The following is a 68,326-nucleotide window of genomic DNA, read 5'->3' as shown; positions in this document are numbered from 1 at the left end:
CTCCCCCCTCCCTCCTGTCCCTCTTCCCCCTCCCTGTCTCACTTCCATCCTCCCTTTCTCTCTACCCCTGCTTGTCCTAATGGCTGAACTGGGAAGGTCTGCTGGGAAAGCCTACATGGCAATGAATAGAAGATGACCTGAGGAACCACCACCGACTTCAGTAGTAAAGGGTGACCTTCAGTAGTAAAGGGTGGCCTCCAGGAGGTAATTAACTATATAACCAAAAGGAAATAGGTGGTACCTACACCATGAGCAAGGTTGGGAGTGGACTATACACGGTTCAGCATTCAGACGAGTTGCAGACTGCTCCACACCATAGCAGCAGCCCTGGGAGAGCCTGGCCTGGGCCGGGTCCTAGCTAGCCAAGGCATGCTGCAAGGATCGGGTCATGAATTTGGGTTTCTGGAAGCCAGGAAGATGGTGGGAACGGCTGCTGGCAGCAGGCATCTCACCCAGGTAAGAACAGGCCTGGCATCAGCTTCCACACCTGTTCCTCCCTGTGTCGACATCTCTCTGGGCATAGCCAGTGTGTAAAGTCTGGTCCATCTACAGCTACCTGCCTAGAACTTGGATGGGGGGTGCTGGCCTTGTGAGGATACCAGTTCTGATTGGTCACAGGGTGCACTCATTTTGTTTGGGATTTAAAATCCTGCTTTCCCACCTGAAGACACATCACAGGGCTAGCTGATGAGCCCATGGCTTGTCACAAGTCCACATGCTCCTCACCCTTGGGGCAGTCAGGGGCTTCATCATAGTGCCTCTTCTTAACCCCTTGTCCAGATTTCAGAGCTTCTGTTCTCAAACAACAGCTGTTTTTGTTGTTGGAACTGACGTATGACTTTCTAAAAAGAGTTAAGTGGCTCTAATGGCTAAACGTGGTGGTGTCCCAGTCAAAACAGTGAAGGAGATGCAGACAGCAAGGGAGCATCCTTGCAGCATGATTTCCCAGTCTCCCATCTAGGCTGAGTCCTCTGCCGCTCTCTGGTTGTGTACCTCGTCATTAAGTCAGAGGGAGGAGAGGCATTCGATCATCAAGATGGCTTCCTTGCAGGGCGGAATTGCTCCCTGGGGGATATTATGTCTTTGCCTCATCTGGCCTTCCACAGCTCCTCCGGGGACACCTTCCCTCTGAGCAATACCGTTCACCACCTGCTCTTCCCGCTTTCCCAACTTTTCCTCTCCCAACTCGTCCTATTACTTGTGTCTTACCCCACATATCACATATAATGATTCCTCTCACAGCTTCCCGCTAACTAGGGCTGCCGGTTCGTATGACCTCTTCCCTTGTCACCAAATCGTCATTTAATATGACTTATTGTCATTGCTTCTCTTGAACCCCCTGGTGCTATGCCAGTTTTGGATGCTCTGCACTTGAATGCCCATACTACCTTATGAAACATCCCTTCTGTGGGCAGGGTTTGCTATCCAGCTGTGTTCTCTCTGTAGCGATGGTCTGGAATAAACCCAAGCCCTCTGTGTACAGGGACATTATCCAAATTTCTATGAATAGTGAGCAGAGATTTTACCAGGAATCTATGCCCTATCACAGCAGGGACACAATGTTTCATGACAACCCTGCAAGTCTGACCAGGACAAGGCAATGCCATCAAGTTTCTGACCCAGGTACAGGACTGTGGGGGGAAGAAGTGATGGGGACCTTAGCATGGCATGTTCAGACTTGTCTGTACCAACCATTCCAAGTTGCCAGGTTTGGGGAGGAGCCTCTGTGCCATGTCTGTGACCAGGACACAGTTCACATAAGGGGCAAGGGCTTCTTGGCAGTCAGCTAGTCTCTGAGGACCAGCAGAGAGCAATAAGGACCTAAGCCTGCCTAGAAGCTGGCACCTGACATGGCTCCAGGAACATTTCCTAAGCCTGCACTTAGCTTTTCAGGTAGGGTCTCAAGCTAGACTTCCCACGCTTGACTTCAGTCCTACAGACAAATGCTTAGGAATGACACAACCTGACATATAAGGTTCTGGGCTCCTTTAATGACCTCATCTGGAAAACAGTGCCTGAACCATCACATCTGTTCCTGGAAGGGAGAAGCTCAGATCTGTTTCTCCAGCCTGGGTTCTTGTTATTCCTCTAACCCTTGATTCTCCACAGGGTCTGGCGCCATACATGTCAGACACATACACACAGAGATATGCACATACAATCACATGCTACTGAACTGAGTCAGGTCCACCAGGGACCAGACTAATGCATATAGTATGTTGACCATTCTCAGTGCACGCAGAATCACACAGTCCATCCAAGACACACAGTTTCCGGAGAACACTGGCTGGTACAGTTAAAAGTCTAAAAGGGGAGACTGAGGATCAGGCCGGGTCCTCAGGTGTTGTGGTTATCGAACCCCTAAATCCTGCAGCACACATGTCCACACTTCCGGTTTTCTCAGCCCCAGATAGGAAAGACCACGTAGACAGAGAAGGCAAAAAAAAATGCCACTGTTTCTAAGTGCAGCACAAGACTTCATGAGGACGTGGAGCAAGAGAGGGGCAATGCCCACCAGAACCGAAGGGCTGAGACAGGCCTCTCGAAAATCACAGCCTTTGAGTAGCTGGGTGGAATGGGACAGTGACACACTGAGCCCCCATGAGGACACTTGTGAAAGCCAATGGGTAGGGATCTGGGGTTGGAACTAGTGATGGACAGGTGCAGGGGACAATTAGTGACGATGAGCCAGTGCAGGGCCTATGTACACCAGGTACCAAGAACCCATGTATACCATAGGATTCATGTCCCTCCGTAGGGCAATGGATACCCTAAACACCCCCTGCAGGGAGTGACAGTCACATTTGCCCTCTGTGAGCCAACAGTAGCAGAAGCATCTTCTGAGGAAGCTGCCCTTGCAGCTCCTCAGCTAAAGACCACATCCTAAGTTAATGAAAGACTATGGATGTAAAGGGGAATGGGGTAGAGCAGTACCACCTTGCCCCAAATCACCATCCACGGGCTTCTAGAGAAAAGTCAAGTGAGAGTCAGGGTTCTGACTTGAGACATAAGACAGGAAGTCTTGGGTAGCACCGGAGGAAAAGCAGGTTAGATGGGTGTGGCTGTGCATTAGGATGAACATATCTCTTTCATTCTCTAAGAGACTGGAATTTTTGCTAGACTTCACGGCCAGAGTTAATTGTATCCCTGGAGGTCATTTAAGATTGTTGTCCTACTGTGTGTTCAGCCTGTTAGTTTAGGCTGCCTTTAAGAGGACCATGTGACAACGACCTCAATTCCCTTGAGTTTCTCATGGAATCAAGGTTGATGACATTGGTTAATGTATAGCCAAAATATAAACATGTGCACCCTTCCATATCCCAGATCCATAAGTCATTCATGTGTGAGTAGCAGAAAATAAGTCAAAAGCAGTCTTATGAAGTGAGCATTTCCCATGAATGCTCAAGACAACATACGGATATTGTTTGGTAGCAATTGTTTATCTGGGTCAGTTGGAGTCGGTGACTTAATCCCCTGAAAAACCTTGTGAAGGATGTCTATAAGGCATCCCTCCCTCCTTCCGGATGTGGTGCTTTCTGTACTGCTCAATAGAGAGAGAGAGCAAAGCCCTTTGGGAGATGGAGACAGAAAGAGGGACACGGACAGATTCACAAGACAGCATTCAGATGGGCAGAGATTCAGACGGGCAGAGATTCAGACTCACCGAGCAGAAGGAACGTCACAAAAGGCACAGGAGGAGACAAGTGGAGAATTCAAATCTGGGCTCTTTCTTGGTTAAACTGCACCAAGGAGAATTGCTTCTTAACTTCTTTTCCTTAATGAGATGCCTACGCATTATTGGTGACTCCAAGTTCATCATTAATGGATGCAAACTGATTCACTGACAGGGAAGGTGGCTACTCTGGAGGAAGTGAGCATAGACTTTAACAGAGTATGGTCATTAAGGTGACCAGACCCCATCTCCCTAGACAGAGCTGTCCTCAAGCCCTCTGCACTGAAAATACTTGCAGTCACTTTGATGCTAATGCCCACCCTACCCCTTTGAATGCAAAGCTGAGGAAACCAGATCATCTTCACCATCTTTTGTTACTATATTATACCGCTCAAGATCAGTGGAGCCTCTCAGGGAAAAGTAGAAGGAGAGTGCCTTAGAGAAGAGACGTTGAGTCAGTCAGTATGGGGGTGACTCGGCAACAGCCTTCATTGCTTCTGCAGGCCTGGCAGTCGTGAGCAGCTGCCAAGTGCCAGGGGCCAGCCTGGAGGGAAGGGAAGAAGCTAAGCATCCTGAGATGGCCTCTCAGTTGCTGCGGCACAAGGCCCTGTGAATGTGAACTCTCGGGATGGCATCAGAAGTGGCAATCTAGCAAGAACAGTGGCCATGCTGTAAAGCCGCAGATGCTGCTGCAATTATCAGGGAGAGCACGTTCCCACCCCACTGTTGACAGGGAACTCATGTGTCTGGGCCACGTGGGGCCTTACCTTCTATGGACTACACAGCACAGGCAGTCTCTGTAGCTGCTTTGAGACAATAGAGGACCTTTTAAGTCTAGATCCCTGGTTTTCCTTGCTAGAGAGGCACACCTCCTGTTCACACAGGAAGGGGGGCTGAAGTCTTCTGTCCTGCGCACAAACACATGCAATCACAGAAAGATATACTGTTGAAATCTGGGGACATAAACAGAATTCAACCCTGAGATCCCGGAGCACAAAGGAGAACAGCTCTGTCTCTGAATCCCAGTCTCCCTCTCCTCTGTCTTAAAGCCCATCCCCTTTCTGTCCTTAGAAATGCAGAAAGGATGGTTAATAATTAATAGGCAAAGGCCTCTGCATTATTAAATGCCAGGATGCTAGGCCAGCCCAGCCCAGAGCAGGAGACAATATGGATGGTACAGCAGTTCTGGCAGCCATCTGGAGTCCTCTGATCACCTGTCCCAGGGAACAAGGGCAAACCCAAGTGCCATGTAGTAAACTCTGGTCAGGAGAGGGCAGGGGCTTGTGTGCAGGGTTGCACAGACCCTTGTGACTGAGAAGCCCTGTGTATATGCTGAGTGGAGTGATGAGGGTGGGGCCAGCAAGATGGGAGAATCTTTAAGGGAAAACAACTGGGAAGGTTTATAAAACAAACCCACCCTGACCCAAAATGTGCATCACATAACAGACTGGGTACAGACACATCGGGAGCTCACGACCAAGTCCATTTAAGAGATGTTTACATGGAGGGGCAGCACACTTTATCCAGACGGCATCGATTCATCCAAGAGGAACATCCTGTCATTCTGAGATGCTTGCCTGTTCTCCATATGAAAATGTGGAGGGCTACAGCATCAGATTCAGGGGGCGCCACGTAAGCAAGTGACTCATAATTAGCAGAACTAGTAGAAGCTCATTCGGTCTCGGACTACTTCCTACATCTCTAACTCCTCTTCTGGGCTGTGTATTACAACATAAGAAACTCAGGAGGTCCAGCCCCAGGCTAAGGCTACCTTTCCTTCTCCAGGATAAGGCTTGCATGTTGGAATCAGGCTCTTTATAAAACACAAACGGGACCTGAGGTGATGACACCAACTCTTGAGCGAGACTCAACAGGGGCTGAGCCCCAACCTCCTGTCCTTCCTCAGAGCATGTTTCTGCCCCGCGGTTGACAGGGAACCCATGCATCTGGACAACATGGGGCCTTATCATCTACAAAGTACACAGCACAGACAGTCTCGCTTGCTGCTTCAAGACAAGAGAGGCCCTTTCAAGTCTAGATCCCTGCTTTTCTTGCTAGAGATGCACAGCTCCTGTTCACATGGAGAGGACAACGGCAGTCCTTGGGTCCTGTGCGCAAACACAGAATCACAGAAAGATGTACTGCTGGAATCTGAGGACATAACCGGATTCAACCCCGAGATCCCGGAGCACAGAAGAAGACAGCACCGCTCGTGGATCCCAGTCTGTCTCTCTTCCGTCTTAAAACCCATTGTGACTTGGGGGCTTTCTGAACGATGAGACCCACAGAATCCTGGTTGTCATGTACAGTCATTACAATGCCCTATTCAGTGGTTCACCCTAAGCATTTTCCTGGGCATGTCCAGTGGTGGCAGATGCGGTTAAGAATGTCTTTACTTGGCTGTGAGCTTCTTGAAGGCAACCATGGTCTCATCGGTCCCTCTCTAAACCTGGAAATGTCCTTATAACCGACTGAGAGAGTTTTCATATATGTTATGTGATCTCATGTCTAGTGTTGTCATACCTAAGTGGGCTGGTAGCTGTACTGTTTTGTGTGTGTGTCTGTGTGTGTGATGAACAGAGCCCATATTAGCTTACTATAGAACCCATAGTTAATATTCCAGCAAGACTTTCTTAGGAAAGGCCCAACAATAATCCTGCCAATGGCCTCTGTGCCTCTGGTGACCTCTCTCACTCATACCTCCCCCCCCACACACATAAGATACAAAGAAAGAAGCAGCACTAGAACATCATCCAAAGACCAGAGGGCACCGCAGGCCTCCTCTGCAGCTAACTGAGCAGCCTCGGGTATAACCCTCAGGCCTGCGCTTCTCGTTGAAGGGCAACCTGCAAGTGAGCTCCATGAAGTGTGTCCCAGACTCAGGATCTCTGCAGCAGTGCTCGGTGATCTTTTTATGCTGACATGACCTGTAAAGAATTCTCTCTTGCAATCTGGAGGCTTGGCCAGAGTCCCCAAGCTCTTGACTACTCTCAGGCACCGAGTGAGGCCTGAAAAATCCTTTTTGCACGCAGGATTAAGAAAGGTCACATGCAGCAGAGCCAGGACCTGCGGAGTGGTGCAGGGTCATTGCTTTGAGACTCGGGAGGGCAGACAAACCAAATGTGGTGGTGGCGGTGGCCTGGGGTTGACAGGCTGTCCATTTACCCAGCCTGGGTTTCTGCCCGCTACCTCAGACTCCATCCTGCCTGGCAGCTAAAGTGGCGGCTGGCTCCCTCCAAGGTTCTCAGCCTGAGCTTTTATCGATCCACAGACACTTTGAATGAGGCAAGGGAGACAGGAGGGGAAAACACAGCAGCCAACCAGAAATAATTAGGAGGAAGGAAAGGCTCCCCAAATCCATCTCTTCTCCATAGCACCTGGGCAGTGCTTCCCATCACCCCAGGCCAGCAGTCTTTTGTCTTTCAAACACACACACACACACACACACACACACACACACACCATACACATGCAACATACACACACATGCACACACACACAGATAAACACAACACATGCAAATATATACACATGGAAATATCACATACATGCAAGCATTTCACACATAAAAACACACACATATATGAATACACAAATATCACAAACACATGCAATACACCCATAAACATTTATTACATACACACATACTCATAAACACATACCTACAAACACATATGCATACTCATTAGCACACAAATAACCAACCACACATATAAACACATGCGCAGACACTAACCACACACACATGCTAACATACAAACACACCAGAAAACACACAAAACACACAAAACATCACAAACACACACACACACACTCATATGTCCTGCTCAAAAGGAAGTGTTAAAAATCCAGTGGCTTTTGGCAGCTGTCCAGCAGTACAGCAGGGGCAGCAACTGATGTGGTCAGCAGTGGTCATCTTTCCCCTGCTCTAATCTCCTCCCTCCATGAATGCTGTTCTGTGCACACGGCCCCATGCCGCTGAACCCAGAGAGCGGCAGCAACAAAACAATCAGTAGCTTGTAGAAGGGACTGAATGAAGACACCACCTTAAGCATATTTTCCAGGCTACCCCCCACCTCCGAAGCTGGGTTTGCATGGTTCCATCTTACAGATGAGGACCCTGAAGGAAAGGAGGAACTGCAGAGGTTGAGCCCTGGCTCTACCCCACGATCTCCCTGAGGCCTCTCCATACCTGGGCTTTTTCCGTCTTTCTGTGAGCATCTGAAAGGCAGGGGGAATAGAAAGCCTGAGTCTGGGGAAGCAGAGCAGGCGATGCCCAGCACACAAGGACTTCATGTCCAGTCTTGTACACCACAGCTAAATCTGCCACCTACAAAGCTCACAACCAAGAGCTAAGCCGTGAAGTTTCAAAAGCAAAATTCACAAAGCCTCATGAGTTTCAGGTAGGCTTATCATTTTGCTCCAGGCCTCATTCATAGCTCTCCTTGGCCACACGTAGCCCAGGGACAGTGGGATGGACACTCCTGAACAAATAGGCCTAGAGTCGGGGTCTGACTTGAGATGTAGGGCAGGGTGTTGGCAGGGGCGGGGAAGGGCAAGGATAGGTCTGCCACCTCTGATGTCACTCCCCATCCAGGTCTGTGTGTTGAAGCTCTCCTCCCCTATTGCTTTTTCACTAAGGAGTGTCCTCTTCCTGCCGCTAAAGTCACTAAAACCTTAGCAGGCTCCCCGCTTCTCTGAAGTCAGAGGATAGCTCAGGAGATCAAGGCAAGGCCCTGAGAAGTGAAGGAGGGAGGAGATCACCATGAATTACCCCCTCAATCAACCCACCATCCAGGCTTTCCTCCCTTGTGCTACCTCATTGGCAGGTGGTGGATACCTCAGGCTCTGTCTCATGCAGCCTTTAGTCTACAGAAAGAGAACTGAGTACACAGACACCATGGCAAGAAGTGAACATGCATTCAAAAGATAATTTGAGTAAAATACAGTGAGAGCCCAAAGGAGAAGTGGGGACAGAGACAGCCTTGTTTGAGCACCTGCAATTAGCACCTGCCTCAACACCAGGGCGGCCATGAGTGTGGGAGGCATGACCCAGGAATAATTCACGTTCTGCTTCCCAGGCCTCTTGTTGCTAATGAGACAGGAAATGGACTAGACCTAAATCAGCAATTATCCAAAGCAAGAGAGGCATCCAGGACAGTCTCCCTGGGCCTAGCAAAGAGAGAAGGGCACTCTGTGTAGTGTCTTGGCCTCCTGCTGTGGGGCCTGTGTACGTGTGAACTCAAGACTCTGGACAGATCCCGCTCTCTCTGCCAATGCTTTGTGATGGAAAAAAGAAAATGGGGGCAGTAGTTTTGGGCTCTGCAATGAACTCAGGAACACGTGATTTGGGGAGGCATCTGGAGGACCCAGGGTCTCATCAGAAAGGGATATGCAGATGAGGATACTACAGGAAAGAGACCTAAAGAGAAAAAAAGGGTGGAGGCTTCAAAGCAAACCAAAGCACCCCGTAGTTCTAGTCCCTAGGATGCATGAGTGTGGTACATGATTGTATAAGTGTCCTCAGACATGACTGGGATGGGAGTTGGAGTTAGAGATAGCTCATATTAGCATATTGTATCAGGCAGTGGGGTTTCATAACAGTAGAAATGAGACCAAGTCACATATTAGGAGCAAAGTCAATGCTTCTTGATGGGGACTTCAGCTTGGAGCAGAAGAGAGTCCACAGGCATACACGTCTATAATCCTAGCACTCCAAAGGCTGAGGCAGGAGAATCAGCATGAAGCTATCCCAAGTTAACACTTCTATATTGCAGGGTGGACAAAAGTTTGACAATTGTCCACTGACTATGGAAGGTTTGGAAGACAATTAATTCCCTTCTTGTGCACCAAAATCTTAGCCTTATGCTTGTTGGACTAACAGGTGTTCACGTCATGCAGAACTGTTGAGGTTATGCATCATCTTATATAAACGTCCTGCTCCATGCTTTGACTTCTCTCAAGGCTAAGGGACTATAGATGTTGGAGCTTCCAAGAAGGCACAAGGTCCAGGAGGAGAGACACATTCACACAAACAGGCCATAGGACACGTTCACCCTGAAACGGAATCTTTACAAAATCATTTCAAGTGATGACCTAGTCTAGAGGCAGAGCTGAGTAGAGTTTGACCTCAGGGTTAAAACAGCCAAAGAGATGGATGAAGTATGAAGACAGAAGAGGGCCAGGTCTTTAGTCTTTGGTTTTTATTAGTCTTTCAGTATCTGTAGGCGCTGGTGGGGTCAGTACAGTTAGCGAAAACAGCCAGCAAGCAGCTGTTATAGCCACTTGTCCGAAGCATTGTCTCCAGCCAGCCAGTAGGAAGTTAGCCACATACTGACCAGCTTCATGGATGTCAAGGTATGTGTTATTTACACTAAGGGTGAGTGAAGCTAGCTGATGTACTCAGCATCATCCTCTTGCTCTGGTTCCTGATAATACTTTGCTTTGAATGAGTAGCAGGCCAAGAGACCAGAGTTTGCCCAGAGATGCTTTGCCTCCATCTCAAAACATCCACATCAGGTCTGTGGAGTTTTCCTTTCAGAATAATGAAATTGGCTTCTTTCTGGGATCCCTACATTAACTAAGCCACATAAAGCAATTCCCAAATCAAGGTGAACCCCTTCCAAAATCACGTGCTGCTAGATGAGAGAGCTGAGGGCGTATGAGCAAGGAAGCATCCGCATTTGGGGTAGTCTCCAATGCAGCGTGAGCCCCAGAAAGAAAGAACCAGCCAACAGGTCAACACACACATGACTAAGAAGCCCCCAAAGGGCAAGAGACACATGGGGCCTTTCTCCTGTGAGCAGAAGGCCTGGGTTCTTGGCTCAGCTCTACATCACTCTGCAGAGTTGGTCCTGCCTCTTGAGTGTCAGACCACATGCCTGCTATGTGATCCGGGATCAGCACGCATTCTCTAGGAGAGAATAAACAGAGATCCAGCATGGAGCAACTGAGGCTTTGTGAGGAGCAGATGTGAAACAGGAACAACATACACACACATTCATACACCAACATACACCAGGCATGTGTGATTTGTGCACACACAGCCCTAGACTGCTGCCCTCTGCTGTATTATCACACCCTCCTCCCCTATCTTTTCTATGGCTTGCAGCCCTATCAACTACTTGTGATCACAGACCTGATCTCAACAAAATCACCCTGTATTTGTCCTGTGGAGAGAATGGCTTCGGGACACCCCCACCCCAGGCAGCTCTGCGGGAGGCAGGGATGCTTTTAGACAATCTCATTTGCATGAGCAGAGTGCTGTGTCTCTGCGAAGATGAAAGGCTACCCCTTTCTTCTCTTGCTTCCCTGATCAGGCAGCGGCCAGGCACAGACTCTTATCAAGAGACCGGGCATAGCGGCACACTCCCGCCTTCTCTCTCTCTCGCCCAAAGAGTCTCTGACTGCATAATTGAAACCGAGGAAAGGGAAATGCACAAAAGCCGATGGCACAGATGTTTTCATCCCAGGTACCTCCGGTAACTCCAAAGGCCCTCGCGAGCACAGCCTGTGCATATATTTCATGCCTGGCTCGCTGAGAATTAGCGTTAGAAATCATCGTTGTGAACGCGGGGAGCTGGATGGATTTCAATCCAGCGCAGAAACCAGCCACTTCTGCTGCCGGATGTCACAGCCACATCAAGGCAGATATCTCTGCAAGGCCAGCAGAAGCCGGGGTGTCACTTTTGACACAGCATCTTGTCCCTTTTCCCTGCTCAACTGACAGCACGCCCAGTGCCTGCCTGTTGCTCTGCCCTGAACAGACCCAGGTGCCCAGGCAGAATCTCTGGGGCTCTCCGGGAGATGTCAGCTCAACTCTGTGTCTTAGATGGCAGAGCTGCTGGACCAATTGATTAGCCTGCCAGCCACACTGGCATCCAGGAGGAGCGATGGCAGGAAAGCTGAAGCCTCCTTCAAAGGAAGTCACATTGATTCTGGAGAGAGAGAGAGAGATGAGGGGGAGGGGCTCTGCCTTGCCTGTACTGGTATCATTTTTCTTCACCCTGCCTAGGGTATCAGATACACCAGAACCAACTTGGAACCAGGTCGCCATGCCTGTGACCCCTGCAGAAATGTTTTCTCCGTTTTACAGACTTTCATGGGTTAATTTATTCACCATTTTTTAGCTGCAAGAAGGAAACCTTAGCACAGAGAGGAAGAAACCCCACCAAGAAATGTACAATTATCCCTTCCTGGGCAGCCATTTTGTGAGAGGGAAAATTCCCTTCTTTCCCTAGGTTGAGCTCTAGACAGAACACCACCTTTGTCCTGGTGCACTGCAGCAAATGATGCAAAATGTATGTCGGGGCAGGGGGCTGCACAGAGACATGTACCTGCAGGCTCTGTGTGCATCAGGTTGAGACGTGTGCACCTATGTATGTCACCGAGAATGCATGTTTCAAAAGCGTGTACACAAGGTATTCATGGTTTGGAATCAGAAAGACGACTGTGGGCTGTTCTGTCGAGCACGTGTTCTAAGGCCCGAGGGCATCCACCCAGCTGCTGTGAGCAGTAGATCTTTTCACAATTAAGACAATGATCCTTCTATCCCTGTCCCTAATGCGGATGTTGAAATGGTCCTTCCGACTCTGAGGGCTGGGGTATGTCCCTTCCCCTCCCCCGTCACATTCGCCCTATCTTCCTTCTCAAGAGCACCACAGCTTTGTTCACTCTGTCCTCTGGGAAGGTGAGGCCGAGGCAGCATGTCAGGGACATGGAACGGCAGCCTTGTATAAAGCTCAGTGTGTATCTTTCCCCCAACTCCCACTAGAGCCCACAAAGTCTGAGGTTCAGTCTCTACCTTGCTAATGCAGAGAAAAGAAGTTAAGCAGGTCAGACCCAAGTGGTGGCAGCAGTAGCCAGAGTTAGCGCAGCTTGCTCTGCTGGTGGCCACAGGGCTTCGAAAACAGTGATTGCTGAACTAGGTCTAGACCCCCAGGGCAACTGGCCTGTCCATCTGGCCTTGCCCCGAGGCTGACCATAGGATGACATTCATTGCACTGGGGCTCTTCTGCAGCTTCTGGCTGATCAACTCCAGGGCCTCAGAAGGAGAGTGTAGATGAAGAATGAGAAAGGGGTGCTTGCCCCCTATATCTATCATACTATATCCTTGAGGATGCCAACCATCATCGGATGGCCACCATGAATCTCACCTGCTGTCCTACTGCCTCCCATGTGAGCAGAGGTGACTAACCACCTGCCTCGACGAGCCCTGTGGTTAGTAAACCACTGTGAGGCTCCATCACACTCTCAGCTTTCCAGAATGGTCTTAATTAAGTGTGGCATTAAAGTCTGGACTTTCAGCCTAGGACTAGGTGGCAGAGTGCTTGCCTAGAATGTGTGAGGCTTAATAACAATCCCCCAACCCACATAGTCTGAGCTTCCATGTCCAGGAGATGTCTCTGACCTTCTCTCCATGTTTCCTGAGGCAGGAAGGCAATCACGGATGAACTGTGAATCTGGGGAGGACTAGCATTGCCTCCCAAAGTGGGGGCTGCCCTGATGACATGCAGGTATCTTGAGACAGGTAGAGGTAGAGGAAAGGGGGTTCTCTGAAAGTACCCTTGTACCACTGGAAACAACTGTGTAGTTCCCTAGATGAATTATTAAACATAATTTGGAAGCAGGAAATGGGTTGCTATCAGAGTGGGTTGCTGATTGTCCATTACTGAGCTGAGTTCAGACAGTCTGAAAGAGAAAGGAATCCAGCGGGGCTCATCCCTCCCCTGTGAGCCCAGCCTTCTTCAAGGTTCCCTCCTCTGTAGCCCTCAAGAGGAGGTTGTGCCTGAATTAATCTCCCTTCTGATCTGTTTCTTGCTCCTGGCGAGGTGAAAAGAAGAGCAAAGCCCTTCTGGAAACAATTCTGCAAACACCATGTGTGCACAGGCTTCATCAATGGCATGAGTCTCAAGTGGGGGACAGGAAAAGGCTCCTTATCTATAACAAGACATCTGGGGGCCTTTCCTATGGACCAAGCCACCCTTAGCTCTATGGTGTCCTCGTTCATATTTCATGCTGACTCTGTGCTTGAGATAGCTGTCCTAACGTTTGTCCCACTCTCTATGAAACCCTAAAAATCCAAACCAGCCACCTCTGTAGAGGACATTGTCATTTCTAGCAGTCATTTACCTCCTTTGAGTTCTGGGATGCCAAGTCCACCCCTGTCACTCCCTCAAGGCTGGGAGAAATTCCAAGTCCTAGAGCCACCCAGCCAGATGCAATGGGGAGCGTGGTTCCTAGTGTATGTCAGCTTTGCATTCGGAGTCCTCTGGGTAATGGGACAACAGTGACAAGATCCAGTGTTAGTCACTTTCCTGGTTATTGCAACAAAATGATAGGCAAAAACAACTTCATGAAGTCTTGATACCTTGAATGACGATGGTGTGGCTCGGCAAGGACAACATAGTAGCAGAAATACAAGCCAACTGGTCACATTGTATCCACAGTCAGGAAGCAGAGAGAGGATTCCTGATTCCTGATTCCTTGGCCTTCTGAAGTCTCCACGTAAGTGGAGAGGTCCAGCAGTCGTGGAGAACTGGAGGAGGGAAAGGCAAAATGGGGCAGTGACTGAGGTGCTTGGGGCTGCTTTCCAGATGTGGAGGGACTGGTGACGTTAGGAATGGAACTATGAGGGCATGTTATGTATTTGGCTTTGCTCAAGTGCTGCTTGAATTTCTCTGGAGAAAGCAAATACAGGCTCTGAGTGATGATCCTGACTTGTAGATGCTTTCTTTGAGCAACCATTTCTTCTAGGCTAGGGTAACAGTGAACCCTGATTGGTAGGAGTCCCAGATGGCAATGTCCTTTCCTTTCTGTCTTCCTCCTCCACATAGCCTTTTGAGGTTCCTGAAGCTGTCTGCTCATGCTGAGTCATCATTCCTCACTGGGTAGACCCCTTCCCATCTCTCTCAGCCAGTCATCTGCCACCACATACCACTTCCCCTTCACGCTTTACCACAGCGTAGCCAGCCTCCTGCTGCCTTGCTCACACCAGAAGGTTGCCTTGGGTTTTCGCTCTTTCCTGCTTCCTACCGCCTGCTGCTAACTGATCACTCACTGTGAGTCCACACTCCCGACTTTTCCAGCTAATCTCTCTCTCTTCCTCTCTCCTCTTTCAGAAAGAGAGAGAGATTTTTCATGTCTATTTCTGTTTTATTGGTTGTTTGGTTAGGAGGAGAGAGTCCTCATGTCTTCCTATTCCTTTCATTTTTATTTTTATTTTGTTCTGAGATACATTTTTCTCTATTTTTGTTGTTGGTTTTTTTTTTTTTTTTGCTTGGTTAGGGTACTTCATTTTATTTTGTTGGAAGATGGGATCCACGTGATGCCTCTTGTCTGTTTGAATGTGTTTTTCGTATGGGTTTCGGTTGCCTCCTCTTTTTGTGATTTATTTAGTTTGCTTTTTGATAACACATCTATGTTATCTCCTTCAGTCACTGCCCTCACACGAGCAAACACCTTATTTCCCTTTCTGTTTGGTACCCTGCTTCTAGCCACCTTCCTGTATAGTCTCTCTGGTACTGAAATCTAGTCTACTCAGACTGATCTAGGCCAGAAGCATCCTGAGGCCTGTGATCTGAATGGTATCCTTCCCTCCTTTTTGCTGATACGCAGGCCATGTGGTGTAGGCTCTCAGTTCCTCCAGATCTGCTGTGCTTCCCTAGGTTGCTGGAGAATTCCTGTTCAGGGCACACCGTACCCTCCCTTCTCTGCTCAGCACACACCGTCCTGATTCCTGGCTGAGTCTTTCTTCTCAACTGTGGTTCCAGCTCCCTGTCTGCTCGGAGGCCTCCCCTCCATGTCATGAAGAACCAGTTCCTCGTTTCAGGAGCACAGGGCTTGTTCCCCACCCTTAGAAAACTGTTGCTGGAGCCCTCATCTCCCCTCCCCACACACTCTGGTGTGTGGTCTCCACTCCAAACCAGGGAACAATCATTCCTTAAATGTCTGTTAGCCCGCCCCTCTGCTAGCACTTATTTCATTCAAAGTAAGTATCTTCTACTGAAGAAAGGCATAAACTACACTTTGTTCACTTAAGAAGTCAGAGAAATGAAAGAAGAAAATAAATTACCCATAAACCGTCTTTTAAAACCTGCCAGCCGCTGCTCATCGTAACACATAAGAGATGAATGTCCGTGAAGACTCAGCTGCTCCATCTTGAGATCACACAGAGCTCAGATGGCGTCGTACTACATACACAGAGACACAGACACACAGGACAATGCCAGGGGAGCCTTACACTGCTAGGAGCAGGCAGGCACTACACCTCATCCTTAGGAAGTTCGATCATCTTCCAGTTTGTATCAAGTGAGAGCAAAGTTAAGAACGCAGCAGGGCACAGATTAGTAGTAGCAGCAGCACCCACTCTGTGGTCCAAGACAGACTGAGAGACTGATGCTGGAGCTCAGGGAACACCTTCCCATCAGGAAATAGCATGAAGACAATTGTCATAGTCAGGAAACCAGTCCCAACCGGGAAAAAGCATTGGATACTTGCCCCTTCCTTCTATCCTTGAATCTCTGGCAGTGTGGTCCAAAGGGATAGTCTAACCAGCAGTGATAGGACCATGGGGACTGAGCCTAGGGAGCTTGCTTTGGGAGTGCATTCTGCTGGGTACTACAGCTGTCAGGGACAGAGGAGAGGAGAGGATTGGTACTTAAGTGGTGTGGTCCAATAGGAACACAGCACAGAAAGTGATTTTTCTTATTGAGATAGTGTCTTACGCATCCCAAGTTGGCCTTGAACTTGCTGCATTACTGAGGATAACCTTGAATTCTTTTATTTTCTTGTGTCAACCTCCCAAGCACTGGGAGTGCAGGTATGCACCACAATACCTGTCTTATGCAGTCCTGGGGATCAAAATGAGAGCTTTGTATATGTTAGACAGTCTACTGACTGAGCTGCAGCACCAGCAGAGAGAGTGGTCTTGTGTGGTATCTTCTCACATTCCCACGTTGGCATTTGCATGGCAGCCTCGTTGTGATGCCCTTTAGTTCATCATCTGACTTCTAAATCAAAGCCCACAGTGACTGGAGCCTTCCACCTGTTTGTCTCCATTCCCTGCAAGTCCACCTGCTTACTGACCAGGAAATAGGAACTGCGCTGAGAATTTCTCAGGATGTGGTGGTGAATAGGCAGGTAGGGTGCTCTCAAGGTGTTCCTGATGGGACAGTCGCGACCTTCAAGTGGGACAAACACAGCAGCCACTGAACTCACATTGGAAGGAAAGGCACCATTGTCCTCAGCGCTATAGGACAAAAAGGGGGCTTGCTGGGGAGCTTAGAATGAGACAGCATCCTCATCTATTTTGTTGGACCTAATTTCTATCCCTACATCTACAACAGATACACATAAACACACAGACCTAAGCAGCACACAGCATACTCCACACATACATCACACAGGTACATACCACACACATACACAACACATACCATACACCACACATCATGTACACACACACACAGTGTACATACCATACACACAAGTTTACTCCACGCACATACACGTATACCATGTATATACTACAGGTTACATTTACTACGTATGCACAAACACACATATCACACACATATACCACGCACACCGTACACATGCACACACAGCACCCAACGCCACACATTCACACACCTCTATACACTACGCACGTGCTGTGGTTTCCATAAAGCCAAAGCTAGGGAAGCATGTCATCACTTTCCATCACAGGCCCTGCCAACACTGCAACAATCAATTTCATCTCTGCCTAATCATCGCCTTTGTGGATTCGAGATTTCCTCTTCATCCCTGGTACCCTGTGATTAGTGTGCACGGTAACATTGCCAAGAGCCTCTGCACACAGCTTGTGCCTCAGTTCCTGTGGAGGGCTGGCCTAATACACTCAGATTTTGTGGAAAACGATACCGCCCCACACAGAGGTATCAAGGACAAACTCCCCTTTTTCTGGAAGAGCTTCCAGTTTTGTTGTTCTGTGTCTCAAATGTTGTACACAGTCACTTGACATTTCCTGCTCTGACGCTTCCATTCCTTGGTTTCTGTCCCCAACTCTGGATGGTGGCATGTCCACTGTGCTCATAGAATCCTGTTCCCTCCACTGTGGAGTGAGCTCTTTGTGAGCCCCTCTCTCCAATCCCTGGTCTGGTTCTTCCTCCTCACACATGAACAGCCTCCACATGCTCCTAGCAGGGCCCGCTGCATCGGCTTTCCCCGGCATCTGCTGGTTCCCACTCACAACCCGGTGTGTTCCTCCCGAAATCCCTCCGTTAGTCCATCTCACCTTGACTTGAAGACCACACCCTCAGGATGGACTCTAGGGCCTCCCCCTCTGTTTCTCTCTTCCCATTGCTCCTCCCCTGCTCTCCCTTCTTCTTTCACCCACTCCAGCCGTGCCCCTGGTGGGCCTCCTGTTATACTGACCACACTGACCCATCCAACCTATAGGACCTTCCTAGCCTCTGGGACATTCTTCTCTTTGGTTCAGGGACCCCTACACCAATGCCTTTAAGAGTGCCTCTCTATAAACGACACAGAAGCTCATACATCTGGGCATTCTCCACCCTTGCCTGACTCCATTGCTATTGTTAGAACTCAACCCTTAGTGCCCTGTAACTGAGGCGTCACCCTAGGGTTTCTTATTGGCCTCCCTGAACTACTGCAAGGCTCAAGGACAGGAAGAGTCTTCCATTTTCAACCTTGCATTCCACAGCTATCAAGCCCCTGGCCTGAAATACTCAGAGGGAGTCTCCAGAAGCCAAATAAGTATTTCACACCTGTGTGGCTAGCTCAGATAACTGCCCTGTAGCCAAAGCTTCGCAATTCCGCTGTCCTGTGGGAGCCTAATTTCCACTGCTCCAGTGTTGGGACTAACGCCCACAAAAAGTTAGAACCCCGTGATGTCAGCACTGATAGGAGGTGTTTGCAGACTGGATGTTTCTCTCAGACTTGGGAGAATCACTTGGGACTGTCACTTGAAGGATAAGATACTTGCATTGGTTGAGTCAAATTATGGGGTAGCCGAGGACCACGGACTGCGGTGGAGAAACGAAGAAGCTGTGCAGTAATGTGGTGTGTCCTTATAAGCTTAGAGCAAGTGTGACCATGCTGAGAACTGAAGATAGGGAATTTTAATGGGAAACTGTGTGTCCAAGGGACAGGAAGGTGAGAAGGAAGGGCAGCCAGAGAAGGGCCACCACCTCAAGAAACGAGGGCTAATGATTAGATCTGTCTGGGAAAGAGAAGAGAGAGGTAGGGGACCCCAAAGAGCTTAATGACAGGTGAGCCATCTGTCTAGAAAGGTACATGAAAGCAGTCCCCTATGACTGTGGGAAGGCAGAGACCCTGCCCCACCGTACTAGGGCAGTGTGGAGGAGAGAGAAGGCCATTGCAGAGACCCAGAAGGAGCCACCCAGGCAGGCAGAAGAGACCTAGCACTGTGAATGCTGACTATTTTTACCCTGTAATCTTTCCCTTCTGATTTCCTCTTAGAATTTATACAGGCTCTTTTGAAAGTCACCCTGTCACCTAAGAGATAAGAAGAACCAAGAAAATGGGGTTTTAGAGGGGCAGTGGGACCTCCTGGAGTGTCCTGGTGGGGGAGGCACAGGGCCAAGGCAGGGAGCTCCCTGGGGAGGGAGACACACGTGTCACACTGCTGGGGGAAATGTCATCTCTTCTCACCTGGAGTTTTCTCTTCCCTATTGGGGTCGCTTCTGACCCTCAGCTGAGGGCCTTCCATCTGGCTGCTCTTTAAGATGGCCATACCTTTCTCAAAGGTTGGGCTGCCCTCTACCCTGAACTCCTGCCCTGCTCTAATGAAGAACCTCTGCCACGAAGAATCTTCGGAATGTGGAATACCAGCCCTTCTCAGCACATCGAGTATCAGACCGGGTTTTAGGGCAAGAACATAATAAATGCATTGTACACAAATCTCTAAGTAATAAATTTATTGTTTTGGGTCACCGGACACACTTTCCTTTATTCACGACACAACGTTGCTATATAGCTCAGGTTGGCTTTGTAGCCAAGAGCCTCTTATCTCTGCCTCCCAAGTTGAAAAGGTTACAGACATGTGCCACCATACTTGGCAGCTTTTTGATTACTAATTTTATGAAAGCTATGACTTTGGAAGCCAATATAAAAGAGCTAGAAGGTTTCTCAGCTTACCATGACTGCCCGCAATGGCATCATGATTTAAATCGGTATTTGAGTCCAGTGTTATGGTTGGGTTGTGGTGTGTCCCAGAGCATCACGAGCTGGAAGCAGCCAGAGTACACTGCGCTGTTCTCGCTGGTCTCGGTGGTCCTGATTGGTGAGGCTCTGTATCACCTTTGGGATCCACCAGCAAAAGGAATGCAGCTTCCAACGGGTCCAGGAAGCATGAGTCCAACTGACTTCCTTTTATAACTTTCCCATGTATATCATTGCATGGCTAGCAACCAAAACTGGTCAAAGACCACAGAGAATGCCCATTAACTCACTGTAATGATTTCACTGAAGGTCTGAGTAGTTCCAATGCCTCCTCAAGAAACCTCCCTGACCATGTCCAGTCTCCTGGTTCAGGAAATCTGACAGTGCTGGCTATCATCCCCGAAGAAGGCAGATGAGTCTCCACCAGGTTCCATGGCCATTACTGACACCACTCAGTGACAAAGCCAGGGATGGAATGATAACAGTCAAAGGACGAGACCCACTCTAGATACAACCCATACCACCATGTAAAAACCCACTCTAGATACAACCCATACCACCATGTAAAAACCACCTGAGTACCCCAGATGTTAACACTTTCATATTCTTTAAGACTTAGGGGTTGAAGGAATGTAAGAACTGGAGTATGGTGGCGGGGGTGGGGGGAATGCTATAGACTGCTGACCTCTCCATGTGGCATGACTGCCCTATGATGATCGCACCGCAGCTGTGGTTCCCTGCATAAGACCTGCACAAGACCCAGCCACTTAAGAGTTCCCCGATAAGGGCTGGAGAAGTGGCTCCGCAGTTAAGAGTGTGCACTGCACTCAGAGAGGGCCCAAGTTTGCTTCCTAGCACCCATGTCCAGAGGCCCGCTATAATACCAGCTCTAGGGGTTCCAATACCTGTGGCTTCTTCAGGCACACACACAGACATGCACATACGTTTTTTTTTTTTTTTTAATTCCAGCATTGACAAGGGAGGAGCCCCGAGGCCCTCCCCTGTGCTGAGGGTTGTCAGCATTGCTGACTGCTTATGGAGGGAGAGTCACTTCTCTTTCTCTTTAATTTCCTGTCAATTTACTTTCTTTTATTCTCCTCTCATACAATACAACTCGACCACAGCCTCTTCCCTTGACTTTTCCCAGTGCCCCTACCTCCCTTCTCCCCCAGATCTACTCCTTCTGCCTTCAAAAGAAAAAAGAGCTGGCCTCCCAGAGCTATCAATGGAACATGGCATAACAATCTACAATAAGACTAGGCACAAACACTCATATTAAGAATGGACGAGGCAACCCAGTGGGAGGAAAGGGGTCCCAAGAGCAGGCAAAACAGTCAGAGATACCCCCTCCACTGTTAGGGGTCCCACAAGAACACCCAACTACACAACCATAATATAAATGCAGAAGACCTAGCTCAGTCCCATGATTGACATTCTCTGCAGCCATGTTTCTTTATGAGTGTAGCAACTGATCAATTCCCCATGCCCCAGGGGATGACCCCATGCCACATATGGGAGGCAGTGATTGGACTGGATAGGTTATAAACAAATAAATAATTGTAAATGGACATGAGGTTGGGAGGAAGATGAGATGGGGGTCTTTAGGGGAGATGAAAGGATGAGTGAAGGGTAGGTATGATCAAGATACACCATACTCATGTATTAAGGAGTGAACGGTAGATATGATCAAAATACTCCATACACATGTATGAAGGAGTGAGAGGTACATACAATCAAGATACTCCATAGAGGCGTATGAAGGAGTGAGGGGTACATACAATCCATACACATGTATGAAAACATTGAAAATTAAAAGAAAGGCCCAGCTTCCTTAGTAGGGTTATTTCTAAACCCTACTACCTTTTCCTACAGTTCCTCAGCTCACCCTGGAAATGATCCTTTTCTCTACTTACCAAGCAAACATTCATTAATCTGTTCTTACTTTTTCATGTAAAGATTTTTATATTAAAAAATGAATATCAACTAATATTTTCACTGAGGAGTATCTGAAGTAGAAAGAAAAATATTTCTAGTATTTTTTTATTTATCATTCACCCACTCATTTAGCTTTCTATTTTCTGAGAAGCCAAAAATTTCTCAGGAGAGAAGAGAAAGAAGTCTCGTGAGCAATCACCGGTCACTGGGTGCCTGGTTATTTGGCGGAGGGAGAAAAGCTGGCAGGTTTCCACAGCCATCTAAGTACCCATCAGTAGGATGCAAGCGCTGCTCTCTGTGACACTAGTGAACAGTGTGGAAGGTGTCCTACAAACCTTGCATAAGGAAATCGGGTGGCCCACCTTAGAAACACTTCAACGCTGAGTCAGCTTGGTATCTACGCTTTGCAGTTCAAGTTTGTAACGGTTAGATGTTTGGGAGAGGCTTCTGTGTACAGCGCCCCCATCGGCCCACACGTTTGGCAGATGAAGCATTCCCCAAAGCAGCAGTGGGCACTGGTAGGGATAACAATAAATAAAACTCATTTAGACTCTAATAAGTGTCAGTTACACAGCTTTTTAGAGTTTTTGCGAAGCTGATAAGGACAGCTAAGCTGTGGTACATATATGGTCACGGTGCCGAAAGCAAGCACTAACCAAGCCACCATGAATTCTTCTGAGTGGCTGGGACTCTTGTGGGGCACCAGCTGGACTTGCCACGTTACTAATGATGTGGAGGACAGTGCCTAGACACCAGTAGTTTAAGCTTTCAGCTTTCAAAGTTGTCCAAGAGACTAGCAAAAGAGAGCAATGTGCTCTTGCTTTTGTAGAAGGCCTGGATGCTCTCCAAGCACCTTCAATCCCACATTGCTACCTCGGTATAGTGGGAGAAGAAGGGCTGATCTCATCAGCTGCCCCATCAGGAACCTCTGGTAGGGGCTCAGAGGAGACTGAAAACCTAGCTCAGACCTCTGACATGTAGCTGTAAACTAATGTCATGCCGCAGAGAAAGGAACAATACAGAAAGGTGGGAGAACTCTGACTCCTGGGAAGGAATGAGGACGGCACCTAATACGCTGCATGGTACATAAAAGGCTGCTTCACAAGCTCAGCTTATTATAAAACCCATGGCAGCTCGATGACTTTGTATTGCACGCTTATTCTCAAGACAAGGAAATAAAGAGAGCTTTATTACTCGACTTATTGTTTAATAAACGTATTCTCTTCTTCTAAAGCACTGATAGCTCCATCTTACTAAAATCTGCCAGCAGCTTCTCAGGAGAGAAGATAAAGAAGGCTTCTGAATTTCCACCAATTACTGGATGTCTAGGTTATTTGGTGGAGAGAGAAAAGCTGGCAGCAGCCCACAGCCACCTAGAGTACCCACTGGCAGGACACAACAGCCGATATTTGTGACATTGGTAATATATATTGTGTGTCACAGCTAACTAATGCACGAATTTATCAATTCTATTAAGATCTCTCATTCTCTTATCAGAATCTGTGCACTGTGCTAGGCACTGGCAAAGGATCTCCCCCACCCTGTCATCCGATCGCTGCCTTCATGGGTGGAGTTATAAATAGGCAATTAAAATGCAGAGTCAGGGAGAGCACCATTGCAGGCAGAGTAAACAGCGTGAGCAATGATCTGGAGGTGAGAGGCAAGATGGCTCGTTTAATGAACTGAGAGTAATTGGTTGTGGCTTCAACAGAGGATTAATGGGAGCAGGGAGTTGAGACGTGGCTGGGAAGACATCCCATGGGCCAAGGGGGGCATTTGTTCTCAGTCCCATGAGAGGTTAGACACTTGGTTCTCAGAGAATTGGTTGGTACCAAGCCAGGGAGTGGCGGCAGAGGGTTCCAATTGCCTCAGGATGCACAGCAGTGAAGTGAGAACAGAAGCAGAAAAAGTTGGGCTAGGTTAGAAACTACTGAAACCATTTGGGCAAAGAGCACATTTTTGAAGTAAGAAACTGTGGAGAAGATACATAAAAGACATTCTAGGTGGACTTCACTGTCTTTAAGAACCCAGTACCCAGTACTCTAGGTGGACTTCACTGTCTTTAAGTACCCAGTACCCAGGACGGATCCTGGCAATGGCAGATGTTCAGTGTGTATCCATCAGCAACAACGGGAAGATAGTCATTGCACTGCACTGCCGTGCATAACCCAACACGTGTCTTTTCTTTAGTTGTCACAGTGAGACCTTGAAAGCAATGCTGGACAGCAGCTGGGGAGTCACGAACCCCTGCTCTGTTGTTGCACCAAGGAGCACGTTCAGCTTGCAGGGAAATGACTGCAGATAGGCAGGAGGACAAACAACCAAATCCTGGGATGGTGTGGCATGCTCTGCGAGGACTTTGCACGTGTGAGTGGGTAGGATGGGGAGCAGAGGATCGCCCATAGCAGAAACGGTTTAATGGCAGAGCTCCCTTCCAGCAGCTCACGGCTGCCCAACAGGCACAGGCGGAGAGCCATACTCTGAGAGCAGTTGGTAGGTCTGGTGTCAGAGGGCAAGCTGCCTTCTGCTTGTATGTGTTCCAGATTCACATGAACTCACAGCACATCCCATGGCCGTGCCAGAGGGACAGCTGCCCCCTTCCCTGGTGAGGGTTCTCCAAGTTATCTCAACAGTAGAATCCAACAGATACAGTAAAATGGGCTGAGCCTCAATCTCAACTCAAGACTTTGGGCTGATCGTCTTAGCTCAACTTGTGTATCAGGATGTTTGATGATTGCCGAGGTTATTTTAACACACTGTGGGAACCACCACCATGGTCCTGACAAAAATCTTCTCTAGCAGGGTCTTCACTCAGTTTTTCTGGGTTCTGTGTCACACTGTCTGCTTTCTCAAGTCTAGATGGTCCTATAGCCAGGGCCCTGATTCATTACTCTTCCCCACTGCAGCTTCTGAGAAACTGAGTTCAGGTTGGTAACTGATCACCCAAACCTCTCAGGGGGGGGGGGGGAATGCCTGCCTGAGGTCCTCATCCTCAAGGCCGTCTCATTCTCCTCCCTGTTTTGGCTCAAAACGCATATGGATGTGGTTTTCTATACCCATCACCCTTACAGCATCCAGAAACCTGTCTACGAAAACATGTAGCAGGTGCAGAGAACAAAGTAGATTCTAAAGATACACCTCTGTTTGCCAGAAAGTAGATGGGATGCTATCAAGATCCTTAGCCAGCCCTGCTGTGGCCCTGCACAACTCTATGTTCATGAACCATGAGTTGGAGCCCATCATTCTAGACCATACTATCAAAGAGATGCTAACTCGGGCCTGGAACAAACCTCCTGGTGGCTGTGAAGAGCTCCAAGATTCTTCGTTGTTATTCTTACTCTTTGTGTCATCTGCATCATGTATTCTGATCCCATTCATTCCCTGTCCCTTTGCATCTATCCTCTGCTCCTACACCCTTCCAAACAAAACAAAATTCAAAAGAAAAAAGAAAATGAAAAAAAATAGAAATAGGGAAAATAAAAAAAAAGATCTCATCATGGAAGCTGCAGTGAGACCCAACAACTTAAGCTGTATACCTTTTTGCCCATATACCTCTACTTGCAAGTGTTTATTACAAAGAGTCATTGGTCTGGCTTGAGGCCCTTGGTCTCCACTACACAACTGATGCTGGGCACCCCAGAACTCTTTCTGGACATCCCGCTGCCACCCTGTGTTGTGGAGATCCTGCAGTTTTGGGTCTGTGGCTCAGATCACTTCACATGCTCTGGCAGATCATAAATGGGGTGGATGTTGAGGCGGGCCAAATGATACATAACCCTGGGTCTGAGTCTGGGCAGCTGTAGGGTTGGTCTACCAGATGGAAAATGGGGACAGCTCTCCTATGATCACAGTTTTGGGGCTGACTCACCCACACTTCTGCTAACAGGGTTGGCTCTATTGTACCGTGCTGGTGAGGTGCAGGGCTTGCTCTCCTAGTGTTGCAGCTGGTGAGGGTCATGGATGGCTCTCCCATTCTTATAACCACAGGATCAGTTCTTCCACCTGTCCTTGGCATTGATGGCCAGGGGTGGAGGAGGGCATTTTCCCCCATCCATACCACCACAGGACAGATGTGTAAGGAAAACAGCTCTCCCTCGGTCACAACTTCAGGGCTGCCTCACCTGTGCCTGCGCCAACAGGGTTGGCTGTTTTTACTGCCCTCACGAGGTACAGGGCCTGCTCTCCTGAATGTTGCAGTTGGTGGGGGTTGGGGATGGCTCTCCCAGTCTTGCAACCACAAGACCATCTCTCTCACCTGCCCTAGGCACTGATGGACAGAGGGGGCATCTCTCCCTAGCCCATTTAGCTATGTGGCAGATGAGGGGTGGGACTGGGTTTCCCAGGCTCACATCTTCAGGCTTGGCTCATCTGTGTTCTCATCAACAGGGTCATCTCTGCCGTGCTGCCCAGACAAAGTCCAGGGCTCACAAAAGGTGCCAGTTCCCTCACCGTCTCAGCCCACTCCCTTCCTCCCTCATCTTTTCAGATATGCCTTTGTCCCTAAGACCTAAACCATTCTGCCTGTCTGTCATATTTCTCTCCCTCTCCCCCCCTCTCCTTCCCTCTCTCCCCAATACACCACCATACCGTAGCTCTGTTCACTCTAATAGTGCCCATCTGGATGGTGTTGTAAGGTACTGAGTGAGCCTGTGTTTTCTCCTTGAAGCCCAGGGTGGGCAGCCCCAGGCCTGTGTGTGGGTGTCCCTGTCTCATTCAGGTTACCATGATGCTGGGCTGGGCCATACTTCCTTGTTACAAGGGGATCACTGTAGTGCCTAAATGCCCAATTCCTGGTTGGTGCAATTGACTGTGTTTGGCATGGGGTGGGCACTTGGCTGGAGTTCTGCTGTGGGTAGGCTTAGATTCCCTGCCACTGTTTCATTAGCAATCCAGGCCTAGCTTGAGCCAGTGGCTCCTGCTTGATTGTTGCGCTCCAAGACTCTTAAAACTGGTTGATTCTGGAATTCAAATCCCAGAATCACTTAACCTCCAAGATACGCATCTTCTCCACTAAAGAAGGAAAGTGAATTCACATAACTTCACTTTGCCTTTCTCATTGCCCTCCATACGTGTTCTGCATCGGTCCCCACACGGGATGAAGAAGCCAAGTTCTATGGAGGTTGTCAGTGTTAAATCAGCACTCCCTATAGCTTGTCATTTTCTGGTCTTGATTTCCAGAACCTATCCTCTGACCTCTACATGCATCCGGGTCATTTACTCTAGAACAGTGGTCCTTAGCCTTCTAAAGGCTGCAATCCTTGAACACACACTTCCTTGTTGTGGTGACCCCTAACCAGGCGTGTTGTGCTCCCTTGAGCTAAGTCTGAACCAAAAAAAAAAAAAAATCCTTAGGTGGTAGTCACAGCTGGTGCCCTCGGAACAGAGACTGCCGTGTAGGTTTTTGGAAGATGGTCAGTGAATTCCTGATGAGCAAACTGGTGAACACAGTCACTTTCAAGAGGTCGGGGGTCAGGTAGCTGTGGGTCTTAGAGATGGCATGAAAGGTGGCCTTGGCAAAGTTGCCCAGGGTGGCAGTGCAGCCCCTGGCTGATGCGCAGCCATCATCAATACCGGCCTCCATCAGTAGCTTCTTGGGCACAGGATCAGAGACTGTGCCAGTGCCTCTGTGGACAGGAATGAGGTGCACCAACACAGAGCCACTGCGGCCTGTCACTTTGCCAATCTTGTTCCCCCAGTAGTTTCTCTACACAGGGAAATGGAAATCTTGGCTAAGATGATGGTTCCTCAGATGGCAATGGCTACCCCTTGGGAGCATTTACCACCAACACAAATATGACCATGCAATCCCCAATAACAACAAAAGTCTTGAAGCTGGTCGGTCGTCTGCCTCTGCACTGGCACATTTTGGCACTGTCACGTGACAGCGCCCCCTTAGAGCTGCTCTCTCCCCAGCTCTTCCTCACCTCTAGCCTCGGACTTGGCCCCCATGCTCTTCTCTGTGTTATTCTCAAGGCGGCTCCTTCTGAACCATAACCTTGAGTCTCACCTGCGCACAGCTGATCTACGTCTGCCTTTTACTCTGTCAATATCCCTGGCACAGCCTGCTATTACCTGCTCCCCGACAGGACTTCTGCTCATTGGCTAACAGACATTTCCAACTAAGCTTCAAAAGCAGACTTTTCATCCCTAAATCAGTCTTCACTGTCATCCCCAGCTCGACAGACGACACCACCATTCAGCGCATCTTCGGCAAAACTTAATCATGTTTTATTTCTCCCTTTCCCTCAGATGGAGGCGCCATCCTGTCTGTCAATGGGTTCCTGTTCCAGGCAAGGCCCCATCCTTACTTCTACTGTTATCTGGATTACGGCCACAGCACACTGCCATTATCATCCTCTCCCATCCCTTTGTGGTCCAATCACTGCACAGCCAGGTTCTGAAATGGAGCTCAGTTACTTCCTTGATCAATGTTTTCATTGCCTTATATTCTGTCACCCTAGCAATGCAACATCCACAGCCTCCATTCAGTACCAGTGACCTCTGAGCCCACGGCCTCTCCACTCCTCTCATCAGATCAGTTTTGATCAAACCAGCCCTGGTGCCAAAGCCAAATACCCACCGATCCCAGTTCCAGGTCACCAGCATCCCAGCCCTCTGACCACAGGTCACCAGCCTGAGAACAACCATCTCTGCCCTCTCTCCCCACTGCTCCCGCCTTCTCATTTCCTTGAAGTGTGTGTTCCGAGGCTCCAGTCAACACCATGCCTTTCCTTTGCCTAGCTCATGCATGTTTACTAGAATAGGGTTACCTGCACTTTCAGATTTGGTTTGAGGTTTCACCTCAATCTTTTCTCACATTCCAGAACCTGGAAGATTTTCTAGCATACACATGTTAACCTACAGAGAAATCACAGATGCCAGAGAAACACAAGTTAAAAACTATGCTGAGATGCCATCCCACCAACCAGAACGACTTTTACTGAAAAGAGTGACATGAAACACTGGCAAAGATGTGGAGAAAGAACACTTACATGCTGCTGGTGAGAACATAAACTTGGAAACCTGTATGGAGTGTCCTCTGAAAATTGCAAAAGCGACCACCACATGTTCCAGCTGCCCACCTGGGTATAGACCCCAGGACTCAAAGTCAATGCACCACAAAGGTATTTGTACATTTATTGCTGCACTTGCCCCAAGAGCCAAGTTGTAGAACCAGTCTCCTTGTCTATCACCAGATGGATGAAAGGGTGGTATGCATGCGTCATGGGGTTCTGGTTGGCCATGAGGAGGAATGAAATTGTGTCAAGTGGAGGAAAATTGATAGAACAGGAGATTATAGGTTTAGACAAAATAAACCAGACTCAGAAACCCAGAATAACGAATATTGCATAATATTGCATTCTTTCTCTCATGAGCAGAATATAGATTATATACATTTGTGTGCACACACACACACATATAAACACACACATAGATACATATGAATGGAGGGAAATGGAGTGAAGAGGAGGCAGTAAAGAAACTGAGGTTCTAAGGATGTTCAGGGACAGAGGCAAGGTGAGGCCCAATGTCCCAGAACATCCTAGGTTGTTTGTCTCATTGGTACCCTGATTACTGGATTTAGATAGTGAGCCTTGCCTCTGACCATAATGCCTGCATGCCTGGCAGTGTGTGATTACCTTGAACATGTGGCATCTCCATGCTAAAGTAAGTTCTTAATGATGCACCTAAAGGAAAAGCAGAGAAAAGCATTGAAGTAAGGCAAGAGCTAAGAAGGGACCGTGTCTGCACTGCAAGGCCTTATAACATATATCCAGTACTGCCTCACACACTTGGGACTGGAAACGTGGCTCTCCTATCCACTCTGTCATCTACACAGCCTGGAGCTCTGTGGACTCTCTGCAGGCATGGAAGGAAGGCGGGCTTTATTCAGTGCCTGGGAGTTTGTGGGGGACTTTGTGAGGCTGCCCCAGCGACATCGAATCAACAGGCCAGTGTGAGAAAGCACCATCCCCTATGTGATAGCCTCCCTCCATGTTGCCCACCAGACTGGAGGGCATCCCTCCACCACAGTGCACCTGGTGAGTGAGCCTTGGATGGATGGACAGACAGATGAATGGACAAGCAACTAGAGCTCACAGGTGTACCATGTACCCTTCTACCATTCAGGTCTACCCTCCCTGCCTCTTATAACTTCTTCCGCACACTGTGCCCTGAAATGCTTCCTGGGGACTGATGGGATGTCCTTCCCCATCTAAGCTGCTTCTGCAAGCAGAGTACCTCTCGTCCTCACAAGCAGCTTCTCCCTTCCCCATCTGACCCACTTCTGCAAGCAGAGGGCATCTCATCCTCACAAGCAGCTTCTCCCTGTGTTGGGAGACCAGGGGCCCACACCCCACTGTGTATCAAGCTGCCATCTTCTGAGACCTTCAGCACTCTGTCATTCCTATTGAGGTAGCATGAGGGCCAGGGAGATTCTGAGGATAGAGGTAAGTCTGGGTGTTTTATCAAGATGGGCTATCTGAGGCAGGAACACCTAATACCTCAACTTTTAATAGCTGCTTCCTAGGTGGCTGTGCACTGGGGACAAAAGTCACCAATGACCCATAGTGTCATTCATTGTGATACATATATGTGTGCATAGTGCTGATGTACACATACACACACAGTACACAAATGTTCATGAACAGTGCATACTATCTCCAGAAACACAGGCCATACCACAGAGATTACTCACATACGTTACCACACACACACACACACACACACACACACACACACACACACCAAGCTATGTTTTATCTCTGCTTCTTGACCCTCCTCTCTTCTGCTGTGTTTCTAGCTCACATTTCCTCTGCTACCTCGGTTCTATCTTGTTTATATGCACCAAGCCAGGGCAGCTGCACATGGGCCAACCTTGGAGGCAGAGGCCTTTGATGGTTGTAGCTATGTGGTTTCCTCAATCATCCTATAAAGCTGTTGAATCCCAGAAAAGTCATTTGCAGAGTATCAGAGAACGGAGACCTGGGATGGGTGAGGTTGGGGCAGAAGCTTACTTGTGGGTCACAGATGCAAGTTCAGCCCAGGCAATGCAGTAACCTTGTGAGTCCCAAACCCGTGAGAGACTGCTACAGAACACGGCATGGCTTCACGGAGTAGGGGGAGAGTTCTGCTTCTACCTGGCATGAGCCAAGCATTCTGTTTCCCCAAGCTAAGCTTTGACCTCACAGAGGGCAACAGGAAATAAGAATACCTCACATCAGGGAAGAGAAAACACTGAGTCCTCATAGAGGGTAGCATGACAGGAATTATGGGTATCCCACAGCAGGAAACGGGAAATATTGGCATCTTGCAGTATACAACAATAAACATGGGTGCCCTAGAGACCAAAGGAAAACACAGTGGCTCCCATGCTTGATTTCAGGGTACCTTGCATAGAACAAATGCTCCTTTGGGGAATTTGACAGGTCATCTAACCAACACATTCAGAAAGCAGAAGAAAAGTGTCTTAGAACAGAGGTAGGGGAGAAATCAAATCCGTAGGTAGGAGGGACAACAGCTGCCCTCTGTGTTGTCCAGCTGGTGTGTCAATTTGACATGAGTTAGCTGCAGTCATTTTAGAAGTTGAGAAAATGTTCCTACCAGGTTGGCCTGGAGGCAAGTCTGCTGTACATCCTCTTAGTCGATGGTTGATGTAGGAGGGTCCAGCTCACTGTGGGTGGGGCCATCCCTGGGCTGGGTGCTATAAGACAGCAGGCTGAGCAAGTCATGAGGAGCAAGCCAGTAAGCCATACTCCTCCATGGCCTCTGCTTCAGTTCCTGCTTCCAGATTCTTATTTTAAGTTCCTGCTCTGGTTTCCCTGGGCGACGGGCTACAAGATATAAGATGAAATAAAGCCTTTCCTCGCCAAATTGCTTTTGGTCATGGTGTCTCCACAGGAATAGGAACCCTTACTTACATGTTTATGGTAGCGTAATTCACAAAGGCAAAGACACGGAAACAGGCTTGTTATCAGTGGGTACATGGCAATTAATATATATGTAAGTATATGAACATATACGTGTGGATGTGTGTGCAGTTTTTCAGCTCTCACTCCACAAAGGGGATTCTACTGAAACCTGCTAACATCTGTGGAGGAAAAGTTGCCCCTCCCCCTTTGCCCTGTCTCTACTAACCACTCACTGTGGTCTCCCTGCCCTGCAAATGGCTTGGGTCTGCTCCCAGGTGCTTTCTGCAGCCCTGCGCATACCTGGGTTAAGACAGATGCCCGTCTCACCCCTTTCCTTTACAGCTCAGCGAAAGCACCCCAGGTTCTTCCCAAAGAAGGGAAATTCTAGATTCGTCATCTCCCCTATTTAGAACTTCTGGGCAAAGAGTCAGTGGTCTCTCTCTTACATCTCCCAACAGGAAATGGGGTGAGATCTGTCCACAGCCAGGGACCAGCTACAAAGTGCTAGTAGCTGTTGGAAACTGAGAATCATAGTGTGTAAGCCCTAATCAAGGAACATGTCATCTGCCTTACCCCTTCCAGTCTCCAGACACCTAGGAGAGCCCCTTCTCCCTGTGTTGTCTCTGCCTTTGTGAGACAAACATCACGTCGGTCTCTGCAGAGACCCAGTGAGAACAAAGGAAGTGAGACACACGCTAGGCAGCTCTCTGGGAATCCATCACTTGATGAGCAGCTACTTCTGTCTTCAGGTCAGGGCACTGTGGTGGCAGAAACACAGTATGTGCCCAATATTCCATGGTCAGTGACTTCATCTCTGGCGGAGACAGCAGAGACACAGGACATAGGCAGTCAAGGAGGACGAAAGCTATGAAGAGGTTTTCAGGGCACTCTAAATGCCCGTGAATATCATGTCCCCTTAAGTCTCACACTGATGGCGGCTGGTCCTTGAATATATGGCAAAAAGTCACATGTAAGACTATGTGCGACAGCGCACAGAATGGTAGGTGATAGCACACAGGGAGAGAAACAAGACACTGGGAAAAAATCGGGAGTAGAGAAAATGAGGGTCTGTGTCCTAAGCACTGAGGGAGGTTTTCTGAACAGGGTGACATCAGGACTATCCCAGAGTCTCACAGTGATGGGGACTCCTAATGAGCTTGCTAGCAGCCCATGGAGAAGACAGGGATGCAAGTGAGCAAACTTAGGCATCATTTAAGGAGGTGACCATCCGAAGAGCTGCAGTGTGTATGACCGAGAGTAGCCCCACATGTGTGGGCTGCGGGCTGGATGGTACCTCAGTGTCAGAGTTAAGAAGAGCAGGGCATTTTTGCTGCCTTCTGGATTAAGTTTTCTGAGACACACATCTTGGACCAACCAATTGGCTGTAGTAGAAAGAACCTGGTGGCTGTTTCAAGACTCGATCTTCCTAAGCATCAGTTTCCTCATTTATAAAAACAAACAAATAAAAAAACAGAGGAATTATTCCTTTGCCTACTAATCCCTAAGTATACTGGTGAGCCAGTAAGATACTATCCACGGATATATTGTACATAGTATAAAATGCATTGCAAAGTAAGGGCTTTTTTATAATTGTACAAATAAATGCACACACTTACCCGCTCCGGCAGCAGATGACAACTATATAGTAATAAGTACTTGAGGAGGGGGAGTGAAGGAGCTGACTCCACATCTTCTCTCCCTCAACTCCCCCACCTACCACCCCACGCCATGATTCTATTAAATGCATGCATAATTAACCTGGTATTCACCAGCCCGTTTCCTCCGTGAAATACAGGAGCATTATCATGATATATTGTGAGATTCTGCTGATTTGAGGTTGCAAAGTATGCAATTAGCTCGTGTCACTCCACATAGTTACCTGAGAGTAAATGGCACCATTCATTATGATGTACAATGAAACATGAAAACGATAAAGGAAAACACCCCCAATTCCTTCATTACCGAGTTCAGGGACAATAAGAAGCTAATTGCAAAATTTCATTTATTTTGCAGAGTTTGTTGAACAAAAAAAAAAAAAAAAAGCAACTCTGAGAGTTGGAAGTATGCTTTGAGACTGTTCTCCAGTGCCAGAGACTCCCCGGGATGGAGTTGTCTGAGACTGCATCATAAGGAAATTCCATGTGATGGAGAGAGACAAAGGCTTGGAGAACATCATTCAGGGGGCTGTCTGAGTTGTCCCAGTGATGCTTTCCTTCCTTCTCTGAGCTAGCTTGGCATACGTTCTGCCAGTGCCACACCACAGTGACAGTCCTGGGTTCCTAGGAGGCGGGTTCTCATTGCAGGGCGATGCCAGGACTGGCTCAAGTCTGTGGACCTCCCCCCCGGATGTCTTTTCTAATGTACCCAAAACAACGAGTGACACATGCTCCGAGCCACCCTCTCCCATGTGGTCCGCAAGCTGTCCCCACATCATGGAGCAGGGAACTGACTTGGAGACCCTCTCCGCCATCCATGACAAATTTTGCTTCTTGCCAATTTTTGTCTCCTATTAATTCCATGGACTCCCGCCACAGGAACAGCTACAGGTCACATGCAAGGACACTGAGTGCTACCTCTCAGGCCTCACTCTCCTAGTGCACTGCTGTCATTGGGGGCTCAGTAGAGGCCACCCAGACCCTGCCAGGGATGGACACATAGCTTGAACTTCACAACAGCCTGGGAACAAGGCTGTTTTTCAGGAGCAATCTGAGACCACTGCCTCTTATTTCTACAAGGCTACAGATTAGGAGACATGGGTTAAAGCCCTCTGAAATTGGAATTACTGCAAATCTCAGGCATCTGGGAACATCTTAGGCCTCACCTTTAAACTCCAACTTTAAATATGGACCTTTGGAAAGCTATTTAAATGGTGTAGAGCAAAGCCAAGCCCCTTGGCTGCCATGTTTATCTATTTATTACTATAATAAGAAGATTTAACATTACATCAGACCTTTAAATTTTTTTCAAAGACATTTAAATTTAACTTTTAGTGTTATCAGACCAAAAGACACCTCAACAAAGCACCGAGTTTTCGGTCGCAGACTAGGTTCTCAGAATGGTTAATATTCCAGCAACAGTTGAGGCTCAGATTGGATCCCAGTTCTGCAAAACACATGTCAAAGCCAGAAGTTAGCAACGAAGAGAATCGGAATGCTGTTGCTGTTGATGGAATTATGGCATGGTGCAGGAACTGTGGAAGCCAGCATAGAAATCCCCTTAGAAACTGTGTGGCAAAAGGAGCTCAACACAGTTCTCAGCTGAGCCTGGATATTAGTCCTTAGAGACAGACAACGCCTTAAGCTTAAACAAAATAGACTCAGTTGGAAGTCTGGCTGGCTGTGAAGTAAGTGGCCAGTGTTGGACAGTGGTCAATGTTGACACCCAAGCTGAACATCCTTCCTATGAACAGTGCTTACTTGTATGTTTCCATCACTGCTGGGCTGTCAAGGTGGGTGGATCAAGTCTCCATGACTGCTATTCACTACACTTTGGTAAGCAGATAGGCTTTAAAGGGCTCTGGGAGACCTGGACATGGCTTCGTTACAGGTGCCTGGCTTTGATTTCACTATCCAGTAGCCTAGTAAAAACCATGGACTTTTCTCCAGTCTGCCCAAGCCGGTTTGTATATAACTGGCTAATATACATAGCCAGTAATAATAATAACTTTCACACCTCTGAATCCCATGATCATATCTGTAAAATGAGGGCTTGCTATAGAAAAGTCCTTCACACGACCATCCATTAATGGTGAGGCTATGGAAGAATACGTCCAATTACAGGGGACAGAGTCCCGCTCTCAGCGTGAGGCATGCGATACAGGCTTCTCCTAGACAGTGCCTGGTCCCTGGCCTTTGGTGAATCTAAGGACATCTGAGGGACTCATCAAACCCAAGCCCTCCCCAAGGAAGACCAGGTTAGACCTTCCTGGCAGGGACACTGACTCTCAAAGGGCAGGGAGACAAACGGTGACAATTAGCTGTGATGTCCCCTGGTAACAGTCAATCTACAGAACACTGCTCACTTCAGCAATGAATATTTAATAAAAAGAGATGTCATCGGGACAAGCCCCCATAGCAAGGGAGTTAATATTAATGAGGCAAAAACCGTGTGTCCTTTGAACTCTTGGCAAGGACAGAGATGCATTGACGTGGAACTCTGGGAGTCTCCAAACTGACCCTCAGCTGGAAAATCCTCTACAGGAGCCTTGGGAGAAGCAATACATATTCATCGTGGTTCTTCTCCTGGCCCAAATTCTGGGGCTTAGGTGATCCTCCTGATGTGTTTCCAAGATGATCTGCTAAAAGCCTGACCAGTTAGCAGGAGGGTCAGGGATGGTTCTGGAAAACAGCAGGGTGCCCGTAAGGCCAACACTGTCCCGGAGCCCTACACCGGGTTAGGAGCAGATGGAGCTGGAGGCTGCTGCAACGAGAGATCTGACGGGAGGCAAGCATTGCTTCCCACAGCTCTGTCCTTTCCAGTGCAGAAGATAATGAGCTAGAAAAATATATAATGGGTTGGAATTTTTCTCAACAAAAAAAAAAGCTTGAAAGGCAGATAAAAATAAGTGTGATAAAATTTAGATAGGGTGTTGATGGAAGTCTCACCGAGATGCTAAAACTAAGCAAGAGACCAGAAAGAAACGAGAGAGAAAGAGGATGGAGGGTCTGGTGGTGGGTCACCTGGTGAAGGAGAACGAAGCTGATACAGGGTCACCCGAGTGAAGGAGTCTGTACGATGGAGGAAGAGGGGGAGGCTGATGGGAAGTCTCCTTGGATAGGAGAGAATGATTGAGGGTGACCTGTGAGAGGAGGGTGGGGCTATGGAGGGTCACCTGAGTGAAAAGGAAGGGTGCTTGAGGGTCACCTGGTACTGGAGGGCAAGGTATGAGGGAGGGTCACCCGAGGGAGAGACTGGTGGAAGGTCATCTGAGGAAGAGGGGTTACCTGGAGGGAGGAAGAGGAAAGGGATGGACACATAATTGAAGCAGAGAATGGCACGTGTAAAGATTCTGAATCAGGAGCCTGTTTTTTGCTAAGGAAAGAGTGTCTTGTAAAATGAGCACAGGGGAGATGTATACAAGAGCGTAAGAGAGGTGATGAGCCGGGTGGTGGTGGCACTCACCTTTAATCTCAGCACCCGGGAGGCAGAAGCAGGAGAATCTCTGTGAGTTCGAGACCAGCCTGATCCACAAAGTGATTTCTAGGACAGCTAGAGCTGTTACATAGAGAAACCCTGTCAGAGAGAGAGAGAGAGAGAGAGAGAGAGTGAGAGAGAGAGAGAGGATGAAGCCACATCATGGAGGACCCTATTGCTGCAGACATTTTTTTTTCCTAAGCACGAAAGATTTCCTTATCAATCATTGGCGTGACCAAGTCTTATTCGTGTTTTATGGAAACACATTGGTTCCGTGCTAGGAACTGACTGAGGTCCAAAGCAGCAATGAGGATGTTCACAGCATCATGTATCTTCTCAGTGTAGGAGAGATCCTGGCTTGAAGCTGCAGTGCAGGGAATGGTGCAGGCTGCAGGTGCGGCCCATGGGATTTGGTGAAGCGTGGTGCTTTAAGAGAAAATAAGAAGGGAGGACACCCAGGCATTTGGCTGAAAAGGCAAAGGATAGGGTTGTGGTTGCCTGAGATTTAAAGAAGAAGAATATGAGAGAGAAATGGGGTGTGGATAAGGAAGATCTGGGTTTGGTTTGGGCATGGGATATTGAGGCATCCTGTGTCCAAATGAAGCATCAAATGGAGAGTTTGAATAATGGGTGTAAAGTTCATGGGAGGGCTAGGTTGGTATTCCTAACAGAACTGATCAACACAGACTCTATCTATGACTATCTAGATCTGAAAGGAATCAATTAAGTGCAACCGAGTAGAATTCAGATATCCAAGGACTTAGCCCCAAGGCATCCAATTTTAAAATTCTGGAGCTATGGAGAAGGGGTTGCAACAGAGGTAGAATCACCACGAAGGTAGAAGGAAAACCAGGCAGGGTGTGAGCCAAGGGCCAAGGAAATAAATAACTTCAAGGAAGAAAGAGAAATCTACTGTTTCTATGGGCCAAGGTCAGGCCCAGAGAAATGGGGACAGAACTATTATTGAGTCCAATGCGGTAGAGGTCATGGATGACTTTAACAAGGGCAATTTTTTGGAGGTGTGCATTCAGGAGCATATGGGAGAGGAGAAGTGGACACTAATGGATATAGGGTGCTCTTTCAAGGGCTACACTTCCAAAGCAAACCAGATAAACAGGATGATATCTGGAGGATAAAGAAATGCCAGGGGAAGTTCTTTAAGGGATAAAAAAGAAAGTAAATCTCATTTTCTGCCGTTGAAAATAAGAAAGCAGAGCCAGAAATGTCATGATGCAGGAGATGGCGCACAGATGTGCAGAGAGGAACGTGAGATGAAAAGAACAATGGAGGATTCCATTTAGCTAGAAGGTACCTCGTCGAGAGGAGGCCTGAGTGGCTGGGAGAGTGGTGTGAGTGGATGGATAGATGGCTAGCTGAATGGAGGGATTGATAGGTGGATAGATGACTAGCTGAATGGGGGGGGATGGATATGTGGATAGATGACTAGCTGAATGGGGGGGTGAATAGGTGGATGGATAGATGGATAGTTGAATGGGGGATGGATAGGAGAATGGATAGATGGCTAGCTGAATGGGGGGATGGATAGGAAGATGGATAGATGGACAATTGAATTGAATGGGGGTGGATAGGTGGGTGGATGAGTGGATGGATAAATGCGTAGATGCTGAATGAATGAAGGGTGAGTAAATGGGTCGGTGAATATGTCACCAAGTAGAGAATCTATAAAACATATGTATGCACTACCTGGTGGCACCCAGAGCCACTGTAACATCTCTTGCACAGTATCCTAATTGTCAAGGACCTAAGGACCAGGGCAGTTGATAAAATGTAGCTAAGGAGCACCTTAGCCCTGACAGACACAGAGAGGTCATACACTGTTGTGTTTGGAGCCTTTCCCATCTGGCAAGCCATGGTGCTCCAAGCCCATCTCCATTCCCTGCTTTGTCCTCGGCAGTCATTTCTCTGAGTTCTCATTCTTTGAAGGTAAATCCCCATGGGGATTTCTAAGGGACCAACTTTGAAAATGCATAAAGGAATGACAGCCCAGGGAAGAAGGCCCCCTTCAGTATCTAAATGAGTCTCCTTGGGAAATAGCTCAGCTGACTCTTCCCAGGCTGGTCTGCCTGTCCACAGATCTCCTCGGCCCCATTTCCACCGGGACAGCAAAGGCAGCAGGTGTTCCTCCGAAGGAAAGCACCAGGAATAGAACCCATTGGCAAAACCACACAGTCTGTGGATCTTCTCCGGTACATAGCACTGCTTTCTTGGAAAAAATCAATGAATAGATAAACTACCCGGGAATAACCTAAGGTTTTTATTTATTACTTTTTTTTTTTTAGTAAAACAGATCTTGTTTCAAGCGGTGGCTGCCTCAGTACGCGGGCACCAGCTGGGATCCTTGGCCCATCACCAAGCTCCTGTACTGCGGCCTCTAAAAATAGCAACGGATGTGCCTATACCAAGAGGTCATGTGGAATGAACTAGAATGTACCCACCTAAAAAGAGCTCAGAACAATGTAGAAAATCAGTAAACACCCATTGTTCCTCTTTACACCACATGAAAAACAAGTATTGATTCAGCCCTCACTGTAAGAGCCAAACATGGAGTACAGGTCCTTTCCAGAGGTCCTGAAGCTTGTTGGGAGGTTCTTGGAATTTTTAACCAGCCCTGGGTTTACCACAGCACCCAGCTGATCTCAGGAGGGCAATACCACCAGAAGCCAGTCAGATTGTATTGCTCACAGATAAAAGATGAAACAATAAACAAGCCAGCTTCTGCAGTGGCATGGACCTGGGTTTCAGGTGACCAAGGAAATGGCCAGGCCAATAAAGGGAAAGGAAACCCATAGCCAGGACACCCACATCCACCCCTCCCTCTTTCTCTCTCTTCCTCTCCCTTTCCCATCTCTCCATGCCTCCATTTCTTCTATTAAAATGTAAATGGCAGTGTGATAGCGTACAGACTTGGCACCTGTCCTGAGGCTATGCACACCCGCACAGGGGCCATCCTTGTTCAGAATGAGAATTTCTATCTTTGCTTTCCTGAACCACTGAGGCTCAGTCATCTGCCCTGCCTTCTTCCCACCGTCCTCACCATCAGCATCTACCATAATATATAAAGAACCTGCCAGTAATAGCCTGACATTTTGCCAGAGGCAGGGCCGTTCTGCATTGCTTTCTGCCTCGGGATTATCAGCCAAAAACAGTGGCTAAGTACAGTTACCCAGAGCCATGCCCTGCAAGCGTGGTCAAAGCTTGCTGAACACATCTTACTCTGGCTTCGGCTGGAACAGAGGGCTACATTCTGGAAAACTGAGAGAAGCCAGAGGCAGCAGCAAAAGGGGAACTCCACGAGGGGGTAGCCCAAAACCTGGGAGAGAAATGAAGGAAGATACCAAATGCAGAAGGTGCCTGCCAGTATGAGAACTACATGGGTACCCTGTGAGCTCTCAGAATTGAGGCACACCTGGGATAAGCAGGGTGTAACCAACAGGCTGGAGGTGAGGACTCATCCACGAACCTGTTACAGTCATGGGCTCCAGTGGCCACAGGTACTAAAGGGTGTGCCCAAACAAGAGAGAACCTAGTGCGAACTGTGGGTACTTATGGGGCACGTGCAACAAAAGAGTTGTGTCAGGAAGTGTAAGTGCTAACTATGAGGCTGACAATTAGAAACATCGCTGCACACTGATCTCTATTTCCCTATAAATCTAACATCCCCCCCACCCCCAAATGAATCAGGCGGCTTAGAAAATGGCCCAAAGCAGGAGCTACCCTGCATTGGAAAATATAAGGACTCTTCAGGACTCTTCAAGACATCCATCCTGCCCTGGCAGGAGGTCACAATCAAGGACACAATGCTGTGTAGTGGGGAGAGGGAGTTTCAGTCATCAGCTGTCCTCCTCCTCCCCGCTGCTCAGCTGAGCTGCCTGGGTCAGCACCTTTCCCATGTGATGCTGGTCCCCAGATGCAAATGTTAACTGTGTCCTTCAATTTTGTATCTGCCAGAGACAGAGGAGGCTGGATCAGAGCCTATGGCAAAGAAGTAGCAATTATAGGTCAGACCCCAGGGCCCAAAGTCCATGTCTGGTCCTCCCAATACCTGTCGCCTTATACCCTGCAAAGCAAACTAAGTGTGTGTGTGTGTGTGTGTGTGTGTGTGTGTGTGTGCCACCCCCACAACTGGCCAGCCCTATATTCAGAACAATGGGTTCTCTAGTAGCCTGTAACAGCACCTGGATCTCCTGCCAAAGTGGCTTCTGGACTCAGCTTGGTTCTTGACCCCACCCTCAGCCCTGGAGCCCCAGGGAAGCCTCTGGCCACCTTTCTGCCCTGTCTGGTTTTCCTGGCTCTGCCCTCTCACCGTGCCCTTTGCTGCAGAGCTCTGGTTTAGTGAATACCCCTGGGCTGTGCATCAATATTCCCGGCAATGCAGCAGCTTTCAGGCCCTTGTAGATCACTAGATTTGTATTTCTTCCTTCTTCACCCATTGTGACTGCAGTCACACAGGATGCCTTAAATGCGACAGCACCCAAGCCAGGTGCCCCTCGTGATAGAGACAAATGAAATTTGCCCCAGACTGGAGGCTTTGCAGGCCCTGGGATGCCAGATAGCATGTGGCAGTGCTGGATAGCCAGTGGCTAGCTCAGTAGGTCATCCCTGTGCCCACCCAAACTGCAAATCTACAACTGGGGACATCCTGCTACCCAGCTGCTGATCAGTATTGCTTGGGCTGGCTCTGTTGAGTCCTCCAGCCACTGCCTAACAAATGACTCCAAGCCGTAAAGGATTTAAAAAGCAGTTATTTACTGTATCACAAGATTTGTAGAAATTTGGGCCAGGCTCAGATGGCCATGGTGGCCATGCAACTATTCAGGAGTCAGCACGGCCACTAGAGCTGCTGTGTCTGACACAGTGAAAAAGTAAAGATAGACACCAGGCTGTCTCCAGCCCATAATATCTCAATCTCCAAGAGCCATCCTAGCAGAGAACACAAGTTCTTTCATTAGGCTAGAAGACCCTATATGCAAGCTTCCAGGAAGACCAGGCAGAAGTTCCAGATGTGTCCGAAGGAGTTTCAAAGGTCCTGCGGTTGAGACACAGTTGTTAGTGCAGTTCAGAGTCAAAGACGGAAGGAATGACTGTGTATGGCTGCTTGGAGCATCAGCCATAGCACAGCTCTGAGAACATCCAAGAGCTAAGGACTCTGAGATTCCCAGCAAGAATAGGACAGCAGGAGGTGGGGGCTGCTAATATATTGTGATCCTTTACCCCCACACAGGGCTGGGCGGACAGAGCCTTTTCCTCCTGTTCTGAAGCCATATCAAGGAAAAGATACAATATATCATTTTCTGAGTACAATTTATCCTTTCCTGAGTAGATCGGAGCATCCCATGTTAGAGACACCTGGTCATAACCAGAGCCGTGACTGCGAAGCTGGAGCAGACCCCAGTCTCCAGGAAAGCTGGGAATTAGGGCGTGGCCTGTACACTGAATACTCCCCACCAACCAGAAGGAAGATCTGGGACTCGCCAGCTGCCCTGTTGTTCCCTAGATCCCACAGTGGACTGAGAGAACTGGCTTCCAAAAGCTGTCCTCTGATCTCCACACATGTGCTGTGGCATGCGCATGTTGAATACATACATACATACATACATACATACATACATACAAACATACATCCTTGTTCAGACAAAATAATAGAGCTTTTTAAATTATATTTGTAAGGGAAGTTTTGCATTCTAACACTAATGGAGCGGCAACGCCCTTTGCCTGTGTAAGGGTAAATGTAAAATGAGTGAGTTATGGTAATGCTAGCTGGATAGACCTCCTGTTCCAGGAGTAGGGAAGAGAAGAAAATGGAGGGAGAGAGAGGGGGTAGGTAGGGGGAGAAAGGAAAAAAGGAAGGAGAGAGGATGAGGTGAAGAAGGCAAGGCATCCTGCAGAAACATTCCCAATTGAAGTCATGATTTTGATTTCAAGCATGAACTGTAAGGGCCTTACCTTCCTTCCACCTGAGTGCCTTGAACTTCCTAAAGCGGCCCAGAGGCCATAGGAAGCATCATCTATCTGGTGTACACTTCCATTTCGAGAAACCTTGCTTCAGCAAAAGCCAACCTGAATAGCCCACATGAAGGAGACTACAGTATATACCTGAGCCACGACCCCCTCCCATACCAGCCAATACTGCTCTGGACTGGGAGGCAAATAGACTAGACATTGTATCTATTTCCTGTTTATATCGTATATAGCTATTGTACTTATTGTATATAGTTTTCTTATATTAGTTATAGCCTTCCTTTTTTATTTTAGGCAAAAAAGGAGAAATACAGTGGCATATTATTTGTGTTTTAATAAACAAAGTTTGCCTGAAGGCTCATGCAAAGCAGCCACACTAGTCAGCCATACAGGCCAGGCAACTAGGTCCACATAAAACCTGAGGAAGCTTGGAAAGGATTCTAGACACAAAAGAACAGAGTCCAACACAACTTCTTAGTAGCAGTATCTTTTTCAGGTGGGCTCTGTTTGCTAGAGGCAAGCAGAGGCACGGCTCTTTAAGAGAGGCTTCTTTCTGACTCAGTGTTAGGGGCAAAAACTGTGTGGCTCTTTTAAGAGGCCCTGCTATCAAACAGTTAAATGTTGTTTACAAGCAGCTGGTAGCAGGCTTCTTGGTGGTAGCATGAACCTAGAAACTCCTCAGAGTTGTGGCAATACAGGTGGCTCCCGCCAGAATTTCCCACATGAAACTAGACTCTCTGGAAGCCAAAGAATGGGGCAGAGACAGGCACCAAAGCTGCTTCTTTAATCCTAGCCATGCCGTTTAGCAGATTAAAGACTCATGTGGTCAGAAAATGATAGAGATATACAGTAAAGATAGATTCAGATAAAGAAAGAAAACCTCTAAAGGGTTTACAGTGTGTTTAAAAATATACATAAGCTTGAGAAAGAAAAGAAAAAGGACAGAGATAGTTCTTATACAAGAAATAGAGTATCAAGATGGAAAATACAGAGAGTCTGGATACTGTATGTGATTATATTGTCTTTGAATTGTTTGACAGTTGAGGAAGGTTCAGCAGGTGCTAAAAGACATTTGATTGTAAATGCTACATGATTAAACCATTCTACATATTTTAAAAGTATCCTGACTTCAGATTTTAAGTCAAGCCAGGTGGGGTGGCACACACCTTTAATCCCTGCACTTGGGTGGCAGAGGCAGGTGGGTCTCTGTGAGTTCAAGGCCAGCCTGGTCTACAGAGTGAGTTCCAGGACAACCAAAGATATATACAGAGAAATCTTGTCTCAAAAAAAAACCAAACCAAACCAAACCAAAACAAAACAAAACAAAAAACAATGAAGTCAAAGATATGTTACTTTGGGAAAGAGGTTCTTCTTTTATTTCCATAGGGAATGAGAGGCTGTGGATTCATTCTGGATTAGGAAAAATCAAGTTTAATCAAGGAAGATCCCCTGAAAAATCTCCAGTAGGAGCAAATGGCCCAGATGATCCAACATCTCAGATGCCTCCAGAGCAGGTTCCTCTGAGTTCTACATCTGGAACATCTTTAGGTGACTGGTTGAAATGATCCAGCCTCATAGAATACTCCAGTCAGGATTTGACCATAATCCTAAATTTTCTCAGAGTCCTCTAAAGATTACCCGCACCCCACCAACAGGAAGTAGCCTAGAAAAGTATACCCACATTCCCCCTAAAAATGGATTATGGTTGTTTGTCTTTATTTAGAGTGTTGTTATAAGTTGTTATGGATAGTAGTCAGGAAAAATGCTAAACAAAGAAGATTAAATTCAGGGTTCTTGTTTTGAAAAGAAAAAAGGGAAATGCTGTGGGATAATGCTTTTATACATTGTAAAGATTTCTCACTCATATTGGGTTAATAAAATTCTGATTGTCCAGTAGTTAGGCAGGAAGTATAGGTGGAACAACCAGACTAGGAGAATTCTGGAAAGAGGAAAGGCAGAGACACAGTCACCAGCCGGATGCAGAGGAAGTAAGATGAGAATGCTTTACTGAGAAAAGGTATTATACCAAGTGGCTAAATACAGATAAAAACTATGGGTTAATTTAAGTTTTAAGAACTAGTTAGGAATAAGCCTAAGCAATAGGCCAAACAGTTTATGATTATTATAAGTCTCTGCATGTTTATTTGGAACTGAATGGCTGTGGGACCGAGTGGGATAGAAATTTCTGTCTACGTACCTCCTCTTGTGATACTATCAAGGGCCACTGGAGACACAAAGCTCTCTCCTGCATTTCTGTAATATACCATGAATCTCAAACTTATCTCACAGTAAAAAGTTTTAAAAACTCACTGGTTCACTGCAGGGCTATGCATGCTAGGTGAGAGAAGAGGGCGAATTTGTACTGGCCTCTTATTGCTGTGGAGTAGAGGCCAGGACAGATGAAGACCCTCTCAAACCCCTGGGATTGGGTTGGTGTGAGATCACAAAACTGTCAAGGTGATCAGAGCCATTCCCATACTTCCCTTGGATGTAGTTAATCCTGCCCTTGTCTTTTCATGGTGGAGATTGAGAAAAGAAGGCTCCAGGAAAAGTAAGCCAGCCCTTTTTCAGCTGCTGCTGCCCCTTGTTAGGCTCTAGTTAGCAGCCACAGCCCCACCCTGCCTCCATCTACCCAGGTGCTCCTCCATCTACCCAGGTGCTCCTCCATCTACCCAGGTCCTCCTCCATCTACCCAGGTGCTCCTCCATCTACCCAAGTGCCCCTCCATCTACCCAGATGCTCCTCCATCTACCCAGGTGTTCTTCCATCTACTCGGGTGCTCCTCAATCTACCCAGATGCTCCTCCACCTACCCAGATGCTCCTCCATCTACTCAAGTGCTCCTCCATCTACCCAGGTGCTCTTCCATCTACCCAGGTGCTCCTCCATCTTCTCCTTCCTCCAGCTCCAGATAACCAAAGACCTATTTCTCTAGAGAGGAAGGAATAGCAAGTCTCTCATAAAATACATGCCATGAGGCCTCATAAATACAACCCATGAGGCCTCAATCTCCCTCCCTTCTTCAGTATCAAAGGACAGTTTGACAGGTTCCCAAACAGAACCCTATGAGTTTCCATAGTCCTCTGGGGCTTCTGTTAGGATGTGGCTGTGTCCTCCAAGAGCTCCCCTGCTACAGGCTTGATCCCTAGTTCATCAGGGAAATGTGTGGATCGTGATGGCTGCTAATGTTTCTGTGACACTGAGAGCATGGCTGAGCCTCAGCATTCCCTTCTCTAGAGTGGGGATAATGATGCTTCCCCATATGAAGTGTGTTGTGAATGCCTTGACATGATGACTGCCAGAGGGAGGCTCTAGAGAAAAGTGGAGTTTGTTGCTTTCTGTAGCCTGGAAGCTACACAGGCTCATGCATTGCAGCCCTTGGGGTCTAGCACCTTCCTGTGGACACACTGCTGTTCACTGCTGCCTGGTTTCATCTCTCTGCTACATGCCACCACCAATATCTGTGACCCACGGCTCACACTGAGAGATCTGCGAGGAGTAGAACCCTCTGGGTCTCCCTCTGACAATCCGTGAAAGGCTTCTGGCCAACCCATCCATGTCATACATCCCCTGAAAATGCAGAGATCAGAACCCTCACACACTGGCACCTCGTAGGCTTAGTGAAGCCAACTGCTAGGCTCACCTAGGATGAAAGGGCAGCGCTGAACCAGGAGGGGAAAATATGGGCAGGAATGTACAGCAAGGCCAGGTACAAGGGTCATGAAGTGTATGGCGTGTTATCAGGTAACAGCAGGGATGTCCCAGCATTGGTGGGAGCAACCATGCCCAGACAGCACCAGAGAACTAGGGGACCGGTTGAACACCAGGCGTCTCCCTGTGATTTGTTATACCTTCCAGCCTCCATCCTAGATCAACAAGAGTCACCCTAGGTTTGCTCAGGTCTGGAACTGGACACAAACAAGAGGTGTTTGGAGATGACCCAAGCCTACTCATGTCTGTACAGCAAGTACCATAGTGAAGCCGTAACCATAGCAAACAGAGCTCTGGAGAAAGCAGGAGAAAAGCAGGAAATTGACTTTGATTTTCCAAATTAGCACACGGTGAGACAAACAGGCTCTGTCTTTTCTCTACAGGGAGGAGAGTGCATCCAAGCCCACACTGTGACTAATCACCTCTGGTGATGGAGATGCCTATCCCCAGCAGCAATATTTACCCAGTGTTTGTGTGCAAAGCTTTCCCATTAAGCGTGATACTGAATTGCACTGCCTCTGACCTATGACTCTGTACTACTTCAACATCAAATTTCAGATCATCTCCATTGGTATGATTCTCAACACATGGCTCAATGTCATCTTTATAGAATGTCCAAGGGTTTATAGGCTGTAAGGTAAAAATCTATCCAGTTTCATCTCATGGAATGTAGGTGACCAATTGGACAAGAAGAGAAAAATACTGACATTTCATATTTTATAACAAAACCCCTGCTTGCATTCCCTAAGAAGACGACTTTTATTATCTCCAGTGTGAAGCCTGTCATTCTCAGATGCATCACTCGAAGTCACTTGCCACGGGCTGTACCACATACACTTCCTTCCCTGGTGCTATATGGTGCTTGGTGGTGATGCTGGTCGTTAAGCAGCCTTATTCCATACCAGCTCTGTGCATCCCCCAGAAGGAGGAACCACGGTGAAGACCTCAGGAGAGGAGGCAGGGACAGCTATTACTGGGGAAAGACAGGGAAGCCATAACGTAGGGTCTATGGACCTCAGAAACTTGCTTTCTGTCTTTATGGTAAGTGAGAGAGAGCTCTCAGAGGATAAGTAGCTGAGGAAGGGGAAGTTTTTCACTTCTCTGGTTCGTTCTATACATCTGTGTACTGAGACAGAGCAGGAGAGCCAGCTTGGACATGGTGGCAACATGCCACCCTGGAAAGAGTGGGCATAACCAGCAGGGCCAAGGCAGCACCCACAGAACATGCAGGTGACTCTTGAGTTCTAAGTCCTCTGTCAGTGGTCCTCACTGAGATCTCTGGTGTGGCACTGCCTCAGTTGCAAGCTATTCCTACTCCTGGACCACCCCATTTCCTGTTCCCTAGTACCTCATGTCCAGCAGGTCTAGCTAGGCCAGCGGCTGTGTGGGGGTGCCCTGCCTTTGGCCCTGGCAGATAAGCAGCAAGGCCCTTCTCTGGAGTGTATCCTCTGTGTGTCTGGAAAGAAGGCACTCTCCGTTTGCTGACCCCAGCCAGGCCTGCTGTCAACAAGACATGAATCTATGATGTGACTCCAATGACTCCAGCCTCCCATGAGCCCAGTGTCACCACTGTATGTGATATAAAACAGGGGCTGAGGGGGCAAAATGAGGGGTATGGCCATTAGACAGGTCACCCAGCTGCTGGGGACCTGACTACAACAGGAAACCAAGTAAAAGGGAGGAGTTTTTGGCTTCAGTTGGAGGAGCATCCACTGTCTGCCCATGCAGAACTGACTGATGGAGGCAGTTGTGGGAAGGCAGCTCCACCCACAGGCTGAAAGCAAGACAAGGCTTTACAGGCTCGGTTTGGGGTGTGGGAGTTTGTGGTCGTGAGTGAATGGATGGGCAAACAGAGGAGTATCCCAGGTAGACATGCAGACAGATGCTGCCAAGGCTACATTCAGGCTGGAGGGACCTGAGTTCCTGGATTCTAATGAGAACTGGAAGCAGGAGCCAAGGTGAGTTCAGGGGCACTTGGCTCTTCCTGACGACTTCTTTGTCTCTCTTTGTGGGGTCCCCTCCATCTGAGTGTCATGGTGTTCCTCTGGTCACTGGAGTGGGGTCTGCTTTGTGCTGATCTCAGGAGCAATGGAACACTCCATGGTCAACCTATTCTCCTAGGAAAACAACCCAAAAGGCTATAAAAGCAGATCCCAGGGCTGTCAGGGTCCCACACATTGCCACTTAAATCCCGGCAAATCCCAGCTACAGTAGCAGCCACTAATGGATACCCATGGCCTTTTTGATCTCACCTGAGGCCTTCTGGGGAAGATGTGCAGACTGCATGCCCACGCCACCCCCACCCACATCTATGATGGAGGAAGCTCAAGAAAGGAGAGGCTGCCATCCTCTTATCCTTAGGGGACCGTCCTCCCAATAGGCAAAGCTGGAGCCCATACTCTGAGACTTCTGCGGTGCCGCCTCTCTGAGTGAGAATGCCAATACCAGGTGAGATGATACATTGATCCATTTCTCATTGTGGCGCGGCCATCCATCAGTGCCTCTTTCCTGTTCACATGGGGCATCTGGATGCCAGGCACATATTGCTCCCCCTTGAAAGCCAAGAGCAGTGGGTGGCTGGTTCAGGCCAACTCTGTGTGTGAACAAACCCCCTCCCTGCGGGGGTGGACCCACACCTGCGCCCTCTGCCTCCTGAGAACTCTCCATCTTAGAGGCTGCTGGCCTCTGCTTTTCCTCCTGAACCAATCCCAGGGCTTTGGTCTTTGTTTCATGCAAAGTGGATTGAAATCTTAGGAGAAGACACCAGCAGAGATTTCTATTCTGGCGTTCCAAGAATCCATCCCATAAGTAAGAATGATCAGTGCTGGCAGGGCTAGCCCAGTGTTAGAGCATAGATCACTATCCTAACGCGCTCCTGACCTGGCTTCTATCCCAGCACAGCAGGAACCGATAGGCACTGAGATCACACCAGCCAGAGTCTGTGGTCCTGCACGGTCCTATGTGATGGCACTTGAGAGGCTTTACTATCGTGTAGAGTCAGGCAATGTTGAGAAATAAAAGCAGGGGATTCTCAGGCAAGAGACTGGGAATGCCGTCCTGAGCTAGGCATCCCAGTTCTGCGGGATTACATTGCTGGGCTGGGCACTGTTGGTCGACTTGACACAAACTGGACTTATCTGGGAAGAAGGAACCTCAATTAAGGAATTTCCTCCATCAGATTGGCTGGAGGGCATGCATGTAGGGCATTTTCTTGATTAATGATAACTCTGAGAGGGTCCAGGGAACTGTGGGTGGTACTACCCCTGAGCTGGTGGTTCTGATAAGAAAGCAAACTGAGCAAGTTACAGGGAGGAAACCACTAAGCAACAGCACTCCTCTGTGGCCTCTGCCTTGGTTTCTGCTTCCAGGTGCCTTCCTTGAGTTCTTGCCCCAACTTCCCTTGGTGATGGACTGGAAACTTTCCTCCTTGGTCATGGTGTTTAGAAACCATGGTGATAAAAAGCAAACAAGGACAAATGGTAAAGCCGACCCCATCTCCTTGCTGATGCCCTAAGGAACTCTAAGGTCTTGGGACTCACAGTAACCTCTGTAGTGGGTCAGTCCATTGCATAGCAAGTTATTCTTCAGGAAGCTGGGTGGTGGTTGCACATGCCTTTAATCCCAGCTCTTGGGAAGCAGAAACAGGCAGATCTCTGTGAGTTCAAGGCCAGCCTGGTCTACAGAGTAAGTTCCAGGACAGGCTCCAAAGCTACAGAGGGAAGCCAAGTTTGTCTCTAATAGGATAGGCTGAGTATACCAAGCCCTAGAGACATCCAGGTTAACCCAGGTCTCTGTGGCGACTTATTCCTGCCCCCAGCACAGCCCTATCCCACTCCCTCCACCAGCTGGGGAGACACAGTGATGTTTCAACTGTCCCTTGTCGTGAAGAGGACTCAGAAGAAGTCCAGGCACCAGCTGTCCATTTATGATGGACTCCCACAATGACACATAGGGAAGTTGAAGCTCCAGGGAGTCAAATCTGGCTTCACCAGAACCCTGGCACTCACAGTATTAGCATCTGGGGTCTCCAGGCTCCCAGCCCAGGGGTCTGTCTCGCACAAAGAATCTACAATTATCTCACAACAAAAATCTAGTACGTCAAGGTCCAGGGGGTATATATGTCCATATACAGCACTCTTCACCCCTAAAGCCTGACCCCAGAACAGTAGTTCCAGATATTCATAGGGGGTTCCGGAGCCCTAGGCATTGTGTACTGGTAGGGTGGCTCCCCAGCATGTACTAGCAAAGGGTAAAGTTAAACAAAGACCAGTAACAAGGAGCCCTGTGCCTCTTCCACACTGTTGCCCCACACAGCACCTGTCTCAACAGGGCCCTCAGGTATGAAGGCAGCTCTACCCAAACACAGGACAGAAGATTTTCAAAAGGGGACACAGATGCCACAATCCAGGGGCTCCATCACCTGGCCTCACTCTCCTCATCCTAAGAAGGGCAGGTGTCTGGATGTCTGTGCCAGTGAGAGGTCAGTGGGATGAGAGGAGGAGAAACAGGGACACTCCAGTCCCCCCACCATATGCCCATCGTGGCATTACAGACAAGACATGGGTGGCCTCACTAAAGAAATTTCACCTTCAGAACAGCCAGCTGTGAGACTGGAGACCCTCCTGTCTGGAGACCCTCAAAGAGCAGGGAGTGTCTAAACCTTCCTGTGACTGCCTGTGTCTCACTTGTCTCTGACCCCAGCCAGACAAAAACAAGAAGCAGGGTCTGGGCCTATGCTGAGAGGATCTCACATGAAAGAGCTCAAAGTGATCTTTGGAGCTCGTATCCTCTCTAAAAATAAGGACAGACGGTGGGGGTAGGCTGACGAAGAAGCTGAGAGGGAGGGGAAAGGAAGGGATGAAGGGGAAATGTGGGAAGAAAGAGGGAGAGGAGGGGAGAGAAAGAGAAAGGGGAAGAGGAAGGGAAGGGAAGAGGGAGGGGTGAGGAAAGAAAAAGGAAAGGTAAAGAGAAGAGAGAGGGAGGGGGAGGGGGAGAAGAAATGAAGGGTGGGGAAGGTGGGGCCCTGACCTACTCTGCCTTTGAACACATTTTGGGCGTTAAGTTCCGACAAGCAGTCTTCCCATGCGCTTCAGAGGCTAGCCGTGGTGAAGCAGTGGAGGTCTTCCTGGGGCTTTTCTGTCCAGGCCTCCAGAAGATTGTGTGTTGATGCCCACTAGTCTTTCAGTAGATTCTGTGTGTCTGCAGAGTGTTGCGGGGCACAGAAGCAAGCACGAAGAAAAGGGAGAGGTGTCATGGTGCCGTTGTTACTCCAATGCTCCACAAAGTTTCTTTCTACTAATGCCCAGGATACCGCTATGTGACCCTGGTACCTTCATCAGAACTCTGGGCACCAAGACGATAGAAATGAGACCAGAGTACAGCAGCTACCCCTCGTCTGTGAAAGGCAGGCCTCTGCTGCCACTGTGCTGAGAGGTCACAGATCTAGCCTTAGGATATCATCACCATGGGCTGGCCCACCTAGCAGAGATGCTCATTATCAGCTAGACATGCAGCTCCCAGGCAGCCCAGAGCATCTTTCCAGGCCTTGACCACTCGTCCTACTCTTGGCAAAGCCAGTGTGTCTCATACAGCCTGCCCTCATCAGGAAAGACTTTCTGCCAGCTCCTGCCCCGGTCCACTACAAGCAGACAGTTATAGGATAAATGCGTGGGGCAGGGGATGGCACATCCGTGGAAAGTTCCAGTCTCTAGAAGAGGTTATATTTTAATATTTTGGGCCTCTTAAAGCCACCAAATAGGAAGCAGCTTTAAAGGCAACAGAGAAGGCAGCTCCTGGAGTGGCCCTGCATCCATGCACAGCCATCTGGTTCAGGCAAGACAGAGCATTGACCTCACCAGGTTGCCCTGTAGACACCTGACCCCGTGGTCATGATGCCTTGAGTTGGAGACAACCTGGACAATGTCCAGGTATGCAAGAGCCTCACCTGCAGCCAAGGCTGAGCCTCCGCTCCAGATAACGCACCCAGGGTCCTCAAGACCTATGATACTGGGCCTGTGGGCTTTGGTTCCCCCAGGTCTCCTCCCCTATGTCTCCTTTACCAGGACTTCTCATCCTTAGGTCTTCCTGGTTCCCTCGCTCTCTTTATTTCCCTCTATGTAAGTGTTCCCCCCATTTAAGATCCCCCAAAATTCAATAAGTCTCCTCTCCACTAAGTCTCTCCTCTCCTTCCTAGGCTTCAATCCCCACTCAGTTTACTTTCCCATTGAGGCTCTCTCTTCCCACCCATGATCCCTCTGCCATATCTCTTGTCTTTGTTCCTCCCTTCCCTTGCATCCTTCCTCCTTCCCTCTCTATCTTCTTCCCCCTACATTGCCCCTCATTTTCTCTGTCTCCCTTTTACAAAGTCCTTTTAGTTTGCTATGAAGCCATGTACCATGAGGAGTCTTCACAGCCATAGGTAGGAGGTAGAAATGGTTGTCAGAGTTTATGTGTCAGGTCAAGAGGGAAAGGAGGCGGGGGTCACGAGATGGTATGGACAAATGAAGGGAAAGGCGCCTCCACCCTCAACCTCGCTTCTCTCATCAATATAGCTTCTTACATCAGTTCCAAGAGGGTGGATTCTGTCTTCCAAGATTGGCTTCCAGCCATGTCCATCGCTGGGAAGAGCACTCTAATTAACAACCCTCATTAATCAGGGCTCAAACTGGGCAGAACTAGAGATGGGGGCATTGAGAGGGGCATTACCATATTGCACTGATAAAGCCATTACCACCACGTGAGCCTGAGGGAAGGTCCTTGAATTCAGGCCTAAGATCTAGTCAGAGGAAAACAGGCTGGGCCTAGACCTGAAAAGCGGGGAGGCTACGCCAGGGGACTGGCACCTTTAGAACCGTCCTGTTTTCTCTTAGCCCCCTTGTGGGAACCTCTCAGTCATTCTCCCATAGCCTACAGAAACTGCAAGTCCCCAGGGAAACACGGACTACAGAGAAGCAGCCCAAGGCCAGGTCTGTCTAGCTCACGGCCATGCTCTCGTGACTAGAATACACCTATATTCCCTCCTCACTGTGGCCACCACACAATGGACCCATGGGGGGGTGACATCTGAGTGAGCCCTGCACAGGACAGCTAGTCGCTTCTGGGTCATTCTGGGCAACCTGTTCTGCCTGCTCCTTCACAGAGCTCAGCAGCTCTCTGAACAGACAGACATCACTTACCCTCCTTCCACTCATGTTAGATGTGGATCATAGAGCTTCCACGTGCCTCTTGGCCTGTGTGTGCGTATAGATATACATACGTGTGTGTGCGTATAGATATACATATGTGTGTGTATGTGTGTGTGCGTATAGATATACATACGTGTGTGTGCGTATAGATATACGTACGTGTGTGTGCGTATAGATATACATACGTGTGTGTGTATGTGTGTATATAGATATATATACGTGTGTGTGTGTGTGTGTGTGTGTGTGTGTGCATGCCTGTGTTTGAGAGGCAGTCTATACCTCACTAGCCCATGCCAGCTTGGAACTCATGATATCAAGCAACCCTGTCATCTTAGTCTTTTGAGTAGCTGGGACCGCAGACACATGGCCAGCACACCACTTAGCATTCGACTTCAGACCTGAAGGCTTGGAGGACCTGCCTCCTTCACCCATATCTAAGCTTGTTCCTATGACTGTGACCTCCCCCATGACTCTCTGTATGGTGACCCTTGGGCTTATTTAAGAGTTCGATTTCGAGGGCTGATCTATCTATATACCTCTGGAAACGGAACATTTTCTCCAATTTTCTCGTGGAGAAATTGCTCCACCTTGCACTGTCATTTGAACGACACTCCCCCACATTTTGTCTGCCTTGAGGGCAAGGCTCATTTGACAACTCCACCGTGTTGCCCCCTCCCAAGAAAAAGCAGATGCAAGTGAATATGTATCACAAAAGTCCTATCAGAAAAGGATTTGCCATTAGAATCAAATCCCCCTACGTATGCTTTGTCTCATATTTAGCTAATAGAGAAAAAGTGAAACTTGCTTTTTCCTAAATCTGATGACATTTTTGGCTTTATTAACAAAAAAAAAATCTGTCTTACCAAAACCTATAATTGTTCTAAGACAGTGCAGCTGTGTCTCCGTTAGCATCTTGACCAAGGTGGATTGGGATCTCCTACTTGTGCTCCAGTAACTGTTTCCTGTAGCCTGCATGGTGGGGTTTATCTAATGCTAAAAAGCTATTCTGGGTTCGATATAACTTCATGCACACATAGCATATCTCCATCTTCTACCAGCGGAAAGCAGCCTAAAGTACAAGTTGACTGAACTATTTTCCTTGCTTGGACAATGGGAGCTTCCCCTCACCCTCTCCTGCTGTGTGTCTGCGCTTCCAGATCAGCCGGATTTGATGGAGCCCTAGGAAATACCAAGTTAGATGGCTCTATAGAGAATTGCTTTAACTGTGGAGTCATGCAGGAGCCCACCGGGACTTCAGCCTTCAGCTGGAGACACAGCTTTTCTGTTATCGGGACCACTGAGTCCTTGTCCTTCCTAAAGGAAAATATTCAGAGAAGCAGCTTGTACGGTTCAAACAGAAATCTAGTTAGTAAAGAAAACACTCCAAAGAGAGATTGGGTGGGCTTCCCCAATGTGGGGAGCAGTGAGGTGGGTTCTGAACTGTGGGTTTTAAAGTTGTTACAAATAGTCCTGAGGTGGCAGCATGTTTATGTTGTAAGGTAACCCTTCTCCTGCTCAGGATAGACCAGTTCTCCCTTTTAGGATTGATTCCCACAAAATAAAGGGTGTCAGAATAACAAAAGATAAGGTATCTCAATGACATCAGACACTTGAGGTTGCAGACCTGTGGGTACTCATGTGCGAAAACACCCTGGTACCTGGGTATCTCATATAGTGAGAATCATGTAGCAGCAGCTTCAAGTGTGTTTGACTACAAAGGGGCTGACCATCGGGAGACACAGCAGCCGAGATGCAGATGCAGCATAGCTCAGCTCCGCATGAATTTCTACTGGTGTAGTCAGCATCACACTTTACTCACTAGATTTTGGAGAGGGCAGAAGGCCTTCGAATCCCCTTTCCTCTCTGAAAACTGTTTAGAAATAGGCACCTCACTGCACAAACCCACTTCCATCTCAGGACAGCATAAGAGACACAAAAAGCTCCTCTGTGGTAAACAAGGCATCTCCCACAAACGCCACCCATCACACAGCAGACCACTTCTCTTCCATTCCTTTCCTGCAGGGACCTTCTGGACCCAACTGCAGGTAGGAAGTTAGAGTCTGGAGTCTCAAATCCTGGAGTCAACAGGGTCCCAGGAAACATGGAACCTGGGAGCACTTAGAGGTCAACCATTCTTGAAAGAGGGAGTTATTTATGTGCACATGTTTATGTGTGTGGTAATGTACATATATGGGGACATACATATGTACATACTAGCCTGAGGTAGAGAGGCCAGAAGTCAACTATAGCTATTTTTATTTTTAGATAACTATACGAATCAAGAGGTCCTCGTGTCTTGCTTCAGGGTAAGCACTTCACTGATAGCCAATTGAGCCTGTTGAGCCTCTGTAACTTCTTCGGGCACAAAGATCAGCTAAGGACCAGGGAAATGCAAGCCTGGGAAGGCCAGGCAGACACGTCTGGGCACTGGACATTCTCGTGCTGTCTTCCCCAAGCATCCAGGGAAAGCCTGGCTGCTGTGGTAGATTGCAATTGCCTGGGCATGCACTTGCCATCTTCCTCCAATCTCCCGGGAGGTGTTTGAGCGGCCTCTCCTTGATGCCCATCTTCATTCTAATCCAGGAAAATTGGCTCGTGGCTATCCTCACATCAAAATGAAAAAGAATCCTAAGCCGTTGATCCTCCCGCGGTGAGGGCTAAGCTTTGAGATGACCATTTCTTGATTGTGCCAAATAGACATCGAGCTTTTTTATCCTCGGTGGTGGTTTTAATCCCCTGTCAGTTGGCTCGGGTATTTTCCGAACTCTATTTGCTGCCTCCAGCCAAACACATAATTTGGTCAAGGTTCTGAGGCAGAAATTGGGTCAGCAGTCTCTGTCTCCTTTGACCTTGCCATCCCATGGTATAGTAAAAAGCAGGTTTGCATACACACACACACACAGAGAGAGAGAGAGAGAGAGAGAGAGAGAGAGAGAGAGAGAGAAGAGAGAGAGAGAGAGCGAGCTTCTACATGCTTGGGATTTTAGGGTAATGAGAGTATCCTTCATTATCCATTGTGAGCCCTTCCTTATGATAGGTGTTTATGCTCAAGAAATGGCAGAGTGGAGAAAGACTAGGTAGGGATGGCCTTCAGGTAGGGCGTATGCAGATGGACGAAACTCGTGTATGATGAGAGGCTTAGAACTTCAGCTGTGCTCCTCTGCCCTCCTCACAGGGGAGAAGACTAGAACCCACCGGCAATGGTCAATGATATTTTCTGTGCCTTCTCCAAGATGCAAAGCTGGTGACTAACCAGTCAGGCCTGGGCAAGGCAACCTCATGCCAAAGGCCTCAGCAGTGACATCTGGGTGCCTCTAGATGAGAATGCATTCAAGGACTTCGAGGAAGGTGTGGCCATAAACAGTGGGAAGCTCTGTCTACTTCTTAGGCTTTGCTTGGTGTGTTTCTTTATTTGGTTATTTATATCCTTTGTGATATAGGAGAACCAGAAGCATAATACTTTTTCTTTAATACTTTTTTTGAGATGTTCTAGCAAATAATAAGACCCAGAGGCATCTGTGGGAAAACCCCAAACATAGAGTCCATTGACTTTGCAACAGATGTCAGAAATATGGCAATATTGCGAATCTGGGTCTTGATTTTATGAATCATACTAACTTCAAGTAGCTCATCCCAGTGCTGACTAAATTTCTGAACACCCAGCTAGCATCCAATAGGGACTGATGATGACTGTGCTTCCACATGTGTGTGACTCCGATTCCAGCGCAGCTTGAAGTAGCCCAGATTGTCCTGCCTTGTCCACAGCAGGCCACTCTCTGTCATCTCCAGCAGACTGTCAACACACACTATCCTGTGGGACTCAGCCCACCTTCCTCAACTCACAGCCATGCAGCGGTAGGTAGCCTCAAGATTAATAATAATCCTCAACCCACACAGATTTCTTGTCCTTGGTCACAAGGTGTGTCTTAGAACTCTCCTGCCAGTGGGTCATAAGCTGAGCCCTTCATTAGCCACGCTGAGTGGGTCCAGATGGCTACATGGTACCCAGGCAATAAGAAACCTCCTCCATTCCCAGACACTTGGCCACACCATGGAAAACCTTTCCCCAAAGCCCAAGCCACCGCATGCAAAGTGATGAAGTTCAAAACACAAATGGCATTTCTGTGCTAGGGGAGATGGACGGGAAGGATTATAGGGTATCCTTTTTGCCTAGTGACCTCACTGAATGAACCTTGGGGAGGCACCTGGGGAATAAAGGACTGTGACCCATTCTTCTCAAATTGGATTTCTGTTCTTCAGTGTCCTTGTAGTGAAATAGACTTCTCAAGTAGAGATGCATACCCCCATATAGTTTCCATGTGGACTTAACATAACACACTTGCCTCTAATCCTATTATGACCTTGGGATATGTTGCAACATCATGTTCTGGGGACACCATGGTCTATGAGGAAAGACTCTTTTATTACTCCTTTCCCATCCCTGAACACTCTCCTCTTTGGGTGGGTTGGGGGAAGTGGAGGCAGACAGGGTAGAGAAAGCGTAAGTGGATGGGATGGCGACGGGGGACGTTAGCAGCTAATTCTACCTCTATTAGTTCTCTTCTTGTTGCTGTGACAAAAACAGGAGTAGAGAAGGGTTTGGGGTGTGGCTCACTGTGTAAGGAAGGCTTAGGTCAGGGCAGTGGAGACAGCCGTGGCTGCAGTCCATGGATGAGGATGGGTGGGTCCGGTGGGGCAGTGGCTCTAGCACCTCACTTGTTTTCTCCTTTTTATTCCTTCTGGCACCCCAGTCCACAGGATGGTACCGGTCACATTTAAAGTAGATATTCCCACCTCAGTTAACCCAGTCCAGAACTCCCTCAGACATCCCCAGGAATGTGGTTTCCATGGTGATTCTAAAAACAGTCAAGTTGACAAGACGAACCACTAGGCTATCCAATACTCCTCAATGCTGGGTCCTGCCCCTCCAACTCCCTTGTTAAGCCCAGTTGAGGAGTCACACAGGATGGCTTTCCTGCCCATCCAGGTAGAACTCACCCAGCTCTCTGTACCCATGCTTTTCCTGGGGGGACAAGGATGGCATTTATCACAATTGAGCCTCAGGTTTTCCCTCCTGACTGCAGCTTCTTGAGGGCAGAAACCACATGTGTGCATGTTGATAACAATGCCTTCAAAGCCATTCTCGTCTAAGCCCCACCTCCAAGCTTCTAGTTTGTATTCTTTCTGAAATCTCAGCACTGCCTTTATTCCCACAGATGAAGCATCTGAAGAAGAGAGATATGGAGGGAGGGAGGAACAGAGGCAGAAAGGGAGAGAGGGAGGGAGAGAGGGAGGCTGTGAGGGAGGGGTGAAAAAGAGAGAAAGGAGAAAAGAGATGGGGAGGGAAGAGGAGAAAAAGGAAGAAGGGAAGGACAGAGAGGAAGAAGAGAGATGGAGAGAGATCACGGAAGGAGAGAGAGAAAGAGATGGAGAGAGATCAGGGAGGGAGGGAGTGATAGAGATGGGGAGGGAAAAGGAGAAAGATCTGAGGAAAGGAAGGAAGGAGAGACAGAAGGATGAAGGGAAATGAAGAGAGAGCAGGGAAGGAGAGAGAGAAATATGGAGAGAGATGGAGGGATGGTGAGAGACAGAGACAGACAGAGAAGAAGGGAGAGAGGGGAGGGAAAGAAGAAAGATAAAGAGAGTTAGGGAAGGAAGGAAATAAAGGGGGTAGAAAAAGGGAGGGAATAAAAGAGAGATGGGGGGAGAGAGAGGTATTGTCAATGGACTTGCAGCCAGGAAACCACTCAGCCAGAGTTTGAACCCAGGCAGAACCCTGAGTGAAGGCAGAGGCAATGAAGCTCCCATCCTCAGCAATGAGTACCACTGATGCAGTTATGACAAAGCACGGATGGCATCAGCACTCCGTCATCAGGACTAATGTCTGAGAAGAGGAGTCACCCTGGTGGTTATTTCACTGAAATGATGTCATTTATTGTATTCTCAAATGGGACTTGAGGCAGATTGACAAGTACCTTTGTGGTGGTGTCCGAGGAAGGTCCAGTCCCCAAAGTCTGTGTGAATGCAGAGGAAGAGATTGGGGGCTGATCCCAAATGGCTTGTGGTAGACACAGAGAGAGGATATGGGGTTTGGATGCAGGCAGGCAAAATCTGATTTCCCAGGACAAATTTGGCCTGCATGCAGAGAAGAAATGTTCTCAACTAAGTCAACAAGTTTTTCTCAGCTGTCACTGAGTTAGAGAGAGCAGAGATGAGAAGGGAAATGGGGTAACTGTAGGGCCACTGTCAGTGGGACCAGGATTTATCCCTGGTGCTTGAATTGGCTTTTTGGAACCTATTCTCTTTGGAGAGATACCTTTCTCGGTCTAGATACAGGGGAAAGGTCTTGGTCCTGCCTCAAATGATGTGCCAGACTATGCTGACTCCCCATGGGACTCCTTGCCCTCTCTGAGGAGTGGATGGGGGTGGATGGGTGGAAGGTCAAGGAAGGAGAAGGAGGGGAGGGAAAGGGAAATGGGATTGCTATGTAAAATGAGAAAAAAATGTTTTAAGAAAGAAAGAAAGAGAGAGAGAGAGATAGAAGAGAAAGAGATGGGACAAAGACAAAAAATGAGTACTGGTCATAAAAAAGATATACCTTTTCTCTGAGCTTATTTGCATATATAACAAAAAACCCACCAGCTTTGGATGAAGTGGAAATGTGTGGAATGAATGAAACAGAAACGAGTCACAGAAATCTTGATACACAGAAGGCTAGCTGCACTGAAGTCAAAACGAAAGACTGTCATGATACACGACAGTTGTGACAAGCAGAGTCATAATGAATGGGAATAATGATGACAGGAGACATGATGTTCACAAGTCATGATGTTCACAAATCATGGTGTCCACAAAGTCATGAAGCACAGAAGCTGTGATGTTCAGAAGTCACGGTGTTAGCAATCATGGTGCATTGCACAGAAATCATATTATACATTATAAGTCAACATGAAGAACAGTCATGATGAACAGAAGTAACGGTGCCCCAAAAGTCATGAGTCATGAAAATAGCCAGATATAGTGGTATATGGTGCATAGTGCATTAAAATTATGAAAGCAGAAATCCTAATACACATAAGTCATGATGAGCAGAAGTCCTGATTCATGGACATTGTAAAGCATGGAAGTCAGGATGTAAAGAAACTGTAGTATATGGAAGTCATGAAGGGCATAAATTATGGTGCATGAAAGTGTGGAGTCATGGAACACAGCACTCATGAAGCATGGACACCATGCTGTGTAGAGGTGAAACTGCACAGATATCACTGTACATGGGAAACATAGTGCATAATTCAAGGGAATCATGGTGCATGGAGATCATGACACATGGAAATTCTGGCATCTGGAAGTCCTGACTGATACACACAAGTTATGATCCATAGAAGTCATAGTAGTCAGAGGCTGCTCCTTCATTTCCCAGCTGCCCCAGACCCAAATTTACCATACAGTTGCTTGGCCTACTAGCTTATGCATATTTCTAGTTAGCTCTTATATCTTAAATCAACCCATTTCTATTAATATATGTATCACCACGTGGTTGTGGCCTACCAGTAAAGTGCCTACTGGTAAGGTTCCATCTGGGATCTGGCATCTGTCTCCTGTGGTGGCTACATGGCTTCTCTCTGATTCTGCTTTCCTTCTCCAAGCATTCAGTTTAGTTTTCCCACCTAGCTCTATTCTGCCCTGTCATAGGCCTAAACAGCTTCTTTATTAACCAATGCCATTCACAGCATACAGAGGGTAATTGCACATCAAGTCATAGTACATGGAGTCACAGAAGTTAACAGAAGTCATGGTACATACAAGTCTTGACTCATAAAAGCCACGATGCTTGTAAGTCCTGATAGAATTCATTATGCATGATCATGATTTACCTGTCTTTTCCTAGGTCCCAGCCTTTGAGTCCCCCTGATCCTAACCATATCAAATACTTAGAGCTTCTTGGGTACATACCTGGCATCCTTCGACAGACTTTGGGCTTTCCTTCCTCTACCCTAAAGTCCCTGGCATCCTTCTTCTACTTCTGATTCTATCCATTCTCAAGGTGAAGCCCTTCCCTGCTACCTTCAAATGCATGCTTTGTCCTTCAGAAGCACCATGAACCTCATTATGCTGCACCTAAAACAACAAGGAACAGCAACACTCCTTTCCCCCGTTCTACCCTCCCATTGGAATACCAGAGCCTTGAAGACAAGACACAGACGTCAGACCTCTGAAAATGCATCTGCGTAGATACACAGGATCGGACGAGACTATTTACCTAACAGTTTGGCTTAGGAGACAGGGCCAGGGTGAGTGCTAGTGCTATGTCTTTTGTAGAATCCCCTTCTGTTCCCTTAGACTACAAGAGCTTTCCATCCTTTATAAAACAGGCCTACGTGGTATCACCAAGCAATTTGAGCCCAGGGTATCCCAGGAAAAATGGGTACTGTTCTGTTTCATTGTGGTTTTTCTGAGAACATGGCATGGGGGCTGGGGAAGAGCTTCTGGCAGCAGGCGGACCCCCTTTCTGGAGTCTCTAGGTTTTGTTCTAGGAAATGCTGCAGAAAAACAAAGGCGCTTAAAAGACAGGAGATTGGAAGGCTTTGGAGACCAGAACTGCAAGATCAAAGAACTTTAAAGCTTTTGAGGTGAGATGTATAAATGGAAACTAATTAATCTGAAGGAAGAGTTTGCTGTGATATTTGAATCTGTATGAATACCATCTGCTGGGAACTCACAGAGGAGGTCCCATAAACAGAGAAGCCCGAGAACACATCTTAGAAATAGGCATTTGCCCGTGATTGCTACTCTCAGGGACACTTACCGTGCAGTATATGCAACTTTTGATAATCTTAGCTCTATCTTCACTTCTGGCTGGAAGACAAAACATTCAGGAAGGACTGATGATTTGGGCAAAGCCCCAGACTCAATCCAGAGAGCTGGGTTCAAGTCCCAGGTGGGCATTGACTTACAGGTAGCCTTAAATGGACTTCTTAGCCCCTGTATCTCAGTCTCCCTTCACAGCATCCACACATGGCCACTGTGGGATGATGTGGCCCAAGAGACAGTTCACTTTAGATTTCAAAGGCTCTGAAAGTGTCCACCGCTACTATATGAATTGAGTTGCCTCAGTTATTCAGAAAGTACTGCTGAGAATGGAAGCCACATTGTTCAAATTATTGATACCTTTGTATCTGAACATGGACACTTTGTTACCCAGCCTTTGGTAAACACTGGAGTCCTAATGCTGCAATTCTGAACAGCTACACTTCGTTACCCAGCCTTTGGTGAGCTCTGTGAAGTCCTAATGGTGCAGTTCTGACCATAGATACTCTGTTACCCAACCATCATTGAACTCTGTAGAGTCCTGATGGTGCAACTTCATCTGCAGCATCACCCACATTTCTGTCTGTTTTACAAAGTGGAAGGGACACAGAAAGCAACACAGAGAATAAGGCTTTGGAGATTCCCAGCCTAGGAGAATCCTACCTTGCATATGCTGAACACATTCTCGGACATAGTAGCACTAGAAACACAGGGATATCCCATTACATAGTAACACCAAAGGCACACGAATGTCTCCATGTCATAGCTGATACTCAAGACACAGGACTGTCTCTATAATGTGGACGACACTGGAAACACAGATGTCCCCATGGAATAGTGACACTGAAGATAGAGGTGTCCCCATGACACCGATGATACTGGAAACACAGGGATTCCTCCTCTTGGTTTGATTGGATCCTGGTGACATCAGGAACCAGAGACACTGGGTTCTGTGTCACATTACTCTGCTGGCCTTCCTATAGTGTTTGACTGGCTTTATGGTTTGTTTGGGGTTTTTGTTTGTTTGTTTGTTTTTTTACAGCAGGTATCTCCCTCGCTGCCTTTAGTGGTTAATCTTGATTAAGCCTATGAGGCATTGCCAGGAAGAGTTAACTGGTTAGGCAGAAACTTTCTTCTAAAGCAGTGGTTTTCAACCTGTGTGTCTTGACTCCTTTGAGATCAAATGACCTTTTCACACAGGGGGCACATATCAGATATCCTACATGTGGTGGTTTGAAAGAAAATGGCCCCCAAAGGGAGTGGCACTATTAGGAGGTGTGGCCTTGTTGGAGGAAGTGTGTTGCTATGGGGGCAGACTTTGGGGTCTCTTTTCTCAAGCTTCACTTAGTGTGACAGTTGACTCCTGCTGCCTTCTGGTTAAGATGCAGCCAACACCTTGTCTGCCGTGCTCCCCATCATGATTATAGTGAACTTAACTTCTGAAACTGTAAACCATCACCTCAATTAAATGCTTTATTTGTAAGAGTTGCTATGGTCATGGTGTCTCTTCATAGCAATAAAAAAACAACAACTAAGACACTGCATATCAGATATTTACATTACAATTCATAATAGTAGCAAAATTACAGTTATGAAGAAGCAATGAATAATTTTATGGTTGGGGGTCACCCCAACATGAGGAACTGTATTAAAGGGTTGCAGCATTATAAAGGTTGGGAACTACTGTCCTAGAGAGACTGGAACCTTCTGGCAAGTAACCCAGATACAATGTCACACTGCTTGCTTGTATACCTTCATTAATTAATTATGAGTACATCTATGTGCCTGCTGGCCTCTCTTTTTTTTCCATTTTTTTGAGACAGGGTTTCTCTAGCTTTGGAGCCTGTCCTGGAACTAGCTCTTGTAGACCAGGCTGGCCCCAAACTCACAGAGATCTGCCTGCTTCTGCCTCCCAAGTTCTGGGATTAAAGGTGTGTGCTACCACCACCTGGCTCCCTGTCCTTTCTTTATTGGCATCAAAACTCAGCTTCTTCCATATACTAATACACACTGAAGGCCATGGTTCTCCAAGAACTCTTTAGGCCTTTAGTGCCAGACTGTGACCACTAAAGCATACAGTTTCAGGGACTGGGAAGTGATGGAGCCTTTCAGCATCTCACATACACACAGCCATCATAAGGCTACTCCTTTTATAATATATATTCATTCCGTGTGTTGTGTTCCTCTAGAAAACACTGACTAATACACCACAAGCCTGTGGTGAGGTTTGTGTGTATGTGTGTTTAAGGAAAGCAATAATAAATTTAAATTTTTCTGGTGAAAGGGATGGAACTCTAGGCCACATGAATAATAAGCAGAGGCTTTACCTGAACACTGTAAAGAATTTCTAGACATATTTTTACTACGAATCATCCTTAGAGGAAAAGGCAATTAGAGGTTACCAAACTCAGCAGCCCAAACACTGGAGGCTCTGGGAAGAGAGCAAGCATATGGGAGATAGGAGGTGTTTAACAGACCTCACCTTCCAGTAGGAGTGAGGTTGTTGAACACCAAGGTAACCAGGTGGGGGATATCCTGGGCCAAGGTCCTGGGTGGTGCAACTGAAGCCTGCAGGGGTGACAGGCTAGACCTCACCTGCCCTGCAAATAGCACCTACTGCAAGTTTGTCTTCACCCCTGGCCAGCCCTACTGTGTTCCTCACAGCACTGTTGAGGACACCTGCAGCGTCTGCTGGGTCAACAGCTCAGCTCTGGAGATGGGTCCTGTAGTGTTCAGTGATGCTGAAGACCAGTTAGTTCATTGCCTGTCATCCGGGTCTATCTGCATGTCCCCTGTACACTACATTCATGTACACAAATCAAATGAATCAGTCCCTTCTCGTGTTCTAGTCGTCAAGGCTGAAACCTGCAACCGACTCACACTGCTCCCCTGGGCCTCTCCGCCATTACCGATGTGTTTAGTCCCTCACCATCCAGCCAAGATAACTTTCTAAATGCACTTCCACTTACCACTGCCTGGTTCAGACAGAAGCCCTTCGCTCTTGACCTCCCTGCCTGCACCCAGCCCCACTGACCGTCTCAGCTGGACCATCTGCCTTTTACAGTTTTTCAGAAAATGCAAGTCGCACTCCATGCAATGCCAACTACTTACAAAGCTTGCAAAACCACCCATAGAAGCATTTCCTTTTCCCTGGAGTTTTGTGCTGGTCCGTATCTCTCTTGGGAGGACTCATAGGGCCCTCGGTCACTTCTAGCAAATACACCCACACATGAACATTGTCTCTGTAGCCTCTTCCTGTCTCCCTCACTGAACACCTTCCCCTAGACTTCACCCTTTGTAGGATTACCTCCACTAGGATGCACCTCAAGCCCAGGACCTATCAGACATCAGTGAGAAGTGAAGGTTGGAATCCCCATTGGCACAGATTCTGCTGCATGCCCCACATCTAAACATGAGAATGTAACATAAGGGGCTGCTCATTGGGGTTTCTGTCCTGCCCAGTTCCCACAGAACTGGTAAGCCCCAAAGAAAATCACACAGAGAGTCTGCATTAGTTATAATTGATTGGCCCCTTAGCTCAGGCTTCTTGTTAACTCTTGTAGTTTATATTAAATTATTTTATCCTTATCTATGTTATCCACATGACTCGGTACCTTTTTCAACAAGTAGGTCACAGTTTCAGTGGTCTGGGTAGGACTGGGGAGGGAGCCTCCTTCTTCCCAGAATACACCTGTTCTCATCGCCCTGCCTCTACTTCCTGTCTGGTTGACCCTCCCTATACTTCCTGCCTGGCCAATCAGCGTTTATTTAAAACATGATTGACAGAATACAGACAATTCTCCTGCACCATGAGAGCAAATCACAAGCTTCTGCTGAGGTTGGCTGAGGTCACTCAGGAACAAACAGGAATTCAAAGAGCCCAAGAAAGGGAGCCATCGGTCAAACCCAGAAGCCGGCAGTCTGCCTGAAAGACAACTGGGGAACAGCTCTGCAGAGCCCACGTCTGCCACCTCCACTATGGTGCTCTCACAAAACCATGCCAGGTCCCAGCAGCTGTTCCTCACGTCTGTCCCCACTGGGTTATAGGCTCCTAAAACCTGCTTTCTGTCTCTGCCTCTTCCAGTGGAGCTGCTCATAGGGATGAAGCACGCAGTCAAAGATCTACACTGTTTGCTCAAAGCCACCCTTTCCCCTCTGCAGCACTGCGGAGACAGACAGAGACTGACTTATTCGTCATCCATCAGAAATATTTGATTTGGGGGCCGCCCCCTGTCCATTAGCAGGATCCGCATTCTCACTACCTCCCCCTGAGGTTATAGGCTCATAGGATCCCCAGCGCCTTCAGCCCACCCTGTCTCCCATGAAGCCCAGCAGGTGTCCTGATCATCACTCAAGACTGACAATCACGGTGACACGGAGGTCTGATTACAGCTTCCCCTACATTCCACCCATGATTACATAATTAATATCAGAACACAGTTCACCCACCGATGAGCCATGTGCTACCATCCAAGATGCGGCCACTAATGCCTGAATCTGTGGGACTCATTAGATTTGGTTGCTCACAGAATCTGCTCAGCAGTGCTGTCCCGTAGCGGGGAAAGGATCATCTGTAACAATTACACAGCTCGCCTGCTCAATGGAAAGAAGAGCTGTTACTTCTCGAGCTCGAAAACCTCTTTACCTCCAGAGAGAGCTTTAAAGGTCGTGGCCCTCTCACGGGGACTCCCAAGGCCTCCACAGTCTCAGGCATGGAGCGGTCCAACCCAGCACCTTCCCACACCTGATCTTCCTCGTCTGCTGTGAGTTTTGGCGGGTCAGTCCACGCAAAGCCTCACTTCAGAGAACAAGAAACCAGTTACATAACTAAAGGACTAGGGGCCAATTTGGGGGAAAATCAATTAATAGATGAGGAGGCGTGTATGGGCAAGCGTGTGAGCATGTGTGTGTATGTGTGTGTGTGTGTGTGTAAGTGTGTGTGTGTACCTGCATGGACATGTGTGTTATGGTATATACTTATCAAAACTTTAAGTTTCAGTTTTCAGTATTTCTGAAAGCAGATTGCCCTGGTCTGTGTGTGTGTGTGTGTATGTGTTGTACATGTTTGTACATGTGTGTATGTGTTATGACACAATACAAACTAGAAGTGGACCGACCTACTTTTAAGAATCTTTTTCCCACACATGTAGGGTAGTACATGAGTCTCCTTGTGTGTGTGTGAACTTGTTTGTACATGTGTATATGTGTTATGATGCGATACAAACTAGATCTACCTTTAGGAATCTCTTTCCCACACCTTGGGAGCCAGCATGTAGGACAGTGCATGATCTCCCAGTGTTCCAGGAGACAGAGTAGACACAGTGCCATAGCCTTTTCTGGGAGTCCTTTGAACAAAAGCATTTCATTTGTTCATCAATGTAAGCAAGCATGCATGTATCCACCCTGCATGGTCTTTATGGCTCAGTGTGATTTTTTTTTTCTGGAACATGCCCTGAAGAAAGGCTTGTATGCAGATGATCTGTTCGGGACCCAGCTAGGAGCAGAGATAGAAGACACGGATTGAGAGAGGCCAAACACAGTGGAGCAGCCAGAAGGCTGTGGGTGAAGCTCACTGCGGTTCCCCCAAAACAGAGACATAAAATTTCCATGCTTGCTCCCCCAGTGACTCCCAAAGGAATCTTCAGGATTTGGGAGGTTGAATCTCGATGACATTTAGTTTGCAGCAGGACATGAACATCAGACTCGTGGGGCCCTCTAGGAAAAGCTGCAGCCAGAGCTGATGGTAGGAAACAAAGCTGCAGGGACTCGAGGTAAAGGGAGGCCCTGGAAGCTCAGGCACCCTCTTCC

General features: G+C 47.9%; 1 pseudogene; it reads right to left on the bottom strand.

The window, feature by feature from the left end:
- Positions 1-27,141: 27,141 nt before the first annotated feature.
- On the bottom strand, positions 27,142-27,657 carry LOC126492821 (40S ribosomal protein S2-like; annotated as a pseudogene).
- Between the last annotated feature and the right edge of the window lie 40,669 nt (positions 27,658-68,326).

This window comes from Alexandromys fortis, unplaced genomic scaffold (genome assembly GCF_014885135.2).
Source record: "Alexandromys fortis isolate MF-2015 unplaced genomic scaffold, M_Fortis_MF-2015_v1.1 scaffold_320, whole genome shotgun sequence".
NCBI lineage: Eukaryota > Metazoa > Chordata > Mammalia > Rodentia > Cricetidae > Alexandromys > Alexandromys fortis.
The sequence above is the reverse complement of the archived record's forward strand: the minus strand, read 5'-3'. Positions and strand labels throughout refer to the sequence as shown.